The sequence below is a fragment of the Suncus etruscus genome, chromosome 1 (genome assembly GCF_024139225.1).
Source record: "Suncus etruscus isolate mSunEtr1 chromosome 1, mSunEtr1.pri.cur, whole genome shotgun sequence".
NCBI classification, from domain to species: Eukaryota; Metazoa; Chordata; class Mammalia; order Eulipotyphla; family Soricidae; genus Suncus; species Suncus etruscus.
The window spans coordinates 58,789,741-58,861,829 of record NC_064848.1 but is presented as its reverse complement, the minus strand read 5'-3'; the positions used below and the strand labels follow the sequence as shown (position 1 = coordinate 58,861,829).

At 39.4% G+C, this 72,089-nt stretch overlaps 3 protein-coding genes across 5 annotated transcripts; 2 read left to right on the top strand and 1 right to left on the bottom strand.

The window, feature by feature from the left end:
• Nucleotides 1-24,161: 24,161 nt before the first annotated feature.
• On the bottom strand, nucleotides 24,162-49,997 carry SMIM27 (small integral membrane protein 27). Of its 2 annotated transcripts, XM_049774256.1 has the most exons (3): nucleotides 49,812-49,997; nucleotides 49,360-49,472; nucleotides 24,162-24,174 (listed from the first exon to the last, which is right to left on the bottom strand). In XM_049774256.1, exons 1-3 carry the CDS (start codon nucleotides 49,854-49,856, stop codon nucleotides 24,171-24,173), a joined length of 162 nt encoding a protein of 53 aa, XP_049630213.1. In that variant the 5' UTR covers nucleotides 49,857-49,997; the 3' UTR covers nucleotides 24,162-24,170. The 2 variants fall into 2 exon arrangements, with proteins under 2 accessions (XP_049630213.1, XP_049630212.1); XM_049774255.1 differs by lacking the exon at nucleotides 24,162-24,174 and having other exon boundaries at nucleotides 49,341-49,472.
• On the top strand, nucleotides 36,270-48,626 carry NDUFB6 (NADH:ubiquinone oxidoreductase subunit B6). The gene is made up of 4 exons (XM_049774243.1): nucleotides 36,270-36,572; nucleotides 39,502-39,594; nucleotides 42,980-43,024; nucleotides 48,452-48,626. The coding sequence occupies exons 1-4, from the start codon at nucleotides 36,393-36,395 to the stop codon at nucleotides 48,518-48,520; spliced, it is 387 nt and encodes a 128-aa protein (XP_049630200.1). The 5' UTR covers nucleotides 36,270-36,392; the 3' UTR covers nucleotides 48,521-48,626.
• TOPORS (TOP1 binding arginine/serine rich protein, E3 ubiquitin ligase) lies at nucleotides 49,748-65,032 on the top strand. 2 transcript variants are annotated; one of them, XM_049773112.1, is made up of 3 exons: nucleotides 49,748-49,857; nucleotides 51,354-51,548; nucleotides 61,524-65,032. In XM_049773112.1, exons 1-3 carry the CDS (start codon nucleotides 49,855-49,857, stop codon nucleotides 64,419-64,421), a joined length of 3,096 nt encoding a protein of 1,031 aa, XP_049629069.1. In that variant the 5' UTR covers nucleotides 49,748-49,854; the 3' UTR covers nucleotides 64,422-65,032. The 2 variants fall into 2 exon arrangements, with proteins under 2 accessions (XP_049629069.1, XP_049629061.1); XM_049773104.1 differs by lacking the exon at nucleotides 49,748-49,857 and adding an exon at nucleotides 50,423-50,579.
• The last annotated feature ends 7,057 nt before the right edge of the window (nucleotides 65,033-72,089 follow it).

Here is a 72,089-nt window from a genome sequence, read left to right as displayed (position 1 = left end):
TGGTCCCCTGAGCACCACCAGGAGTGATTCCGCAGTACACAATCAGGGGTAACCCCTAAGCATCTCCAAGTGTGGCCCCATAATCGAAAACAAAATTTTATTTAATTAAAATTTTAAATGCACTAAATCTAAAAACTAATAGACTACTGTCTGCTACTATTAATAATTCTTTCTTAATATGGGCGATTTTGTAAGAATATCTTTAAGACAAAGTAGTTTGCCTCGCTAATAATACACTTGGATTTTAGCCTGATATCCTCTTGCATATTCTTTAGCCAGTAGCACAGCCAAACTCTTTCTGAATGTTTTTGTGGAGAGTAAAGGTAGGTAGGTTTTTTTTTTTCTTTTAGTTTAGTAGCATGGTGGGGTTAGAGAAAAAGTAGATTGGAAACTTGACCTGCCACCATATCTCAGAAAACAGTAGGTGAACTGGACCATTATTCTTTGGGTCCACTCTCCCCAAGTAAAAAAAAGAAGCCAATTATTCTGAGAGTTTCCAGAAATACTACGAATGTTCTAGAAACTGCATCTGAGTAAGATTCAAGTTGGGTTACTGCCTCCAGGAAGCATGGGATTGGAGTTTTGATTAGATCCTATTAGATCCCAAAAATGAATCTCAGCTCCAGATGGGCCATTTCATTAACCTCACAGGGAGGGAAATACATCTTAGGCTGCTGAAAACTTTACATTCTACTTATAATAAGGTAGGTTTTACTGAATGTTATTTATGTGTGTTGTGTCCATATTATATATAAATACACACATCTATTTATTATGTGTATCTAGAGATTTTAAACACAAGAGTGTTCTCTACATTGCTTTGCTATCTTGCTCCTCAGTTATGTCCCTGATTGTTTTCTATAGTAATGCATGTAGATCACTTGTTGCCCCATATTCTCTTATGTAAATGTAGCATGATTTATTTGAATTTTCTTTTTTTTTCCTTTTTTTCCCTTTTTTTTTTTGGGTCACACCCAGCAGCGTTCAAGGGTTACTCCTGGCTTTGTGCTCAGAAATTGCACCTGGCGGGCCCGGGGGTGTATGGGGGGATATGGGATGCTGGGATTTGAACCACCATCCATCCTGGATCATCTGCATTTAGGCAAACACCCTACCACTGTGCTATCTCTGTGGCCCTTATTTGAATTTTCTAATGAAAAATTGGGTTTTCTTTGCCTTTATGTTTTTTTCCTGTTACTATAAAATATATTGGGATACAAATTATTGAATTTATATATCCATGAAATTTGAATGAATATCTGTAGAGAAACATTTTCTAGAAGTGAGTTGATGATCCTGTACTCTGTGGAGAGAATAGGACTCACTGAGGAAGAGATGAGATTTAAAACCACAGAGGTCAAGAAATGGGGGTCAGATGGGATAGGTAAAGTGTTTAAGGAAAAGAGAAATTAGCAAATTCCAGAAGTATGCTGAGTGTAATCAGTGAATTCCTGGAGTGATCCTCAGTATTTAAGAGACCATCTGTGGCGCTGGGGATAGAAGCAACTTGGCATATGTAAAGCTAATGCCTTACCAACCCTGTAATCCTTACCAACCCTTTAACAACCTTATTTCTCTGGCCATTCTATCAGTTTTTTTTTAATAATTTGACTTCATCCAGGATTGTTTTTTACTTTTCATTCTGATCTCTTTTTTAAAAAGGTGTCTGTGGGCAAGAGAGATAGCCTGAACTCCACTAGGTGTGACTAAAAAAAAAAACCATGTGTCTATGGCCTTCTAATCGTTTAAAGTAGTTACATCTAATAATAGAATAAATAATTAATTCAAATAGATAAAAGGACATGCATAGCTGCTTTGACAGGAAAAGTTTCCCCTAAATATGAAAGACTGCTTATTAGCACCAACACTCTGTTACCATGGCTACATGTTACTATAGCAGGCGACTCCAATAAGCAAAGACAGTCAGTTCTCCAGATAACTGGAATAGGTTTAAAAGAGAAACTGGAAATATCTGAAGGCTCTGGAACCCCAGAGACTTCTGGTGTGAGCAGTGCAAAATCTCAGTCCTGGATATTTTCTCAAATTTGTTCAAGGTTGTAACACACATACAAAATAGACAAACAAAATAACCAACCTGCAGAACACAGAAATAAAGAGCAGAAGAATGATTTCTCCCAAAACAGGGAAAGCAGACCAAGGAAGTAGAGGTCAGATGGTAGACTGTTCAAAACTTTGATAAAGAGAAAGCTATTTTGATTATGGTAATTTAAAGCTGCCAAAGTAGAGGGAAATTATTCTGTTAACAAATTCTAACTGTAGATAGTATGTATACAGACATTGTTTTGTCTCAGGATTGCCAATAGATATTTATAAATTAAGAGTCAAATGACTCAGATATCAGATGCTAAACACCTTATAATCATGGCCTCTATCAAGTACCTGTCCTTACATGATCCCAAGAGGAAATTGCAGCTATTCCTATGGAATATGCCAAGCAAAGATCATTAAATTGCTCTGAGTGTGGTGCCAAGCCCAGAGCACAATTTCAGTGAGCATTCTAAGGAGCCTTCTTTTAAAATGGTGGTTGTGCTATTTTTTTAGTTTAAAATTTGTTTCTCTTATAGAATATATTGTGGGACGAGAGGGATATTATAGCAGGTAGGGTTCTTGTCTTGCGCATGGCCAACCTGAGTTCAGTTCCCAGGATTCCATATGGTACCCCAAACACAGCCAGAAGTAACACCTGAGCACTGCCAGGTATGACCCCAAAACCAAAAAGAACAAAAAATACTAAATTAAAATATATGGTGAGTGTGGGAGAAATGTAAAGCGTAAAGAGAAAGTTTCCCTTAATTTTATCTTCAGAGATAAACTATAATGTAATTTGGTTTATATATTCCAGTCATCTCCTTTAATAACTCCATATGTATTATTATTCACTGGATGCATATATACATTTTATTTTACCAATCCTATGTTGATAGGTCCTTACACTGTTGAAAATTTTCTCCTTATATATAACTCTTCATACAGACTTTTAGGGTTGGAGAGAGAGTACATCAGGAAGGCTGCTTGCCTTGTATTCATGCAGCCAACCCTGGAAGCACATACGGTTTCCTTGAATTGGCAGGTATGATCCTTTAGCACCACTAGGTGTAGCTCCAAACAAATAAACAAACAAACAAACAAAGACAAAATATCTTTTTAAAAATAATTTAAAGTAAAATAAACAGAAATAATTTCATTTGTAGATCATTGAAACCTTTATTATTTCCTTTGGAGGAACATCTAAAGTGAGATTTCTAGATCATGAATCTGTAGAACTTTTCAGCAACTGCATATTACCAAATTATCTTTCAAGAAAGTCAGGGAAATTCTATGGCCAACAATAGTTTAGGTCTATCAGTTTCACTGTGCAAGGCACAGACTGAAAATTTGTATATCTAGATCAGGCTCTTCCTTTTTTCTTGTTGATCTTTTTTTTTTTGCCAGTTACCAAGTTGTTGTGCTGTTGTCCCAACTTATTTCTTAGTGTATAATACACTGTCGCAGATAAAACTACTACAATTTTTTTGGAACTCAGGCTTTTGTGGGTTTGTAGGTAGAGTGCATTTGGTTGGGATCATGGCGGTAATTAATAGCATGGAACTTCTGTCGGGGAGCCTGGAGGATACAAGTTGGTTTTATTGCTCTGATGGGAAGGTGGAGGCCTCCGATTTCTAAGAGTGAACTCTAGCCTCCAATAAACCAAAGGAAAGGAGAGATTTCTGAGCATATATCCAGGAGTAATCCACACACAAAACAAAAAACAAAAGCCAAAAAAAGCAAGCAAACAAACAAACAAAAAAAAAACCCCAAAAAACAAAGGCAAGCATGTTGTCAGTCCTTTCAAAGGCTAGACTCAGACCTACTTCAGAGACACAGTCACCATTCCAGCTGGCCAACACAGTCCTGGGGTTCAAGGTTCGATAAATTAAGGGGAGAGTCAGGATTATTAGTGTCTGATCCCGAAGTTGATGGATAGTTAATATGAATTTCAGGTTACATGTGTCCAACCCTAGAGTCCCTCATTTCTGCTGAGAATTATTGTCTGTAGGAAAAATGATGAAAAGCTTCCTGAGTAGGGACTGTCACCCCACCTCACCCCAGAAGAAAAAAAATCTTCTTATTTCCTATTGGGACATGGTAAAATGTGCCTACAGATGATTTTTTTCTAAATCCAGATTATTTTTAATCTATTTTGATAGATAATTGATTTAGAGTCCTTACTGTTTTAAGTTTTGGTTACAAGGTAATTTAAGATTTTTATTTTATTTTTATTTTTGTATATAAATTGCCTGGGTTTGTTTGTTTGTTTTGCTTTGTTTTGTTTTGGGGCCACAACTGGTGACGCTCTGGGGTTACTCCTGCTATGCTCTCAGAAATTACTCCTGGCTTGGGGACCATATGGTTTTCTGGGGATTGAATTTAGGTCCGTCCGAGGTCAGCACATGCAAGGCAAATGCCCTACTGCTTGCACCACTACTCCGGCCCCTAAACTGCCTGTTTTTATTGTGTAGACTTTTTTAAAAGGTTACAAATTGTGTGAAATTTGAAAGCAATTATCCATAAAGTCATAAAGTTTGTTTTGTAGGAAACTTTCAGGTCATTTTATTCTTCTCATTTTGTTATCGGTGTTCTGCTTGAGTAATTGGGTCCATTATGGCCTTTAAATGCATTTTGCACATTTACATCTCAAGTTATACATGTGGGTATGTAGGTAAACTTAAAAAGCACATTGTGGGGGCCGGGCGGTGGCGCTGGAGGTAAGGTGCCTGCCTTACAAGCGCTAGCCAAGGAACGGACAGCGGTTCGATCCCCCGGCGTCCCATATGGTTCCCCCAAGCCAGGGGCGATTTCTGAGCACATAGCCAGGAGTAACCCCTGAGCGTCAAACGGGTGTGGCCCAAAAACCAAAAAAAAAAAAAAAAAAAAAAAAAAAAAAAAGCACATTGTGGGCCGAAGCGATGCACAGCTGTAGGGCGTTTGCCTTGCACGCGGCTGATTCAGGACAACTTTGGTTTGATCCATGGCATCCCATATGGTCCCCCAAGCCAGGAGCGATTTTTGAACACATAGCCAGGAGTAATCCCTGAGTATCACTGGGTGTGGCCCAGAACCCCCCTCCCCCAACAAAGGCACTTTGAACAACAGGAAACAAAATGCTCTAGAAACATGCTAAAGTAGGGCCCGGAGAGATAGCACAGCGGTGTTTGCCTTGCAAGCAGCCGATCCAGGACCAAAGGGGGTTGGTTCGAATCCCGGTGTCCCATATGGTCCCCCGTGCCTGCCAGGAGCTATTTCTGAGCAGACAGCCAGGAGTAACCCCTGAGCACCGCTGGGTGTGGCCCAAAAACCAAAAAAAAAAAAAAAAAAAAAAAAAAAAAAAAAAAAAAAAGAAACATGCTAAAGTAGTACTTTCTGGGAAGATCTATTACAGGAAGAGGAAGCTAACTATAGGTTTTATCTTAATTTTTTCATTAAAAAATTATACAAGAAGCTATAACCTTTTGGAGTTACAGAATGAAAATATAAACATATACCAAGGTGAAATCTGAGTACAAAAACAAAAAGCCAAGTAAGGGCTCTTACTATTGGACACTTTCTTTCTCCTTAAAAATAGTTGATGTAAAGACCAGATGAGTAGGAACATCAATTCTCCCAGTATTCTTTGGTATCATGATCTATAGGGAATAAATCTATTTCAGTTCTGTCTGACTCACAGTACTTGAAATATACACTCTTCTAACTGCTTTTGTTACATACTTGGTTGACTTGCCTCCATACCCTAAGTTTTCACAACTTTATTCTCTGTACAAGAGTCCAGTAGAGGACTAGAATGATAATACAGCAGGTAGGGTGATAACCTTGTACCCAAGTTTTATCCCCAGCACCTCAACTTTTCCCCTGATCCCACCAGAAGTGATCCCTGACCACAGAGCCAGGAGTAAAGCTAGAAAATTGTCAGGTGTTGGTCTCTGAAAAAAGACAACAACAAAAAGAGTCCAGTATGGTTGCTTTTGAGTTTTATCTTCTGTCACCTTTTCCCATATCTAAACATTGAACATGGCATGATTTTTTAACCAGTCAATCAGGTATGTTCTTGAATTCTAAAAGTCACAAGAAAAACATACTTAGACTCAGGAAGTGTACATCTTCAGAAAATTCTGAGACAAGTGTCACACCTATCTTATTCCATTCATAGACTGAAGCAAAAGCTGATGACTAGATAAGATCCACTTATTTTTAATTACATTTTATGAGGTCTGAATGTGACTATCAAGACACGCTCACTTTAAGAAAAAATAATAATAAAGGGCAGACTACTATGAGGAGGAATTAATGAGACTTAAAAAAACCATGAATTTGGGGCTGGAACAATAGCATAGTGGATAGGATGTTTGCCTTGCATGTGGCCAACCAGGATTTGATATCTGGCATGTCATATGGTCCCCCAAGCCTGCCAGGAGTAAATTTTTTTTGTTTTATTTTTGGGCCACACCTGGCATCGTGCAGGAGTTGTTCCTGGCTCTGCACTCAGAAATCACTCCTGGCAGGCTTGGGGGACCATATGGAATGCCAGGAATCAAACCTGGGTCTGACCTGGTTTGACTGTGTGCAAGACAAACACCCTACCACTGTGCTATTTCTCTGCCCCCCTCCCACATGAGTGATTTCTGAGCATAGAGCCAGGAGTAACTCCCGAGTGTCACTGGGTGTAGCCAAAACACAAATAAAAAAACCCATGAATTTGTCAAGTAGGAGAATAATTATCAGTGAGTTGTATGCTAAGCATTTAAAGCCATGAGAACTTAATAATCTATTTCATTTATCTAATCCACTGAGTGGAATAAGAAGAGTCCTTTCAGGGAAATTTTTCTTGACAGTCCCTAAGATGTGATTTTTCTACACAGAATAGTATTTTTATCTCTAGGTGTCTCCTGTATCTACACTGTCCCCAGCTCCAGTTTGGCTACGACAAATCAGCCTTTTTTTTTTTTTTTTTTGCCAACCAAATGAGGGCATATATGCTGCTTCTATTGGTGTTTTAAATGTGTACAAGTCAACAATTCAATTAGTGTAGATGTGTGTCTTTGTGTGTGTATGTAAATATTGAAGGTTGGGGAAGAGATCATATTCAGTGATACTCTGACTATTCCTGGCTCTGTGCTCAGAAATGATTGCTGTTCATGCTCCAGGATGATTCATGATCCAGGGCTTAAACCAGGGTTGGCTGTGTGCAACACAAATTCCTTAACCCCTCTGTTTTCTCTTTGGTCCAAATTCAACAATTCTTACTAAATTTCAAATTTCTGCAATTACCTCTATAATAAGTTTTAGATCATTTCCATCACAACATTAAGAAATCTCGTGTCTGGGCTGAAGTGATAGTGTTTGCCTTGTATATGGCCAACCCAAGTTTGATCCTTGGTGTCCTTTATGATCCCCTGAGACTGCCAGGAGTTATTCTGGAGTGCAAAGCCAGGAATAACCCCTGAGCACTACCAGTCATGACTACCCTTTTCCACCCCTAAAACGAAAACTTTCTATTTACAGTCACCATTTCCCATCTCCAACTACTTTCATTGATATTTGCCTTATTCTGAGTATTTCATATGAAAGGAATCAAACAATATGTAGTGTTTTATAACTCGTTTCTTTCATTTAACACAAATGCTTTTAAGAGTTATCCATACTGAATTAGTACTGTGTTTTGGTTTTTTTTTTTTTTTTGTGTGTGTGTGTGTGTGTGTTTGTAGTTACTGAAATCTATCCATAGACAAGCCACCTTTTATTTACCTATTCATTGGATGAAAGACATTTGGGTCACATTTTGCACATAATGGAAATATTTCCATGAACATTGACATACTTCTTTGTGTTGATATATTTTCATCTATCTTAACTAGAAGTGAAACTGCTGGGTCACATAATAACTCTATTTTTAACACTTTAAAACAATGTCAACCATGATTATGTTACTTCACCCTTTTACATTCCACCAGCAGAGTATAAGAGTTATTATTTCTCTCCATTCTCATCAATACCTGCTGTTGTCTTTTTATCTACTAGCTTTGCATATATCACAATGAGTTTATGGAACTCCACGTCACTCCATGCTACTTTTCTATATCTTTAAGTCTATGTACACCTTCTGTCAGTTACATTGAAATCTATAAACTATAATACTTTTGTATTAGTCTAAGATTGTGAATTATTCCTGATTATACCTGATATCCAGTCCTCTTCTTCTTATATGGAAATTGAAATATTGAGTGCTACAACCAATACACACGTATATATTTCTGTCTTGTTTGCTATTAAATATAGCTATGTGGCTCAGTTAAGATAAATGCAATGTGAGCAAAACTGTACATAATATTAAGTGCAAGAAGTCTGTTGCCCACTTTCCCACAGGATTAACCATCTATTACCTCCTCCACACCTTTGCTGGAAGTTGAATATGATAGCAAAATCTGGAGGAGCCTATTCTTTTGTTTTGTTTTGGGTCTACACCAGTGATACACTCCTGATTCTACATTCAGGAATCACTCCTGGAGAACTTGGAGGACCATATGGGATGCTGAGGATCAAACCAGGGTTGGTCACATGAAAGAAAAGCACTCTACCTGCTATGCTATCCTTTTGTCCCAAGAAAAGCCTATTTTTGTGCCAAAATTATATCATGTGGCTAAAGTGAGCAGCGCATTAAGATAGAAGAGATCTAGGGCCCTTTTGATTATAGAGCTCCCATAATGACTTGGTTAGCTTACCTGGATTTTTTAACATGAAAAACAAATTTCCTGTCTAGTTCAAAGTTATTTTAAAGTTATCATTTTTTAGCAACTGAGGTGAGAAGCTGCTAACATCTAGAAAACCTACTCAGTAATATGACTGCCATAGGAGAGTTGAATAGGCACCTCTCCAAAGAAAACACACAAATGGCTATCAACTAAAAAAATAAATTAAATCATAACTTATTTTGAAAAATTAAAACACAGTGTGGTATCATTTTATACCTGTGAGAATGACCTATATCCAAAGAAATAGCAAAATAAAAATTCTTATACATTATTGGTGGGAAGAAAAATTGTCTCTATGGAGAACAATATGGGGCTTTCTCAAAATACTTATTTAAAAATAGAACTATCATGTTATTCAGCAGTTACACTCCTAGATACCTATCCAAAGAACATAAAAATGATAATTCAAAATGAAATGTGCACTTCTACTCTAATTGCATAGCCAAGACCTGGACACAATCCAAATGCCCAATAACAGATAAATGGGTAAGCACACACACGCGCACACACACACACACACACACACACATAAACACACATATGCATACACATACTGGAATACTACTCAGCAATATAATAAAAGCAAAATATTATATTTTGTCACAATATGAATGGAACAAGAGGGGTTGAAGCCAAGTGAAAGAATTTATGTAAAAGGCAAATATCATATGATTTAACTAGTCAGTGGTATATAAAGAAATAAAGCTAGGAAACAGACAGAGCAAAATCAAAATAAGCTCTTATAATCTGTTGCAGAACTTCAGTTACCATAAGAATGGCATAAAGAGGGAGCCAAGTGGAGGTGTGTACAGCAAATTGTAGTGGGGTGAATGTTTGTCCTTACTGGAAGTCATGGTATGGGGTCATACATTGAAGATGTATGATTATAGCCCTAAAATATCTATAGCTAAAGATCACCAGTACCTTAATACATTGATACTGGAGCTTTAATTTAGTATTAATTAAATTATATCCAAGTATTAATAAGAATACTTAAATAAAATCACATTAGAGAAAATCAAACATGGTTACAATGGGTGAATCTCCACTATGAGAATGCCAATGCAAAGATGGGCAGTAGTGATGCAGTGGAAGAGCACTGGGCTCTAAATCAGGTCACCAAGTTTTATTATTAATTTTACCTCTAGACAGCTTGTGACCTCAGCAAAGTCTCTATGGCTTTATACAGATTATTTTAAAATTTAACTTGAAAGCAAGAGCATCTGGTTTCAGAGATTATTTGCTATATATCTTTCTATTTATAGAGTTTAAATTTATAAATTTGAACCGTTGTAGGTGTCTGCTTTCTCTAACATATGAGATGCTTAGCAGTTTCTGCAACTTCATTATTTACAAACAAATTGTTTCTACACGATGCTAAGAATTCTCCCATATTGAGTGGTATAGCTAGACATCCAAAGCACAGACTCAACAACACTGAAAACATGAGCTCTAACTGTGACTGCTGAACTTTGTAAAGTGCCTGCCAAGGTGGCAAGCAGGGGATGGGAGAGGGTAGTTGGGGAAGACAGAGTATTAGAGCACTGGTGATAGGAGTTGACACTGATGGTGAAATTGGTGTTGAAATATTATATGCCTAAAACTCAACTATCACTAACTCTACATATCACAGTTTTTTAATTCAATTGAAAAAATTTTTAAAGAATTCTGCCATATATTCTCTTTCTTATCCTCTAGTGGTATCATTTTTGTTTTTAAATTTTAATTACTTTATTTAAATACCATAGTTATAATGTTGTTAATACAGTTCTTTTCACAGATACAAAGTTGTTCATGATTGAGTTTAATCATACAATGTACAACACCCTTCACCAGTGTATAATTCCTGCCAATAATGTCCCCAGTTTCCCCCTCCTTCCCCTTCCTTTCCTGCCTCTAGAGCAGATATTTCTACCTTTGTCTCTGTCTCTGTCTCTGTCTCTGTCTCTGTCTCTGTCTCTCTCTCTCTCTCTCTCTCTCTCTCTCTCTCTCTCTTCCTCCCTCCGTCTCTCCCTCTTCCTTTCTTTTCCCTCCATTTAGACACTCTGGTGTGCAATATATTACTGAGGGGTATCATGCCTATCACTTTATCTCTTTTCAGCTCCCAATTCTTGTCAAGAGGGATAATTTGCAACTATCATTTTCACAGTGATCCCTTCTCTGCCCTAATTGCACTTCCCTGCTATTTGTGGCAAGCTTCCTACCATGGACTGGTCTTCCTGGCCCTCATCTTTATTGTTTCTGGATATTATTAAGTGCTATTATTTTTATCTCATTTGATAATTAAAGAACCTGAAGTTACATGAGATTCAGTACTTTGCCCTTACAGAAAAGAGGGTGTTTGCTTTGCATGCATGTGGCTGACCCTATTTCTATTCCTGGCACCACAGATGCTCCCCTGATTACAGCCAGGGATCAGTCCTAAACACAGAACCAAGAATAACACTGTCAGGTGTGACTCGAAATAAAAAGAAATTTTTTTAAAGTACCTAATCTAGTTGTGGAGTCAAGAATTAAAGTTCTGAAATTAGAACATAAGTACTAAATAGTATTTTCCTGTCTCCAGAAGTCTGTCTGCTGGGTTATTGTGAAACATGCCATGAAATCAATGGCAATTGCCATTGACTTACATGGCCTTTTCAGCCAGTGTGACTAAGAGGTGTTATTATACATTCAAATGAATACATAACTCTTGCAAATGTGCTCACTAGGTTAAGGTGACATGTGGAACAATTACTGTGAATCATTAAAAGAGTACAGAGAAAGCTAATGGTGAAGCAATCTGATAGACACTGAAAAGATAAACAGTCCTTGAGAACCTGTGACCCAGCAATGCTGAGAAGCAACGTGGTGACTGGAAACTGAGAATCAGGCCTCCTGGGCCAGGTTGTTGCTATGGTTCATAAGGGGTCAGGTTCCAAGATGGGCTGGTTCTCATCCATTGAACTTCACAGAATCATGTCTTATGGACTCCAAATACTGCTTTATGTTTCCCTCCTGGCAACCAAATTAAAACTGCACCTAGGGATTTCTCTCCCCTTTTGCTGATCTGGATGTGAACTGTGCAGTAAAATCCCTATACACAGCACTGACTAGCTGCCAGGGTGTTGCTGAAAATGTGGCTGAGTATAAATGAAAAACATCAAGTCTTGTTGCAGTCAGCATACAGAATTAATCTCCAAAAGTAATGTAAAAATTAGTTTCCCTCTATAAGATAAATAAATGCAGAGTAGAGTAAAGTCAGAGGAGTTTAGCTCAAGTGCTTGTGGCAGAACACATTTGGGAGAAGACTGCACTTGGCACATGGTTTAATGACAGTTTAACATTCTGCATGGTTATGTTTTGGGTTTATAAGTATATAAAATATGTTTAAAATGTAGGATGTTTATTTATCTTTAGTGATTTTTAACATCTAAAAAAGTAACTTAAAGTGCTTCCTTAGTTCTTGGAAATGTTTTAAATAAATGTAAAATTAGAAACCAATTCTAGCAAGAGAGACAGGACAGCAGGTTAAGACACTTGCCTTGCATGCAACTGACCTGGGTTCAGTCTTCAGTACTTTATATAACCCCCTGAGCCCATCAGGAGTGATTCTTGATCACAAAGCCAGAAGCAAACTGGAGAACCACTGGAGGTATTCTAAAAATGAACACATAAAAAATTCTCAGCCATCTCAATATCTAAAGTCAGTATAGAAGAAGACTCTCTAATTTCCACTCCACTTTTAATTTTGTTTTTACCTTGATGCTGAATTTTAGGTCAGTCTTGGTTTATGTCTAAGTGTGACTTTTGAATCATCTGTTTAGAATCATAAGCACCTACGGAACTGGACAAATATTACCCCCCTTTTATTTGATTGGGCCACACTTAGTAGTGTTCAGGGATTACTCCTTGTAGTCTTGGGGGAATATATGGAATGTCATTGATCCAAACCAGATCTGCTGCATAGAGGGTAAATGCCCTAACTGCTGTACTATCTCTATAGCTCTTAAAAATATAATTTTTAAAAGGTTGAAATAGCAAAAGAGTTGAAAAAAGATAAAACTACCTGAAAAGGGATCAGAGTAATAGTACATTCAGGAGGGCACAGCTGACATGGGTTTGATACCCAGCACCTCATATGGTCCCCAAGATCATGCCAGAGTGACACCTGATCTCAGAGCTGCCAAGCATGGCTGAGGGTGCCCCCCAAATCTACATAAAAAAAATCTCAAAACTGAGTCATGCCCTGACTTAAGAGATATGAGAAAGGGCAGGAGTACAGCTAGGCCTTGCATGTGCTGACTGGGTTCAATTTCTATCATCCCGTATGTTCCAGAGTGCCACCGGAATAATTCCTGAGCATAGAGCTAGGAATAACCCCTGAGCACCTCCAGGTGTAAATGCCTCATGAGAGAAGGGGGGGGGGCTGAGAATAAGTGAATCAACAAAATTCTGATACCCATAATTTAATTCACCTTGATTTGAAAAGATGTGGCTGAAAGAGTGAGTCTATGGGAATGTGAGTGGAGAAACCCCTTTCTATATACAGTAGAACTTGCTGCTGAGATTGGAGAGTTTATGCCCCACCCACTCACCCCCCACAGAATCCAAGGTCCTGACTGAATTGGAGGGAAAAAATCAGGGGGCTTTGGTGAGGTGATATTCCCCTTCTATGACCACTGATCCTGGGAAGCAAGATATTTGCAGTGAGTCAGAAAAAAAAAAGTATTCAACAAGGAAGCTCTTCTTTTTTCATATCTGCAGGCTACAAAAAAGCAAGCTAAAAATGAAAGACTAGTCCCAGATTGTCACTCAGAAAAGAGACAAATAACTTCTGGGTAAGAAGATCAAGAATAACCATAGATCAAACTAAACAACTACTGAACTGCCCACTTGTAGCTTGAGCAAAATGAAACTTAATGGCAGGTTAGCCTTGCAAATGTGTCACCAAGGAGTATAGTGGTGGGGGCAGGGAAAGAGAGAGAGATAGTAACTCCCTTCAGATTGCCTTGTGCTAAATAAAACTATAAAAATAGCTTATCAATAAAATAAGAAGAGAAAACATTGAAGAGAAATTATATTTACAAGACAAGACATCAATATAATACCATTAAAACTATAACACATAAATTAAATCAAAGACCTAACTAAAGAGTTATGGGTCTGGGGGTGAGGGTCTGGAACATATAATTAAAATAATTACAAAAACTACAAAGAAAGACGGTTTTTTGTTTGTTTGTTTTGGGGCCACACCCGGCGACACTCAGGGGTTACTCCTGGCTATGTGCTCAGAAATTGCTGCTGGCTTGGGGGACCATATGGGACACCAGGGGATCATACCATGGTCCGTTCTAGGTTAGCCGCATGCAAAGTAAAGCCACTGCTCTGGCTCCATAAAACTACAAAGAATTTAAAACAATTAAGAGATGAAGTGATTGATTCAGATCTAGATGATACAAATATGAATCATATTGTCCTTGAAAGAACATACTCAACAGTAGAAGATAAAATTATTCAAATATACAACAAATAAAAATCTCTTTGAAGTGCAAATTAAATGTGATATTGAAGTGCTTACCATGTACTTAAAATTATTGACTATAAAAATAGATATTGATCAGGATATTTAATTTTAGGGATAAAGAAAGATTTCCCCAGCTGGAGAGATAGCTGGGGAGATAGCACAGCCTTGCACGAAGCCGATCCAGGACAGACTGTGGTTCTAATCCCGGCATCCTAGATGATTCCCCCCTTACGATTTCTGAGTGCAGAGCCAGGAATAACCCCTGAGTGCTGCAGGGTGTAACCCCACTTCCCCAAAATAAAAATTTCCTAAGGCTTCTAAGAAAAAAGTTAACACTTACAAGTGGTAAAAGTGAGGCTCATCTACTGCTTTTGCAATGAAGATATGAGCAGTATCTATAAGATTCTGCAGGAAAGAAGATGGAACAGAGTGACATTATACCAAGCTGACCTATTGCTTACGCTGCAAGACAAAGGCAGCATTTAAAAATAATGAAAGGATAAAAAGAAGGCAGCGAGGGCAAGGAAGACAGTATTCAATTATATATACATATAACTACAAACACATACTTTTTGCATGTTGTGATACTAGGGCTCATACCTAGAGCCTCACACTCAAGTAATATGCTCTACTACAGAGCTACTCCTTCCTGATCCTATATATATACTTTGAAATAATAAATTAAATTCAATTAAAAAGTTAACAAATCACCTAATTTATTTTTCATATGGAGGTTAGGGTACTCCTGACCCTGAGTTCAGGGGAACAAATGTGGTCATAGGGATTGAACCAGGGTTGGTCACATGCAATACAAAAACTTTAACCCCTGTCTCTTTGGTCCACTTTAATTTTTTTCAGGCCACACCCATTTGATGCTCAGGGGTTACTCCTGGCTAAGTGCTCAGAAATTGCCCCTGGCTTGGGGGAAACATATGGGACGCCAGGGGATCGAACTGCAGTTCTTCCTTGGCTAGCGCTTGCAAGGCAGACACCTTACCTCTAGCGCCACCTCACTGGTCCACTTTAATTTTTAAGCACCATTTTTAAGGATTTTTCCCATTTAATAATAAAATACCACATTATTGTATAATCTTAAGGTGTATAGGATTATAGAAATATTTTTGCATTCCTTATTATGCAGCCGTCAGGCGAGATGAAGTCATGAAATTTTCCTATACATGGATGTACATGGAGTCTATCATGCTGAGTGAAATAAGTCAGAGGGAGAGAGAGCCGCAGAATAGTCTCACTCATCTATGGGTTTTAAGAAAAATAAAAGTCAGTTTTGCAACAATCCTTAGAGACAATGAGAGGAGGGCTGGAACTTCCAGCTCACTTCATGAAGCTCACCACAAAGAGTGGTGAGTGCAGTTATAGAAATAACTACACTGAGAACTACCATAACCATGTGAATGAATGAGGGAACTGGAAAGTCTGGAGTACAGGTGGGGGTGGGGTGGGATGGAGGGAGATTTGGGACATTGGTGGTGGAATGTTGCACTGGTGAAGGGGGGTGTTCTTTACATGACTGAAACCTAATCATGATCATATTTGTAATCAAGATGTTTAAATAAAGAAAAAAATATTTTGCATTCCTGACATCATTGTATGTCATTTGTGATTATTCTGACATTCTTGTCAACATTTGGTATTTTGTTCTATTTCTTTTATTTCTGTTCTATTATAATTATTCTCATTTAAAATTACTTTATGGCTGTATATGTGTATTTATGTGTGCTTCTCTAATGTGATGCATCTTATTATTTATCACATTTCTTTGGAGAAGTGTCTAATTCAATCTTTAATCTATTTTTAAAAGATCAGACTTTTGAGGCTTGAGATATAGCAGTTAGGAAACATGCCTACCATGCATCCAACAGAATTTGATTCCCAGCACCACATGATCTCCTGTGCATTGTCAGATGCATCCCTAGAAACCTCCAACACAACTCAATTGGTAGCAACATCCATCCTCAGATCTTAGTATTGAATAGATACTTCAGTTGACTGAAAATTGCCAGTGGCCCTTTGGACCTCTTGTCCATTACTTGAGAGCTTCCCAAAATAAAAATAAATAAATAAATAAAAGTCAAAATTTTTTATAGTCTAATTTTTAAATTGTAAAAACTGCCATAACTATCAAAAATATACTGACAATTTAATGAGAATTGTGTGGACACATTATTTTTGTGGAAAACTGTTATCTTGGCAATTGTTAGTTTTCTGATACATAAATATACCATATATTTGAATAAATATAGGATGTTAATCGCTCTCAGTGAAGTATTCTTTTGCTTCTCAGTGCATAAATTCTGCACATGTTTTAACAACTGAAACCATAGTATTAAATACGTCTTATAATATTGCAAATCTTTTTGTTTTTATCCCTAATTATTTATTTGGTATATTTAATGATCTATAAAAAAAGGTACATATAAATTATCTTTACCAATCTGTAAGCATTTACTTTCTTTTCTTTCTCTCTTTACTTTCTTTCTTGTTTGCTTGCTTTTCTTCCTTTCCCTCTTTTTCTTTTCTTTTCTTTTTTTAAGTCTACGGTACAAACTAAGGTCTTATTACATAGTTAATTGTTAAGAGGGGACTCTAAAGAGAAAATCTGAACTTTTTCTATTAAACATGATGTAGGTTTTGAAGGCTTTTTACAGATGCTCTTTAACGGATTTAAAAAGTTCCCTTGTTCCGGGGCCGGGCGGTGGCGCTAAAGGTAAGGTGCCTGCCTTACCTGCGCTAGCCTAGGACGGACCGCGGTTCGATCCCCCGGCATCCCATATGGTCCCCCAAGCCAGGAGCGACTTCTGAGCGCATAGCCAGGAGTAACCCCTGAGCGTCACCGGGTGTGGCCCAAAAACCAAAAAAAAAAAAGTTCCCTTGTTCCTTATTTGTTGAATGTTTATAATCTATATACAAATGGAAGTCAAATCTTATAAAATTCTTTCCACCTAGAGAAGTGATTCTATGAATTTACTTTTCAAGTATGTTGATAGGGTAAAAGAGGACACAAGGTAATGGAGACATGTAATCTGTTCATGGATTGGAAGGATTAACATCATTAAAATGGCTATACTCCCCAAAGCATTGTAAAAATTTAATGCAATCCCTCTAAAGATACCCATAACATTCTTTGTAGATCAAACACTCCTGAAATTCATTTGGAACAATAAATACCCTTGAATAGCTAGTGCAACGCTTGGGAAAAGGAATATGCGAGGCATCACTTTTCTCAACTTTAAACTGTATTTACAAAGCTATACTCATTAAAATTGTATGGTATTGGAATAAAGAAAGACCCTAAGATCAGTGGAATAGACTAGAGTATTCAGAGATTGTCCCCAGACATACAATCAATTAATATTTGATAAAGGGGCAATACATGCAAACTATTGATCAGTTTGGGATGATAAAACCAAGATTACATTCTAGAATAAATTCTGTGTAGTCATGATGGTTTTATCATTTTATATATTACAAGATTTGTTTGGAATTTTTGTTTTGTTTGTTTTGTTTTTGGGCCACATCCGGTGATGCTCAGGGATCCTGGCTCTGGGATCAAAAATTGCTACTGGCTTGGGGAACCATATGGGATGCTGGGGGATTGAATTGCAGTCTGTTCTAGGTCAGCTGCATGCAAGGCAAATGCCCGACTGCTGTGCCACTGCTCCAGCTCCTTGTTTGGAATTTTTGTATCTCTTTTAAAAGTGGCCTTTAATTTTATTTACTGATAATGTCTAGTTTTGGTATTGAATATACAAATAATTTGGGAAATGTTCCCTCAATAACAACAAAACAACAACAAAATAGACCCATCAAAAAAGTGGTGGCTCAAATATATAGTATATATAGTATAGTGTATATAGAATATATATGTACATATATATTCTATATACACTATATATATTGTTCTTGCCTTGTACTTGACCAACCAGGGTTTTATCCCTAGCACTGCTTGTGATTCCTTGAAATAAATGATCTCTTGAAATAAAGAAGGCCCAAAGACAATAGAAAGAAGAGAACTGGCATTTAGTAGGAAACCTGCCACTAGAGAGAGTTGGAGGATAGAACAAGGAGAGGGCAAGTCTGTTGGATGGATACATTCAACCAGGAGAAGGTGGTGCTGAATGCTGTAAGATGGTAAAGTGTTATATATGAAACCCAATCAGCAACAGTCCTATAAACTGCAAGACAAAAACTTTAAAAAGTTTTTTAAAGACTGCAGTGCTCTTTGGGGTTATTTCTTTCTGTTCTGTAATCATAGAGGCAGACTGGTGGGGAGAAGGAAAATGAAGGGGAGGGAAGCGGACATTGGTGAAGGGATTGGTTTAAAACAATGTATGCCTGACCCAACTTTGAATAACTTTGTAATTTTACGATGACTAAATAAAAATTTTTTAAATCATTCCTTAAGCAGAGAGATAGTACAGTGGGTAAAACATTTACCTTGCAGGCAGGAGACTCAGGTGCAATACCCAGCATCCCATATGGTCCCCTGCTCCTACCAGGAGTAATTCCTAAGTGCAGAGCTATGAGTAACTCCTGAGCACTGCCAGGTTTGAAACTCTTCCCTCCCAAAAGGTATAGTATCTGAATATCAAATTCTACATATCACTATTGCTCCAGTTCTCTGATGCTCTACTTACTTATTTAAACTTCTTTTCCTCTGTATTATTAATTTAGGATAGTTGTTCTTACTGTGTCATTTTTGCTGGAATTTTATTCTTTAGTGTTGAAGATCTCTTATAGACAGTGATGTTGCTGATTTTTTGAAGCTACTTTTTCTTTTCAGAGATTATATTCTAATTTTCTAAAATTAGCTGGATCTTTTATGTATATTTTATAATACTGTTTTTCTCTACCTTTTTGAATATATAAAACCTACTTATAATAACTTTAAAACACTGCTTCCTGCTAAATTCATTATCTCTGTTATTTTGGGATATTTCTATTTAATAACTATGAATTATATTTGTTGTTTATTTTGATTGAATAACTAAATCTCCAAGCAATCAAAGGAAATAGAAACTATGATTCCCTAAATCTACAGTCAACACTCCAAAATTAGAAATTTAGTTATTGAATTCTGGATCCTTTTCTACTTATTTCATTAGATGATGCATTTTGCTGTCTGACTTACATGGTATGTATACGTTTGTTTCTAGTCCCTACCTAAGTAACTTGGAATACCTATCATTTCCAGTTTGCATGGCTGGTAATGGTTCAAACTGACTTGAATGGCTTTGCTAAGAAGGCAATATTCTTAGGTCACTACAGAACTGATGCATTTTGAGATCTTTCTACTCTGAGCAACTCTAACTGTCCTGTTGGAGTTGTAGTTAATATACAGATTTCTCAGATACAGATTTCTCAAACTTTGTTCCTGCAACTCAGGAGTTTTCTCTGACACACACTCCAAATTACTGCTCAGCTGAAGACCAGAATTTTCTCTTTATTAACTTACTCCTCTCAGAGGGAAAATCTAGCAAGTTAAATCTCAGTCTTCTGTATTCAATGAGACTGCAGTGCTCTTTTGGGTTATCTCTTTCTGTTCTGCAATCTAGAGATTCTTCCAGTTGGAAAACTGGGACAACAGTAAGGTTCACGTCATTTAGTTCCTTTCTCTCAGGGGATGAAAGACTCACATTGCCATTAACCTGATATCTAAAACTATTTCTTCATATATTTTGGCCGGTTTTTTGATTACTTAGAGTAGAAAAGTAAATTTAAACCCTATAACTTCGTCAAGGCCAAAGGTTAAATTATCCAACTTTTAGCTCTCTTACCAAACTGAACTCTCTAAACACACAAAGCAGAACTTTCGTGGTCTGGATTTTTTTAAGTTCTAAGAAAATATGGCTGCATAAATTTGGAGACAGAATGAGCAATGTCTTCAATATACTATTTATTAATGTCAATAATATCTAGAATGACTACATATAGGAATAATGTTGAGAATGGTCAGAATGGAGGGAGAAGACTCTGGTATTGACTTCTCCTATGTCTGAGAACAAATAAATTGTAATGATCAGATGTGCTCTAGGAATGATGAGGGCAGAAGGGATAGGAGTCTTACTGCTGGTTGTCTGTGAGAACAGAAGTTTAGGGGGTAAAAAAGAAGGATCATTTCAAGATCTACAATTTGCCTATGGTGCATGATTTCAGATCATCACCAGGAATAGTCTTCAAGCAAAGTTTTGGGAATACCCAATACCACTGAGTTTGGTACAAACAAGCAATATAAAGCCATAATCCATTTCTTCAACTTTTTCATTATTTATAATCAAATAAACTTCTTTCTTGCTCTGAGACCTGGCACCTAGATATAAAATATGCCAGTATCAAAGTATGCATGGGTAGAGAAAAGAAACACTGGTATCCTCTGTTCTCTTTCAGCAATTCTGAGATACCTTATAACTTCCAGACCCTGTTTGTTAAATAATAGGGTTTCAGCTTTTTATTGTAACCATTACATTTTCATTTTAGAGGATATTTTAATTGGGTGGTTTGGACTCATTTGGGGTTGTCAGAATTCATATAGCAAAGCAGAATAAGCTGAGGGACTTGAAAGTGTGTCTCAAAATAGAGCTGGGAAAAGGGGCAGACTCTGTATTAGTTGTCAAATCCTTTTGGCGCAAAGGAATTTTACAGTCCAGGCTGCTGTCTGTACCCCAACTCCCAACATTACTGCTGATTCTGCACTTTGGGGGACACGTTGTCATTTCAGTGTTGCCAGGTTGTTCTCTTTAAATGATTTATTCAGGACAAAATACTCTCTATTAAGAAACCTTTGGGCTAAATTCTTTTACCAAAACAATTTCGTGTCATACTACAAATGAAATTTGCCACATCAATAGAATTTTAGGAAAACCAGCTACAATTGATGATGAAGTGCCCTAAATACTTTTAAAAGTATGCAAGATGCAATTCATCAGAAAGTCACTCATCTCTGATTTTGTAATATTTTGAAACAGGGCCATCTAGTGGAATTCCCTAGCTATGGAACCCTTAAGAACACCCTGTCTATCCAAAATTTTGGTGGTTTTTTATTTGTTTGTTTGTATTCCAGGCAGGAGAGATAGTACAGTTGGTAAGGTGCTTGCCTTACCTGGGTTGACTTACCCAAGTTGACCTGGGTTCAATGATCCAAAACCCTGCTGAGTGATCCCTGAGCTTCGAATTAGAGTTTAAACTCTGAGCTTAATAGTGTGGCCCCAAAAATGAACAAAAAAATTTATTCAAAGTTTCTAAATCTGGCTAGATTATTCTCACATAAATAAAATGCTCAGAAATAAATATTTTACACTCATAGTCTTTGCACTCAAAATCTTTACAAAATCTTTTACAGTCAAAAATCTTGGACTGATTATCTTGATATCATAATCTGAGAATACACTCAATTACACTTTACTAAGTTTCTAAAAGTTTTAAATTGTTTATATTTTGCTGCTTCCTATGAAGAATATCCATGTAGTCTGCCTCCCTTCACTTTGCCACTTCATCACAGAATCTCAATGAAGAATTAAAAAACATACAGATGGAGTAATTTGATGATTTTACAAAATGGTTTGATGTAAGCTCATGGTGCTTGTGACAGATATAACTTGGACATGGATATTCAACACTTGTGAAGTATCAAAGGATATTTCCCCCAGGGTCACTGAAGAAAGCTGCCCCTTCTCGTCACTCCTATTCAAAAAAGTACTAGATATACTTGCCATAGCAATTAGGAAAAAGAAATAGATAACTGATAGGAAAGGAAGAAGCAAGCTCTCACTGTTTGCGAGAAGGGGCAGCCTTGTCTTGTGCCAAATCTTAGAGGAAAGGCTTTCAGTTTTTCTTCTTTCTGTTTTTTTTTTTTAATAACTATCCTTTCACTTATCTGGAAGCAAATCTATTGTGGCCAACTATGTCAACTATGTGATGCATTTTCTTTAAGTGAAGTAAAAAAAAAAAAAATCTCTCTGACGCTGGAGAAATAGCACAGAGGTAAGGTACTTACTTTTCAATGCAGCTGACCCAAGTGCTATCATTTGTAGTCACTCAGGTGCCAAGAGAAAGCCCTGAACACCTCTGGTAATGGTTAAGGAAGGTAGCTGTTTTTACCAAGCCCATAAATGTTAGAGCCACTATAAACACATTACTTTAACTATAATAAGCTGAAGAAAAAAAATATATGATCTCTCACATTTAAGAATACTAGATCTGGGGCCGGCGAGGTGGCGCTAAAGGTAAGGTGTCTGCCTTGCAAGCTCTAGCCAAGGAAGGAGAGCGATTCGATCCCCTGGCGCCCCAAATGGTCCCCCCAAGCCAGGGGCAATTTCTGAGCGCTTAGCCAGGAGTAACCCCTGAGCTTCAAACTGGTGTGGCCGAAAAACCAAAAAAAAAAAAGAATACTAGATGTGGGGAAGAAGCAATAGCACAGCCTGGAGGGCACTTGACTTACTTGAGTCTGAACCATTTTCAATCCCAGGCTCCCATATGGTCCCCTGAGCACCATTAAGAGTGATTCCTGAATGTAGAGCCAGGAATAATCCCTGAGCACTACTGGTGTAGCTCAAAATATTAAAAAAATACTGCATCTTATAAAAAGTTAATAATTATACTAGTTCTCCAAAGACAGTGCATCTATTCTTATGATTCCATCATTACTCTGAATTATTTTTTATTTTCTATTGGTTATTAATAAATTGAAAAAATAAAAGAAATGTTGCTTTATAATATATTTTTATACTTTTTTAATTTTAGTAATATAGCTTTTAAGAGTAGGATTTTTAAATATTTAACTATAATTTTTATTTTAATATTACTTAATTATTTACAAGAATACACACACTAATATTTATATTTTGTTTCACATATAAAACTAACAATATCTAAATTTATAATTTACAAACAATATGTAACAATATTAAAATATGTTAATTAAAGTAATTTGTTAATGTAAAAATAATGAACTCATATAGCAAAAATAATGAATATGGTTTTTTGGGGGGTTTGTTTTTTAAATAATATTTTATTTAAATACCTTGATTACAAACATGATTGTGTTTGGGTTTTAGTCATGTAAGAGGACACCCCCCCATCACCAGTGCAACACTCCCATCACCAATGTCCAAATATTCCTCCTCCCTTTCCCAGCTCTGTCTGTACTCTAGACAGGCTTTCTATTCCCCTCATACATTGTCATTGTTAGGATAGTTCTCCATGTAGTTATTTCTCTAACTAAACTCATCACTCCTCTCTTTTGTCTCTGAAAATTATTGCAAGAATGTCTTTCATTTTTCTTAAAACCCATAGATGAGTGAGACCATTCTGCGTCTTTCTCTCTCTGACTTAATGAAAATGTTTTAACAAAACAAAATTATTTTGGATTCAATAGAAGAATGGTATATTTTATCTGTTTCTTGTGCATTGCCTTGATTGTGAACATGCTGGAACACTATTTGAATAATTGTACATTGTTTTTTCCTTTTAAACACTGGCTTCATTTTTATCTAATTCATAGTTTTGTTGGATTGATTTGCTTAATAGCTCCCTCCAAATTGCACTAGAACAAGATGTCCTAATACTAAAAAACAGCATAGTGATTTTATACATTTATACTATAAACATTAACACTATTGTGACAATATAAAATATGTTTTAAAGAGCCAGAGCAATATCAGAGTGGACAAAATGCTTTGTCTTGCATGGAGCTGACCTGGGTTTAATCTCCAGCACAGAATATGGTGCCTTAATCCTTGCTCAGTGATCTTTGAACATAGAACAAGGAGTAAGTCCTGAGCACCACAGGGTATGGCTCCAAAACCAAAATAACTTAAAAACTTTAAGGGAGTACTGACAAATTTTCATCTTGTCTACTTAATATTTCACTTACTAAATGTACTCTTGCTAGACCATATGAACAAAGAAGGGCTGAAGAGAAGCAAAATTAGTGCCTCCAAACATTTCTCTGTGATATAAAAAATTATTCAAGGGGAGGCTGGCGAGATAGTACTATGGTAGGGCGTTTGCTTTGCACACAGCTGACCCAGGACAGACCTAGTTTTGATTCCAAGCATTCCACATGGTCCCCCAAGTCTGCCAGGAGCGATTTCTGAGCACAGAGCCAGGAGTAACCCCTGAGTGTCAGCTGGTGTGGCCCCCCCCCAAAAAAAAACACAAATGTTTAAAAAATTATTATTCATGGGAGGTTCCATTAAAGTTGCGTGTGTATGTTGCCATTTTTGGTAAGACTTGTACATATAAAGAAAGACTGGTACATTCCCTCTCTTTGGAAGGAAATTTCCTTGTTCAACTGCTGAACTGAGATGACTACATATCTTTAATTCTTGTTAGTGGAGAAAATAGAAACTTAAATCTGCACAACAGTTGAATCTTGATCTAAAGTGATTTCTGGTAATATATCTTCCTTCCCCTCTAATCTATACACATATTTTCATTTTGTTTTGTTTTGGTTAAGTTTTGGATCACGCCCAGGGACACTCAGTAGTTATTACTAGCTCTGTGATCAGAAATTACTCCTGGCAGGCTTATGAGATTATATGCGTTGTTGGAGTAAGCCAGGTGCAGGCAAATGCCCTACACACTGTGCTAACATTATGGCCTTACCCTAACATCTTTTGTCTCTAGCTAAAGTTATTTAAGGAGATGAAGACATTTCTTTTATCATCTATCTATCTATCTATCTATCTATCTATCTATCTATCTATCTATCTATCTATCTATCTATCTACTTATTTTTTGTTTTATGGGCCAAACCCAGGGCCACTCGGGTTACTTCTGGCTCTGTTCTCAGAAGTTATTCCTGGCAATGCTCAGAGGACTGTATGGGATGCTGGGGATGGAACCCAGGTTGGCTGCTTGCAGGGCAAACAAACGCCCTCCCTGCTGTGCTATCATTTGGGTCCCAACATTTTAGTAAATTACCAAATTTTTACTGCTTACATTTCCTGTACACAGAAGAAATGCTATTATTAAACTTAAAAAAATAATATATCTTAGCATGAAGGTAAGGCGTTTGCCTTTCATGCAGAAGGATGGTGGTTCAAATCCCGGCATCCTATATGGTCCCCCGTGCCTGACAGGGGTGATTTTCTGAGCGTAGAGCCAGGAGTAACTCCTGAGTGCTGCCGGGTGTGACCCAAAAACAATATATATATATATATATATATATACACATATATGTATATATATGTATGTGTGTATGTATGTATATATATATATATATATATATATATATATCTTGGTGCCAGAGCAGTGACACATTAGTAGGGCATTTGCCTTACAAGAGGCTGACCTAGGACGGACTGCAGTTCAATCCCAGGCATCCCATATGGTCCCCCAAGCCAGGAGCGATTTCTGAGTGCATAGCTGGGAGTAAACCCTGAGCGTCACTGGGTGTGGTCCAACTGCCCCTAAAAAAATATATATATATATATATATATTATTGGACCAGAACAATAAATAGTGCAATGGGAAAGTCATATGCTTTGCAAGCAACTGATCCAGGATCAATTCCTGGGATCTCATATGGCACACTCAGTCCCACCAGCCCTTATTCCCTGAATGCAGAATGATTAAATCCAGATTACCTCTGCGTATGGCTCCAAAACAAAACCAAAAAAAATAGGTCTCTTCCAATCTGTGTTTTATGTTAGTTTTATTAGTTACCAGGCTTGAGGAACAAGAAGGGGGAAATATTGCCCTTCTTCACAATTTTGTGAGGAAACTGAGCTGACTTGAGAGAATAACTATGGCATTGTGGAAGAGAATTCATAACATTTGACGCCCTCCACCACTCTCCAAAAAATAAAATGTCCCCAAATCTCTCTTTTATGCATGCTGTGCAACTACCTGAAAATATTTTTAAAAAGTAAGTGTTATGATCAGTCTTTCTGGTTTCTGCCAGAGAATGTATGCACTAATATGCCTCAAACAAAGAGCAAAATAGATTCTCTGTACAAGTTGAGGGAGCCTAATTAGATTAACACATTCTATTGAAAAGGGGGAGAATATAAAAACCCCTAGCTTTGATGCAATTACTTGAACATAAGTAGGGTCCTCATTATTACTATCTTTTCTTTTTTCAGGAAAAATTGCCTATATCTTGTGAGACTTGCTTTTATTGACACCCTTGGGTTGAACTGTGAAAATATTCTGTGGGTTTGTGTTTCAATTTTTATTACAATAGTTATGTATTATATGTTATAACTATTATACATTATTAATTATATTAATAAATACATTATATAATAATATTTACTATTAGTGTAGAGTTGAGACCACACCTGAGGCTGCTCAGGGCTTCTTCTTGGCTTCCTCCTGGTCTCTCCTGGCAGGTTTGGAAGTGCCAAGGATTGAATCTGGTTGGGCCACACACAAGACAATGCCTTGCTTTCTCTCTCAACCCCTCAATATAAATTATTAAGATAATATCAAGAATAGAATCTTCTTAAGCTGGAAAAATGTCTAAACAGAACTCTTGTAGAGCACTCTCAATCTAAATAATCATGTTATTGACATCTATGAAAATGTAAATTTAAAAGTGAGGGAACAAGGTGATAGTACAGCAGTTAGGCACTTGCCTTGCATGCAGCCGACCCGGGTTCTATCCTTGGCATTCCGTATGTTTTCTGAGCATTTCGAGAAATAATTACTGAGTGCATAGCCAGGAATATAGCCCCAGACCATCACTATGTGTGTGTTCCAAAACAAAATAAAAGTCTGCCAGGGCTGGATTGAAATCACAGCTGGTAGGGTATTTGCCTTGCATGCGCCCAGCCTGAATTCAATCCCCACTGATCCCCGATGCCTGCCAGTAGTAATTTTTGAGTGGAGAGCCAAGATTAATCCCTGAGCACCTGGTTCCTAAAAACGAAAAAAAAAAAAAAAAAAAAAAGTCTTTCAGAGAATGCTGTATACAGTGTTTTCAAATTAACATTTTGTTGGATGGGGGGGGGGGGACTCCTAAACAGTGCTCTGGAGGTCCAGGGCCCCAATATAATTTGCCATTGCAATTCTTGGTCAATAGACCACTGGTTCAATGTGGCCGTAGGATGGTTGGGAAGATGCAGTGCTGCTGGGCCCCGCAGCTTCAGGGATACCCCGGCCCTTCAGTGCTGTGGCCTTCAGGGCCCCACAGAGAACCATAGAGTTACAATAATCAAACTAGATTGGCATGTGCAGTAATTTCGGCTTTATCTCTGAGACTGTCCTACTGAAATTAATTTAATTTAATTTTGGAAGGCCACACCTGACAGTGTTGAGGGTTTATTACTGGTTCTGCACTTAGGGATCACTCCTGGTGGTACTTGGAGAACTACATGGGATGCGAGAGATTGAACCTGCATTGACTGCATCCAAAACAAACACCACACCTACTGTATTATCTCTCTGGCTCTGCTTAGTAATTTTTATTTCTCCTTAATCTTTTTTCCTTCTCTTAAAATAGCTTTAATTCTGTTCTCAATGTCTGTCCACTTTTTTTTTTCTTGTTTTTTTGGGGTCACACCCGGCAGCGCTCAGGGGTTACTCCTGGCTCTACGCTAAGAAATCGCTCCTGGCAGGCTCAGGGGACCTTATGGAATGCTTTACCTCCATGCTATCTCTCTGGCCCCACTTTTCTTTTTATTCTCTTTCATCTGTTCACCAATTTTATATGATTATATTGTTCACATGGTAAAATCTAACTATTTTCTAACTTCTGATTTATTTCAAATTACATAATTTCCTTGAGATCCCTCTATTTTGTTGTGATTAGACCTTGTTTTAGTTAGTTTTGTCTCAGAGCCTTCCCCAGTAGTGCTCAGGCATTAGTTCTGGATCTCTGATCAGGGATCACTCCTGGTGGTGTTCGAAGGGAACCATACAGAATGCAAGGTCACCCATGTGCAAGGCAAGTACCCTACCTGCTGTATTATCTCTCCAACCCCGTAGATTGTTTTAATAATAGAATAGTATCTCATTTCACAGATGTACTTCCTCTTCACCAACCTTTTTTTTTTTGTTTTTTGTTTTTTGGGCCACACCCGTTTGACGCTCAGGGGTTACTCCTGGCTATGTGCTCAGAAATCGCTCCTGGCTTGGGGGTCCATATGGGACCCCGGGGAATCGAACCCTGATCCGTCTTATGCTAGCACTTGCAAGGCAGACACCTTAACTCTAGCGCCACTTTCCCGGCCCCCTCTTCACCAACCTTTTATCAATTTTCATTTGGGCTGATTCCCTATGTTAGCTGTTGAAAATAACTGTAATAAACAATGATGCAAATAACTTTTCATATCCATTACAAATAGAATTTCTGGATTATAGTAACTCTACTTTTAGACACTTAAGGAAATGCTGTAACATTTATCCAAAATAGTTACACCAATTCACTTTCCTAGAAACATGGGAGTTCCTTTTTCTCCATACATCTTTGACTCTAGTTATTGCTATTTTTGAAGCCATCTTCACAGGTATGCAGTGGTATTTTATTAATTCACATTTTTCTGATGATCAGTGATGATGACAAGCGTGTTTTATGATTATTATCCATCTGAATATCCTATCTGGAAAAGTGTATTCACTCTCCTAATTTTTTTTAATTTTCTTTTAAATTACTTTATTTAAATGCTCTAGTTTACAAGTATTTTTGTTTTTGTTTTGGAGCCACACCTGGAGGTGCTCAGGGGTTACTTCTGGCTCTGTGCTCAGAAATCGCTCCTGGCAGCATGGGGGGACATATGGGATGCTGGGATTTGAACCAACATCTGTCCTGAGTCTGCCACTTGCAAGGCAAAAGCCCTGCCACTGTGCTATCTCTCCACCCTCTACAAGGTTTTTCATAATACAGTTGTGTGGTCTTTTTCACAGTTACAAAATTGTTCATGATGGATTTTCAGTCATAGAGTGTACAACATCCTTCAACAGTGTACATTTCCCACCACCAATGTCCTACCCATTTTTAAATTGGATTATTTCATTCTTGGTAGCTTTTAATAGTAAAGAACTGGGTTTTGTTAAATTATATAAGTTCATTAAATACCTTGGGTATCACCCTCTTCATATATCTATTATGTAATCATTTTTTATTCAGAAGGCAATCTGTTTGTTTTGTTTAAACATATACACAAACACTTTTCAATGGCACCAATTGTTTATATTTTTATTACATTTGGAATAATTCCACAAAACATTGGTAATACTAAGAACATGAAACAATTCATCTATACCATCTTATTTAAACCTATGTACTTGTGGTTTCAGGTCTTAAATATAATTTTTAATTCATTTTGATTTATTTTTTATGGGTTGAGTAGTTTAATTTCATTATGTTTCATGGGCCTGTTCAATTTTTTCTAACACTTAGTTGCAGAGATTCTTTTTTGCATTATATAATCTTAGATATTTTGTTATAAACTAAATGTTTATAGATTGTAGGTTTATTTCTGGATATATGATTATATTACACTTTATATTTTACCATCTATAAGATTTGTTTTAGGTGGGGCATACTTGGCTTTGCTCCATATTCACTCCAATTTCTGTGCTCAGTGATCATTTTTGATGGGGCTTGGAGATCATATGGAGTTCCAGAGATTAAACCCAGGTGAGCCACAGGCGAGGTAAACCGTGCCCTTCTCTACCTGCTATACTATATTGCTCCAGCCCCTCAATTTTTAAAAGTGATACTGCATTAAATCCTGACTCTTTAGAGCAGATAGATCTTTTTTTTTTCTTTTAAAAGTTTGCTTTAGGGCCCGGAGAGATAGCACAGCGGCGTTTGCCTTGCAAGCAGCCGATCCAGGACCAAAGGTGGTTGGTTCGAATCCCGGTGTCCCATATGGTCCCCCGTGCCTGCCAGGAGCTATTTCTGAGCAGACAGCCAGGAGTAACCCCTGAGCAATGCCGGGTGTGGCCCAAAACCCAAAAAATAAATAAATAAATAAAAGTTTGCTTTAATTTTATTTTTTAATTAAATCACCATAAAATAAATAGTTAAAAAAGCTGTTGATAGTTGAATTTTAGTCATACAATGTTCCAACACTAATTCCTTTACCAGTGTTCATTTCTTGCCATTAATTTCTCCTGTTACCTTCTGGTCCTCAATGCCTGCCCCTGGCCCCCAGACTGCTTTTATGAAAAACACTTTTCTTATCTCTGGATAAATGGATCTTTTAGCTTCCATCTGAAGTTAGAAGTTTACCCTATATAAAGGCATACTGAAGAAAACGTTGAAATCTCATCTCAATGGTTGTTGCTATTCATCCTGGTGTATAAGACTATATGCCTCAGTCTTGTGTCTGTCCCTAACAGTGTGCTCTTCAAGGGGCCAAATTAAGCTGACTGGAAGCTGAGGTTGTGCATTAGTGATAGAATGCATGGTTCACAGAAGTAAAGCTCTAGATTTGTTCCTCAGCACCTCTCACTATTGGTGCTGCTGCTGCTGTTGCTGGTGTTACTACTACTACTGCTATTACTGCTGCTGCTGCTGCTGCTGCTGCTGCTGCTGCTGCTGCTGCTGCTTCTACTACTATATTACTAATAATAACAGTGCAGGCCACAAAGATTAAAATTAGAGAGTCTAAGTTAAAGAAGTTTACTACTGATAGAGGATACTCCCTCCCCAATCTTCTTGCTTTCTTTGCCCTGTCGACTATGCTTTAATTTTTTCTAACTTTTGCAAGCTAGTTAACAAGACCTTATATAAAACCCAATTAACTGTTACCAACGTTTTCAGTAAATCAGAGTGCCCTCTTGTGGGAACATTCAGTGGTACTGGAAAAGTTCTGGGTACTGGAAACTTTCTGAGTAAGACTATTTCCCAGGCATGTAAGACTTTTTACATTTTCTTTCTTCTTTTTTTTAATTCTTAAGTTGGGGCCCTACTCAGAAATGCTCAGGGGGTACTATTGGCTTTGCACTCAGGAATTATTCCTGACATTCCGCAGGGGACAATATGGGATGCTGCTAATTGAACCTGTGATGTCTTCTTGCAAGGTAAATGCCCTATTTGTTGTATTGTTTCACTAGTCTCAAGACTGTTTAATTTTCATTCAATTCTTCGTTGTGAATTTCAAAACTATAGTAAATTAGAAGGGAAAGAATTATGGTTGGCAGTAGCTAACAGTGTAACTTACCAAAAATAACAATTTCCAAAACTACTGCTTTTTTTTCTCTTTCTAAATGTGATGGTGGTAGTATTAAAAAGTGGTGAAAGTATAGTAGTTTTTTTTAGGACAACTCATAATGAATGTCCCAAAGTCAACAAACTAACAGTTACCATTAGGTCCATTTACAAATGAAATATTTATTTAGAATATTAACTTCCTTGTTGAAAACCAAAATTCACTTCTCCAAGAACAATAAAATATCATAGAAGGATCACTCCAAGAAGGGCTCAGGGAAATATGTGAGGCGCAGTCAGTAATCAAATGTGCAAAACAAATGTCTCACCTGCTTACTTTCTGGCCCAATATCAATTTTTAGAGCAATTTTAGGTTTATAATAAAATTGAGAGGAAGACAGAAATTTCTATATAACTATGTATATATGTGAAGATAGTACATTTGTAAAAACAAATAAGCAAACAAAACAAAACAAAAGCAATGAACACCATAATTCCCCACAGTACATGAGTATGTAAATTGGATGCTAAAGTCAATGGGGTTGAGAAAATGTTTAACTTATATGCATCTTTACAATAGGTATAGAATATTTTCATTGTTCAAAAAATCATCTCATTCTCTTTCCCACTGCCACCACCTGTTAACCACTAATTCCTTTGCTATCTCCATAGTTTTGCATTTGCCAGAATGTCATACACTGGTACTCAAGCCTCAGATTTATTTATGTCACTCAATAATATGCATTTTTTCTCCTTGTCTTTCAATGCTTTTGGTTGATTATTGGCATCTCATCATTGGATGTAGAGTTGTTTATTCAATCATTCACCTACTAAAGGATCTCATGATATCTTTTTAGTGAAGGAAATAGAGACTTAAATAGCTATAAACATCCAAGTACAAATTTTTATACAGATATAAATTGTCAGCACCTAGGAGTAAATACCACAGAAAAAAATTTCTGGATTGTATGATAGACAAGAGAAAATTTATATTATAAGAAACTGCCAATTTCAAAAGAGACAGGGAGAAACAAAACAGTAAGAAACTGCCAATCTTTCTAAATCCCTGTACCATTTGCCTTCTCACCAGAAATAAGGATACCTAAGACATTCTTCAAAGAAGTGGATCAAACATTCCTGAAATTCATTTGGAACAATAAACACCCACGAAAAGCTAAAGCAACTTTTAGGAAAAAGAACATGGGAGGCTTCACCTTCCCCAACTTAAAATTATATTGCAAACCAATAGTCATTAAATTTGCATGAGAGAAGTAGAATGCCTGTCTTGAATACAGGGGGGGAGTGAAGGAGGAGATAAATGGGGGCACTGGTGGTGGGAAGCTTGTACTTATGCTTAAAAAGAATTTTTTTCAAAAAATAGTTGGATAATTTGTTTGGGGGAGGTCTCCTAGCAGGCCTCAGAAGGTGAAGAGAAGGAGTGCCAATTAGGCTTGCAGTTCTATGTAGTCCTACTTGACTCTGCACCACAAAATAAATTTTCTGAGTCTTCTATGTGTTGTTCAAGGAATCAGGTGGTTCTGGGGATCAAACCCAGGCCAGCAACATTGGCATGTGCCTTATAATCCTTGTACTATTAGTACTTTCCTAATTTGTTATCTTATTATTGAGTTATGGTGGATTCTCCCTCTCCCACTAGAGACCTTATTCTTTTCTTCTTGATATTTTTTTGTTGAAGAAACTGTTGTTTGCATTTACTTCAATATAAATTTTCTGAATATATTATGTTGATGTGCAATAAGGATTTCCAGTCTTCACTGTGACTTTCTACAGGAATTCTTAGATCTGGAGACTGATCCAATTTTGGTTTTGTTTGCTATTAATTTGGCATGGTTACCTCACAGGCAGTGAGACAATATTCCACCAGATGGCGCCGCTGCTAACTTCTTTGAGACGTTCATTAACAAACTATTAGATGCAAACTAGCCTCGTCTGCAAAGGGACCCTGCAATCCCTTTGATCATTCTTTTACGATTTTTTGTTTGTTTTGTTTGAGGCTATTATGTTTGTTTGGTTGGGGGCGGCATCCAGCCACGGTAACACAAAGCCACGGGTAACTCTTGGCTTTGCACTCAGGAATCACTATCAGATTGGGGCCTTATGGAATGAATACTCAGGATCAAATCCCGGGTGAGCCGCGTGCAAAGGAAATGCCCTACCGTTGTACTATCAATTCTGCCCCTCCTATGTCTCTCTAAAGAAATTTTGTCAACTAATTTTACACTAAGATGCAGTTTGTATTAAAATGCAGTTTTTATTAAAAACATGAAAAAAATCAATACAGATCGCTAGTACAGCGAGTAGAGCTTTTTTTTTTTCCTGCCTTGCATGAGACCATCTCGGGTTCAATCCGAGTATAGCCTAATAAACGAACCCCCAAAATGGTAAGAAAAATGCTTGAATTTTTCCTTTGCTTACCACTTCTCAAAGCAAATGGTTTCCTAATACCAAAGTGAAATTTTATTTAAATAAAGTTTTGTTTAAAAACTTATTATTACACGTGTTATTACTATATACTATTTTATTATATATACTTAATATTTCACTTCTTTGAAGTTATATTTATTGACTAAGGGCATCTATTCATGGAGAGTCTTGAGTCATTTTGACATGGCCTTTCTAGTCTTTAAAAATGTCCCCGCTTTCTGCTAAAAGAGCGTTCCAGGATTTTATATTTCTAACTTTAACCTGAAATTTAGTTACATTTCTGGTAGCTGTTCCCCAATGTATTATCCAGGATAAATCCAACGAATTATCTGCTGGAAGTCTTTGTCATCCTGTCATGGAAATTGTGAGGTCAAAATTATTCTCATATAATACCAAAATACTATTTGCCCTATTATTCTTTTTGTTTGTTTGTTTTACTTTTTTATTAATATCTTTATTTAAACACCTTGATTACAAACATGACTGTGGTTGGGTTTCAGTCATGTAAAGAACACCCCCCCTTCACCAGTGCAACATTCCCACCACCGATGTCCCAAATCTCCCTCCTCCCCACCCAGCCCCCGCCTGTACTTGGGACAGGCTTTCTACTTCCCTCATTCATTCACATTGTTATGATAGTTCTCAATGTAGTTATTTCTCTAACAACACTCATTACTCTTTGTGGTGAGCTTCATGGCCTGAGCTGGACTTTCCAGTCCTCCTCTCTTTTGTCTCTGAAAATTATTGCAAGAATATCTGTTATTTTTCTTGAAATTCATAGATACATGTGTATGATTTTCCAAAGGCTGCATGGCATTATCTAATTTGGCAATATTATGCTCAAATACAAAAATAGTTTTTTTTTTTTGGTTTTTGGGCCACACCCGGTAACGCTCAGGGGTTACTCCTGGCTATGTGCTCAGAAGTTGCTCCTGGCTTGGGGGACCATATGGGACACCGGGGGATCGAACCGCGGTCCGTCCAAGGCTAGCGCAGGCAAGGCAGGCACCTTACCTTTAGCGCCACCGCCCGGCCCCTCAAAAATAGTTTTAAGCATTCTTCTATCACTTACAAAGTCAGACATTAGAGGGATTTTGCAAAAAAAAAAAAATGTAAAACAAAGATTCACTTGTCAGTAAATATTTTTGTTAATGCTATTTATTATTTTGAAACATGTGTACATATATTATCATCTTTCTCCTTTTGTTTAAAAGATAGATATATGCATCTCTCTGCTTAGTTTTCTTCTGATATGTTCTTATTCTGTCAATATATTATGGAGATCACTTCAAGTTGCATATGGAACACGTCCATAGATTTATTTCTTCAAAAGAACAAAAGCCGGTAGCATTACTGGAGAAGGGGGCGGTATCAGCATATCCATAGCAAATGATAAAATAGGGGAAGCCAAAGAAAACCCCTCTAACAGGGGATAATTACATCAGGAAAGGGCTTTGCCTGCAGAAGGGGGCACTGCATAGTCCTGAACACCTCCAAGAGGACCCCCAGCAGAGCCAAAGTGACTCCTGAGCAGTCCCAATTTTTTAAAGCATCTGTTTTGGGGTATAATGAATGTTTTTTTTTAATAGCACCTATTCAATATATTCAACTTGACAAACATGTCCATCACTCCAAATGTTTCCTATATCCTCCCGCCTTTTCCTGTTTGTTGAACGTGAACTCTAGATTTTTTGAGGGAAGTGGAGGGTGCAGCAGGCAAGGCGTGAGCCTGAAAACTCTGGAATCACCAGCTCTAGTGTTTGACTCTCACTTTTTACAACTGCCTCTGAACTGCAGGGCAGGATTGGACTACAAATTCTCCAAGCCATCCTGCACTGAAGGAAAGTTAGGAAAACGTCAGCACTTCGTCTAGTTGGACATTCCTTTTCTATTTTCACTTCTAGGACATTAGGAGAGCTCCCCCCATTCCCAAATTGCTGGGTCAAAAATGTGGGTGCGTCTGTCTTTTTAATTCTTCCAGATCCTCAGCTAGCCTTTACTTAGGCAGAGTGGGTGCAACCAAAGTCCGAGATGACTGCTCAGGGTCACTGACACAACTTCTATTTCAACTCGAGGTCATGACACTCATGGGTTCCTCCGAGCTATGCGCTCAGAAAGCGCTCCTGGCTTGGGGGGACCATCTGAGACGCCGGGGGATCGAACCGTCCTAGGCTAGCGCGCGCAAGACAGGTACCTTAACCTCTTGCGCCACCGCTCCGGCACCGCTCACATTTTTTTGTTTTGTTTTTTTAATTTGCCGTCTGTCCCTTTAAGTCACTGCCAAGGCACTTCCCAGCCAGCAATTCCTAAGACCTGCGGGTGCAACTCACTTAGACCTTTGCGCATGCCTAGATCCCGAGCGGTGATTGGCCCGCCGGCCGAGAGCGGTGACGTCATAGCCGCGCGCCGCTCCAGGGCGTCCTAGCAAGGTCGCTTTGCGAGCGCAATCGCGCTTCTTCCAGGGTCGGGACTCCGCCGTGTCCTAATTTTTTTTGGCTAAGATCTCAGAGGCATCATGACCGGTTATACACCTGATGAGAAACTGCGGCTGCAGCAGCTGCGAGAACTGAGAAGGCGATGGCTGAAGGACCAGGAACTGAGTCCCCGAGAGCCGGTTTTACCCCCGCAGAAATTGGGGCCGGTGGAATCGTTTTGGAATAAGTTTTTGCATGACCAGGCCCCCTGGAAGAACATGGTGAGTGAGTGATGGGACCCCAAAGAATGACCCCTACCTAGGGACACCCCGCTTCGACACCACCACCATCACCACCACCCACAGCCTAGCTGCTGAAATCCTGGTAGCCACACTCAGGATTCTGTGCCCCTAAGTGCCAGGAGTTCTCCAAGGGAAGACTCAGGGTTCCACCTTGCCCTGAAAATCCTAAACGGGGAGGAGGCGACCCACACACACAGCGTGTTACCCGGCTTTGGAAGTCATTCCGTTTTGCTGCCAACTGTGACGAGAAGCAGGCGATTCTTGGCTTAGGTTTTTCTGGGACATTGCATTGTTGCATCCGGGACGTTTAATTGTATTTTTTTTTTGACTGGAAATATTCCCGCGAAATGATAGGCAAGGATTCATCGGAGTTGACATTTCATAATTTTACACAATGATTACCATTGTCTGGCTTTAAAGTTTGCAAGATCAGCTGGGGACCGGAGTTTAGTATAAGTGCTATAGCTGCTGTGCATCACCAGGACTAATTCCTGAGTGCAGTGCAGGGCCAGAAGGAACTCCTGAGTGCTGCAGGATGTGGCTCAGAAGCCAAAACAAAAATAAATAAAGCCAAAACAAAAGTAGACAAGCCCCAAAGCATAAAAAGACCCGCTGGAACAACATCCAACTTCCGGAGTCACTGCGAGCCCGTCTCCGCCAAGAAGCCTCTTTGCCTGCCTGTTGAGGCCCATGAAAGATGCCCCTCTCCAGACTATCCGGAACGCTTATTTCTTTTAAGAAAATCACGCACTCTAGAGTGATATCAGTGGTGTCTAGTTGGTGTCAGTGTCTCAGAACGTTTTCTTGAGGCTGTTAAATAACATTGTAATTGAGGAGTAGTACAATTTAGAATTGTTTGAGCTGGAGAGAGATTGCTCTGTGCCACACCCTGTGATGCCCTGGACATCTTAAGGGGGGGGGTTCTCGGGGCCATGTGGGTTGTTGGGGATTGAATCAAGCAAAAGCTTTTAGAGTGGTCCTTAATTACTAACAGTGCCAATTACTAAGAATGATAATACTAATCATAAGCCTTACGTGCTTGCTTTGTGTCTGGCCCCTTACTATGGGCTTCACATGTGCTACCTCTCTTTGGTTAAAGACCAAAGAATTGAACAACATTACATTAAAAGTCTTGCATATCTGGACTGTTCATCGTCTTTTTTTTTTTGTTTTTTTTTTTTTTTTGTACTTTTAATTTTGTTGGTACAGCAGAATTAGTGCCTTTTTTTTTTTTAATAAAGTAGACACAGTAGGTTACAATCTGACCCTCCTCTCAACCTTTATAAAACGAAATAGCCTTTAAATTACTTGAGTTTCACAGTCACTAGTTGCAAGTTGACACCTCACCTTTCAGCCAGTGATCTCAGGGAGTAAATAATTTGTTGAAATTCATCTTCTCTTACTTTGAATTTATTTTGTCCTTTATAATTATAGTATTTATTATCAAATTTTCATGAAAGACAGGTGTGTTTAAAAAAATGATTGCCATGTTCAGTTTTCTGCTTTCTATTAAAATAGTGAGTCTGAAAGCATCTCAGAGTGAGTTCCAATACATTCCAATATGTAACGTATTATTTTTTAGCTTTGTTATGTTCAGGATTGTCTGCCTAGAATAATGTAAGTGATGTTGATTGTAGCTACTAGAAATTGAAAGGGGGCTGCAACAGTACAGCAAGTAGGGTATTTGCTGTATATGCAGTTGACCTGGGTTCAACCCACAGCATCCTTATGGCGTCTTATGCATGTTCAGGAGTAATCCCTGAGTGCAGAGCATGCAAGGAAAGTACCTCACCCACTGTACTGTATCTCCAGTTTTTACAGATACATTTTTAAATTATGTTTATTAAAAATAAGACATGTTTTTTAAAAATATATTTCAATTGATTTAACCATAGTAATCAAATTTATAGAATTTTTCAGAAAAAAGACAACTACCCTATTTTTCAAAATTATTTAAATAAATTGCATGCTGCCAATTCTGGTTCAACTTCAGTCATTGCATAGTGAGCCTTGAGCAGTGCCAGGTGTTTCCCCACCATGTCCAATTGAAACTAAATAAAATGCCTCTCTAAATGCTTTACTATAGCCTTGGAAGATAGTACTTAAAATTCATTAACTTCAGGGGCTGAAGCAATATTGGAGTAGGTAGGGCACTTGCCTTGCATACTTTGGATGCTGGTTCTAGCCCTAGCACCACATATGTTCTCCCAAATTCCTCCATGAATGATCTTAAGCACAGAGACAGGAGTAAACCCTGAGCACCTCTGAGCGTGGACAAAAACAAAACACACTTATTAACTCCAGGGACTAGAGAGATAGCCCAAAGTGGGTAGACTTATAAAATGTCACACCCCTCAGTTCAAATCCTGGCAGCATCCTCAACACTTTGAACATTGAGCACTCTGTATATAGTTCTGGTGGCCCTAGCTCTGCTAGCCTATGTCGCACCACAACATTAAGTCTCCAAGTTGAACCTAAGAGTAGCTCTCAGACTCTGAGCACCACTAGGGACTCTCCTATTAAGGAAAAAAAAAGAAAAGAGTAACTCTGATTTATAGCTTACCCTATAAATCCTTCCCTTTCTGCCTCCCCCCTCAACTTTGTTATTTGGTTTTGAGGCCATACTGACTTGGAGGTCACTCCTGACTATTCTCAGAAGGATCCATATGGTGCTAAGCATTATACTTGGGCTATCTCGTACAACTCATGTTCTTCAGAACATGTTATTTAGAGATATTTAAACTATCTCTGGCCCCCAAGCCCTATACTTAATAAAATATTAAGTGGGTGAGGTTAGATTATAAGGAAGTCCAAAACATTTGAAACATTGTATCATTAATGCTATTTTTTTTGTTGCTACAAACATAAAATAGTTTATCTGCTTATATTATCTATGTTTTTTCCCCAGCTCTATAAGACATACCGACACAGTGTCTTGGCTTTTACTCATGTACTTGTTCCTATGTGGATTATTCACTATTATTTGAAATACCATGTCCAGGTAAGAATGTGCTAAATATGTAGACTTTAAAATAATTTTATATTGTACAGAATTATTCCCTATGTATATGTGCCTTACCCTGCCTAACCACCAACAAGCCGATTTGATTCCAAAGAAACCTTGAACCTTTTCAGTAAAATGGTCATTGAAACAAGAAATGAAGTATGGGTTTTAATCTTTCTATTGATTACTTAAAATCTGAAGTGTATTTTCTGAGAACAAGTATTAATGATCATTTTTTGCTTGACCTAATTATTGACCTAATAATTACTAGAGTAAATTTAGATTCCTGTTTAGGGAGAAAAAGAATTTGTCCATTTGGGGCATATATATGACATAGGAAAATTTGTAATGGTAACAGATAACCTTAGTCATCATCCCATATCTATCTCCTTAATTCTGCCCCACCCTTTAAAAAAAAAAAAAACCTCCAGTTTCTTTAAAAACTGTGCTGCTCAAAACTTTAACTTCTATTTTAAGGGCCAGGATTAATCTGGAAAAAGGTGTGGAAGATTTGCATTTGGAGGGGAAGGAGAAGGAGGAGTCCAGTAAGGGCTACATGGCCTAGCCGCCATGGCGAACCTATGGCACGTGTGCCAGCGGTGCCATGCGAAGGCCTTGCAGCTGGCCAAAGGGAAGGTCCGTAATTAAGATATGCTGCGCATGCCGCATAGATTTTAGATACTAAAATCTTGTTATTAAGGTTTAATTGATGTGCTGGCACTTTTGAGGAAATTCTTTGGTTTTGTGTGGCAGTTTGGGCACTCGGGCTCAAAAAGGTCAGCCATCACTGGCTAAAGTGTTATAACCCAGAAAGAGGAAAGCCTGTTTGCACATACTGAGGAGTCAGATACTGAGTGATTGAATGGTAAAGGGGCAGGTGGGAGTTGGAGAACTAAAGCTGCTGCTTTTGGAGTAGGACATTATTAAGTTGAGAAGGGTAGCAGTTATCTGGGAGGAGGAGGATCAACTGAAGATTTGTTCACTAAGAAGACCTGGGAGACTGGGAGTCGGAGATATAGTACAGCGGTAAGGCGTTTGCCTTAGACACAGAAGGATGGTTCGAATCTCCTCATCCCCTATGGTCCCCCGAGCCTGTCAGGAGTGATTTCTGAGCATAGAGCCAGGAGTAACCCCTGAGCGCTGCTGGGTGTGACCCAAAAACCAAAAACCAAAAAAAAAAAACAAAACAAAGAAGACCTGGGAGAGTGCTATTCCCTGGTGATTAACACCTTTATTTTCTAATGTCTTTCTCCACTGAAAGAATCTAGAGCTCCTTGGAGAAATGGCTGTTTTCATGATTGCAACAGGGCAAGTAAAAGAAAGTGAGACATGCTATATGCCAGAAAAGAAAGGAGTGCTTAAAGAATGAGGGTAACATGGCATAGAGATATAGAATCAGTTTGAATGGCCCTCTACTGGAAGAAACTACTTAAGCATAATCCATGAATAAAATACAAATTCTATATTCAGATTGGTCTAAATAGAATTAAAGGGTTGAAGAAAAAGATATGTTATACAGTAAACTGATGGAATAATAAATTAGAAAAGTTACCATTTGAGAATTATATATGTTTTAAGTTGAGTATGGAGGAGAGCAGTAATCAATTAGGCTTGTTAGTAATGAGTATGGTTATAGGTATCTAAGACAGAGGCTATGACTGGATGACAGACTATATTGCTTTGCTAGATTGACACCAAATATTGTGATGCTTGGACAGTAGGCCAGGGGAATTCAACTTTATGAGGTAGGCAGTGGAAAGTTTCCTTTTTAAACAGGCGAGTCATTTGATAAAATGGTATATTTAGGAAAACAAAATATTGATATGTGGAATGAAATGGAGGGCCTGAGAGATCACAAGAATTTAAATCTTCCTCTTAAGAATTATAAGATTTTAGGGCCCGGAGAGATAGCACAGCGGCGTTTGCCTTGCAAGCAGCCGATCCAGGATCAAAGGTGGTTGGTTCGAATCCCGGTGTCCCATATGGTCCCCCGTGCCTGCCAGGAGCTATTTCTGAGCAGACAGCCAGGAGTAAGCCCTGAGCACTGCCGGGTGTGGCCCAAAAAACCAAAAAAAAAAAAAAAAGAATTATAAGATTTTGAGATGAGAAATGATATAACTTTTTTGTTTATGTTTTTGGGCCACACCCACTAACGCTCAGGGTTTACTCCTGGCTATGTGCTCAGAAGTCGCTCCTGGCTCGGGGGACCATATGGGACGCCTGGGGATCGAACCTCAGTTCGTCTTAGGCTAGCACTGGCAGGCAGACACCTTACCTCTAGCGCCACCACCCGGCCCCGAGAAATGGTATCTTTTTTTTTTTTTTTTTTTTTGGTTTTTGGGCCACACCCAGTAACGCTCAGGGGTTACTCCTGGCTATGTGCTCAGAAGTTGCTCCTGGCTTGGGGGACCATATGGGACACCGGGGGATCGAACTGCGGTCCGTCCAAGGCTAGCGCAGGCAAGGCAGGCACCTTACCTTTAGCGCCACCGCCCGGCCCCGAGAAATGGTATCTTAAAGGTTCTGTCTACTCTGACTACAGTATAGAGATTAGAGCCCATAGAGGGCATGAAGCCTGAAGAATAATAGGTGACTACAGTGATAATGCTTGGACAAAGATAGTAATACTACAGCAGATGAGATTCAGTTAGAGTTCGGAAATGATTTGAAGTAGAATCAAGTAGATCTGCTGAGGATCAAGATTTTTCCCTTTATAAGTGGTGGGAAACAAAGTACCATTTACTGAGGAGGAAGGAAAGAAGGAAGGAAGGGAGGGAGGGAGGGGGGAAGGAGGGGTGGGAGGGGGAGGGAAGGAGGGAGGAAGGCTGGAAGGAGGGAGGGAAGGGAGGGAGGAAAGGGAAGATGGGAGAAGGGATGGGAGGGAAGGAGGGAGGAAGAAAGGGTGGGAGGAGGGAGGGGTTGGAGGAGGGAGGGGTAGGAGGGGGAGGGAAGGAGGGAAGAAGAAAGGGAGGGAGGGAGGGTGGGAGGAGGGAGGGGTGGGAAGTTTGAAGAAAGCTAAAAGTGTTTGAGGTGTCTTATTTGGTAGCCAAGTGGATGTCTTTAGTTAACAGTTGGTGAGAGGCTGGGGCCTTGTTTAGAAATTGGGATATGAGACCAGATAGGTAGCTCTAGAGTTCAAGTTCCCACATACGGCTCCTTCAACACTGCCAAGTATGACCCTTGCAATCCCATGCTGGTCTCTGTTTAAAAAAAAAAAAAAACTGCATCACTGGGGATGTAGCTCAGTGGTAGAACTCATATTTCACATAATGAGGTTCTGGGTTTGATCCTCAACATCCCCCCACCAAAAAAAAGGTGGGATGTGATCTATTTTTAGAATGAACTCTAAAATCATAATTAACAGAGCTTACTTTTATTGCAGACAAAACCATATGCCATCGTTGAAAGGAAACCCAGAATATTCCCAGTAAGTCTTATAACCTATCCTTTTTGTTTTCTTGTTTTTCTCTTTCCTTCTCCAAGTAATCATTCAAAAAAAGCTTATTTCTTGCCAGCTATTTAGTGTCTGTTTTCGTATTTTTGTAAGTAGGGATGGAGTAGGGGAGAAACAAAAGCACTAATGTGAGGTATTTAGAAATGGAAGGTGGTGGTCCAGAGCCATAGTACAGCAGATAGGGCACTTGCTTTGTACATAACTGACCTCGGTTTGATCTCCAGCATCCCATACTGTCCTCTGCGCTTACAGGAGTGCTCCCTGAACACCATCAGTTGTCATCCCCAAACAAAAGACAAATAAACCAAAAAAGGAAAGTGAACATTTCTCTTCAACTTAGCTTGTTGTTCTGTTCTGACTTTTGTCAGGAAACTTGTTCTCTGACTTTCCTAATACTAAAGGGAATTGAAGCTTTATTTTAATACCATTTAAGAACTTAAGACAAAAGCCTGAGTAGATGTTCAAGCTGTAGCAACACCATCTTTAGTCCTTGTTATTTCCAAGATAGCATTTTCTGTGTTTTGCTTCATTTTCAAAGTTGACCATAACCTCTTGTCTTTGAATTTAAGTTTTATTTATGTGAACTTTTTAATTTTACATTATGAGTATGATAAGCCATTATCTGAATTAAAAATGATTCAGGGGTGGGAAGGGAGAGTGGATAGTATCCTGGGAATCAAACTTAGAACTTCATACAGGTGAAGCAAGAATTTCCATACTAACATAGATTTATCAGTATCAGAAGATTACTCAGTAGTCAGCTAATATTTTACAAGTTTTAAGCTTATTGGTTAGCACAGTAAAATGTTATATCTTGTCCTTTTTTAGTCATTGAAAGGGTATGTATGTGACCTACTACCATTAAAGTACTACTAAAATATTATCACTATTAACCACTATGTCTTAGAGTTTTTTTGAGGGGGACCACACCTTGTGACACTCAGGGATTACTCCTGGTTATGCGCTCAGAAATCGCTTCTGGCTTGGGGGGACCATATGGGACGCTGGAGGATTGAACCTCAGTCCGTCCTAGGTTAGCACATGCAAGGCAAACGCCCTACTGCTTGTGCCACTGCTCTAGCCCCATGTCTTATAGTTTTTAAAGTTTGGTTTTTGCTTTGATCAGATTGCAGTCACAATAATATATTGTCTACTTCAACCAAAGAGAATTTTAGGGTAGAGGGTGAAGAGTGAAAGAGGATATGTCAGAAGTGCATAGAGTTTACTCTTGGCTCTGTGGTGATCAGGGATCACTCCTTTGTGATACAAGGTATAGAACAGAGGTGAGCCGTAATTAAAATAAGTGTCTTAACCCCTATACTATCTCTCTGGCCCTAGTAAAGATTTTCTTCTATAATTCATTGTATATAACTGTGCCAGGGTATAAGTAACCTCAAAATAGGTCATTATTGGGCCAAAGTGGTAGTACTGCAGTTATGCTCTTGCCTTAAATACTGCCATCCCAGGATTGATCCCCAGCATCCCATATGGTCCCCTAAGCCCTCCAAGAATGATTCTTACTTCCCTCCACTGGGTATGGCCCCAAACCAAATAAAAGTCATTACCTTGCTGATTTCATTGGTGAAATCATTAGTTTATTTTGTTATTACTCTTGAAAGGAAGAAGGCTCTCTTCAGAAGATTACAGTGATTCTATGGCATTTTTTCCCTAATTTTGTATGTTTTGTTAATCTCTCCTTTTTCTATGGTATTGACCTCTTAGAAGACCTAAAGAATCTTCTTTCTACATGTAGTAAATAGAATGATCATTAGTAAACAAACCCCAAATCTCCCATCACTTAACAAAAACAGGTTTTTTTCATATTCACATTTAAACTTCTCTGGATCTAGTTCACCTCAGTCTTACTTTATGCTATGTCTAATGTGGGCTCAAAGATTATGTTAGGGGGGAAAGGGCTAGATATCACAGGGGATGATTGCCAGTTCTAAACTTGAAAATATTTCACATTATTAGTCTTCAGGTCTTTTTGGCCAAAACTCATTCTTATTCTGATATTTTAAATGTCTCCCACTCTTCTCTCTTGCCATCTTCTCTTTACTTCCCTATATTGCCACACCACCATTTTATTTATAAAGATATACAAACTGTTTCCTAGTTCTATTCTTCCACACCACTGCCATTTACCAAATAACTCTCTGCTTCCTTCTCCTCACAAATATAACACACTCAATATTCTTCTTTGGGAAAAACCACCAAAATTCCATTCCATAATTGCATTCAGCCCTAAACCCATGATTCTCCAGATGATACACAGTAATACCTCAGGATTCTAGTTAAAGAACAATAATAAAAAGGCAAATTAGGCACCTTTTGTTCAGTGCTGGAACTCGGGTAGCATAGAAGTAATTGGTTCTTAGCTAGGCTGAAATCTCAGGTTTAGCTTTGTAAGGATAACCAGCCCATTGTGTAGAAAGTTACTTGATTGGACACTGATTTTGTCTCCTAGAATATACCATAACATGTTTCTTCACTTCTCTTCCTGGTTCCAAGCTCCACCTGCTTTAATCCCACTCCAGAGAAAGTGGGTCTGGAGCAGGGGTCGCTGCAGAAAATAATCCAAACAAGCTAAGGAAGGTGAAATATGTGGTCCAAGAGCCTTCCACCTTTTAGCACAGCGGAAGAGTGGAGAAAGAAAGAAAAGATAAGGGGGAGAGGCGGGGAGAGAGAACCTCCAAAACCACAGCTTTTTTTTTTTTGGTTTTTGGGTCACACCTGGCAGCACTCAGCGGCTACTCCTGGCTCCCCGCTCAGAAATTGCTCCTGGCAGGCATGGGAAACCATATGGGATGCCAGGATTCGAGCCACTGTCCTTCTGCATGCAAGGCAAACACCTTACCTCGATGCTATCTCTCCAGCCCCACAAAACCACAGCTTTTATTAAGTACCAGAATCCACACTAGCCAGACAGAAAGAGGAGAGTAGCAGACAAAAGACTTCTCCCCAGCCCTGTTTTATTTAGATAGCCTTAGAAATGTAAAGAGATGGGGAAAGACCCAAAACCAACCTTGTTTCGAGTGAAAACCAGTTTTAGTCCAACATCAGTTCTGTCTAGGAAGGGTTTTCCTCCATCACCAACCTTGACCATATCTAAAATGAATCCTGGGCATGCCCTTTTTGGGGATATATAGGACCTTCAAAAACTGCCTCTTTGCTCATACTCATACTCATAGCAGGTTGAGTGCTAGAGGTCCTTACACTCAACCACAGACTTCCTATTCCTTTAACAATCTAGACAATATTTAGTAGAAATGAAAAGAAGAATATTCAGTAAGAATCTTTTTATACGGGGCCTGAGAGATATCATGGAGGTAAGGCGTTTGCCTTTCATGCAGGAGGTCATCGGTTCGAATCCCGGCGTCCCATATGGTCCCCCGTGCCTGCCAGGAGCAATTTCTGAGCCTGGAGCCAGAAATAACCCCTGAGCACTGCTGAGTGTGACCCAAAAACCACAAAAAAAAAAAGTAACTTTTTATACCTAGTTAATCACATATGCTTTACCTATGTTTTACATACATAGTACCAATTTCTCATGTTGTCTTTATGTCTCTTAACTCTTCTGGAAACATTTGAATCAGACAGTTTAATTGTCCAAAGGTTACTTTCACTTCAGTGTGATCTCTAATGTAAGACTAATCCCAGCTTATTGCATTTTGAACTTGTTTCTCAGAATCTCAATAATTCTTACAATTTGAATTCAGAAGCAATTTGATTTTGTATAGTGCATAGTCCCGAGTTTTTTGATTACCTGCTTTTTTTGTGTTGTTTTGTTTTGTTTTGGGCCACACCCAGCTGTGCTCAGGGGTTACTTCTGGCTCTACACTCAGGAATCACTCCTGGTGGGTGTGGGGGACCCTATGGCATATTGGGATTGAAACTGGGTCGGCCTTACCCACTGTCCTATTGTTCCAGCAGGTAATCTTCTCAATAAATTACTTCCTGCCTGTGATCATGCTTAGTTTTTTTCTTTCTTGGACACATGGTAGTGATCAGGGATAACTTCTGGCAGAGCTTGGGAGACACATCCTCTGTGGGAAATCAAACCCCTGAGCGCTGCCGGGAGTGACCCAAAAAGCAAAAAAATACCCAAAAAACTACATACAAAACAGCCATAAAATACATATTAGACAAAAATTTATTTTTACAAGTTTATAGCTAATTCTAGAACCTCACATTCATTTGACAATCTGTTTCCAAAAGTATTATTGCCTTTTGTTCCCATCTTTTACCCTTTAACACCAATGTCCTTGCTGCCAGATTGCTAAACTAGTGCCAGTTGGTTCAATTCAGCTTTAGAGCTAGCTTATGGCACTAATTTCTCTGTGAGGGGATTGTAGTAGCTGTTGTGACAAATCCCTCCTTCCCCCAAAAAACCCCATATACTGGTTTAAATATAATAAAAGTATATTTCACATCAGATCATTAATCCTTCTTGAGCTATACCAGGTTAGGAACTGGCAAGGTAAGGATAGAGATAACTCTAATGTACCTAACCAGGTAACAGAACCTGTTTTCAAAACACAAAATTGAAAGAGCGCTAAGTAATTTGTCTAAAATTATCATTTGTTAATAACAGTACTAGGATTTTCATCATTTGGTCCTGACTCCAAACCCTTTCTACTATATGTATTATAATCTTGAGACACTTTAGTGTTGTCTTATAACATCTGAGCAAAATGGTAAACTGGATAACACAAAAGAAATTCAGTTGCTGGGAATAATTACCACCTTATATTGAACTAAAGATTTTTCCATGCAGCTTCTCCTAGTCCTTGGAGGAGTGCAGAATAAAGATGATTCCTCTTTCATTTTGTAAAGACAATCTACCTGGTTTTTGCATGAGCAAAACTTGTATTTTTCACTTAAGATTTTGAATACTGGGGCCCGGAGAGATAGCGCAGCGGTGTTTGCCTTGCAAGCAGCCGATCCAGGACCAAAGGTGGTTGGTTCGAATCCCGGTGTCCCATATGGTCCCCCGTGCCTGCCAGGAGCTATTTCTGAGCAGACAGCCAGGAGTAACCTCTGAGCGTCGCCGGGTGTGGCCCAAAAACCAAAAAAAAAAAAAAAAAAAAAAAGATTTTGAATATTGGTTCCTTATTTTCAGACAGTTCCTATTTTGTCTTTTTGAGTGTTCAAGTGAGGTGCTGGGTGAGAGCTCAAAGGGCTGGGCTCATGATGGGAGGCCCAGATCAATCCCTTGCTCCACATGGTCATCCCTGATCCATACTGAAAGTGACCCTGAACACCATCAGTTGTGGCCCAACTCCTCCCTCTGCTCCAAAATAGTAAAAGATTCAGAGCCGAACTAGATTTCCTGTATGAGATTTGACAAACTAAAACTTACACCAGCAAGATTTTTTAATGCATGTTTTGTTTTCCTAGGGCGATACTATTCTGGAGACTGGAGAAGTAATTCCACCAATGAGAGAATTTCCTGATCAACATCACTGAAGACTATTTAAGAACTTTAAAGGCTTATGAGCTCCAAATTTGTTGCTCCAGTTCCATATTTACTGAACATATTTTCTGGAGAAGTAATTAATAAATTTAACTTTCAGATGTGTCTGTTTCATCCCAATGTACATTTGGCACTCTTTGATTTACCAATAAAACTGGACACTAAGAAAATAGTATGTGAATAATGACAACTGCGTTTTCTGACCAGTCTTGATTTGAAAACTGGATGTAGAAAAGGTGTCACACAGGACTTTAACTTACACAGAACATACACTTGTGAGAATACATTACATACACTTGTCTGATGTGAAAATAAACAGTGAGCATTGTGTACTAAGTAAAAGTAAATTCCACCTATTTCTGAATCTAAGATATTCAAGGCACCATGGACTGAAAACCCTGTTCATCCCATCTAGAATCCTCATAACTCGACAGCTTTTAAATTGAAGTTGCTTTGTTCTGAGAGGAGACATTTATTTTTTGTTTTTTGGGCTACACCCGGTGACGCTCAGGGGTTACTCCTGGCTGTGTGCTCAGAAATCCCTCCTGGCTTGGGGGACCATATGGGACGCAGGGGGGAATCCAACCATGATCCGTCCTGGGTCAGCCATGCAAGGCAAACGCCCTACCACTGCGACACCGTGAGAGGAGACTATTAATGAGCGAGCAGTATTTGAGACAAAAAAAATGTAGTCATTGCCAAGGATGGCATACAAAAATAAAATTCAGAAACTCATTTTTAATTTTTTTTTTTACTTTTACATCTTGCAGATGTGCGGTAAAGGTGAAGTCAAAAAAATAAGGTTACAGACAGAGTAATTACAAATGTTCACTCTTCGCGAAGAAAGCTTTGGTCTGGGTAGTCCTTCCTCAGCTGTCTGCGAGCGGAGACCGTGGATGCATAGATGACGCATCCCCAGGAGAGTAACACGATCGCCAGGAGCAGCTAAAACGCGAGGGAGAAGAGGGGGGGGAGGGGAAAGGCCCAAGACCTGTCACGTGACAGGCGCCTTTCCCCACCCCCACCGGTTGCTACGACGTTGCTAGGGTGGGAACGCCGCGGTCAAACCGAATAAATAAAGTTCCGGCGACGTGAACGCTCGGCTTCGCTTGCGTCAGAAGCGGAAAAGCGTGTCCTCAGGAAGAGGAGGAGCCGAGGAGGGAGCGAAACGCTTAATTCGGGAATGGATTCGGGAGTTTCGGGAGGCTGAAGGCATAGGGGTCCTCCCCGCCTTGGGACCGCAAAAGGTCCATCCTCTGGGGCCCCCCCAGACCGGCAACCTACCACGGAATAAATCCAGTCGAGAGTGCGGCGGCTTACAGGCTTCATGGTAAGCAGGCGGCTGCGGTGCGCGGCCAGGAGCGGGAGCGAGGGGGCCTACGGGAACCTCCCGGGCGGTGGCGGCGGAGCGGCGGCGGCCATCTTTCAATCTGGCGAGATCGCCCGCCCCCTGGCGTCCGGGCGCGTTTCCCTTCGACGCGGCTGGCTACTTCCGCCCGGAGTTGGGAGTGGGTGGGTGAGGTCACGTGATCTCGCCCGCCTTTCCCGACGGGAGGACCAAGGGACCAGAAAATGGGCTAAGATTTGCTCGAATTTTTCCACCTCAAGCTATGGCGTGCTTCGTCAAGCAGCTTATTTGTTTTAAGGCGCATTTTATTACCAGCGCGGGGTATTGCCGTATGCATTAGAAAGTTCCTACGGAAAAGGAAAAAAGCATCCGCATTGTCAAATACCTTGGGACCTCAATATCGTCTTCCAATATTGGAAGAATGTGATGTCCCTTTAAATGTCCACCGTCCCTACTTCGGCTCCCCCATCGACGCTCAAACCATTTATTTTGGCGCGGATGAGCAAAAATGGGAGCTCACTTTTGTAACTACCGAGTCGGCGTGGATTTCGAGCCCTTCGAGGAACTATTCTGAGGAACGCCATAGCTTGTAGAACTAGATAGTTGTAGGAAGAAGTACGTGGCACCAATATTCCGGCCTGGTGTAGCTGCTAGTCAGTAAATGCACATTTTTTTCTGTGCTTCCCAGGATGCTCGTATCAAAGGTAAAAAAAAAAAAAAAGACAAGGGACTGCGTTTTGGCTGGTGGGCGGTTTGGATGGGACTCCTTCTGCATGTGGCTTGAGTGGGACAGGGGCTGCTTTAAGGCCTAGCCTGCTCATTCTTTGGCATCTGAGATGATGGAAGCCGGGTTTGAATCCTGGGTTTTTTTTGTTGTTGTTAGGGAGGGAAAAAATAAAAACACTGATCCCTTTTTTGGGGGGGGGGAACGAGCTCTCATGTTGAAGGTAATAATAGACCGTTTACTCTTAAACAGCAGACGATGGAAGGATCATTCTCTTAGGCTCTGGTTAGGGCAGGTTTTATTTAAAAATTTCCATTCCATTCCATTCGATTCTATTCTGATGTCACTAGCGGCGCAGTCCCCGGGATTGCAGCTCTCACAATTCCGTTCTGCCTCCGTCCACTAAGAGATGATTGTGCCATGACTCCTCGAGGTTGAAATGGGAGCAAGCTAGCTCATCGTGCTTGACGGTTAAGTGACCGTTAAATCAGGACGTTTGGAACCTCGGGGGATCAGCCCTGAAACGGGGAGGGCGTGAGCGAGGCTGCTCCAGCTCCTGGAGGCCCTGGCGTGGGGGCAGGGCGAGGCCAGGAGCCTCGGGTCGGGTCGGTGCGGGCCAGGCAGGCGCTGGCCGGGTCCTGGGTCCTAGGACGCATGCGCGCTGCTGTGTTGTGATTGGCCGGGCCGTGCGCGCGCGCCACAGTGGACTTGGCCTCTGCGATTGGTGATGCGAACTCTGACTTTTACGTCGCAGGGGTCGCCACAGCCTCCCGGGTCGCCGCTGTCCCGCCCGGAGGGTGAAGCGCCCCCGCCTGCGCCCCCTGCCGAAGGCCGGCGGAGAAGTCGCCGGGTGCGTCTCCGCGGAACCTGCCGACACCGACCGATCTTCTTGGGCCGACGAGAGCTCGCCAGGAGCACCCCAACCGCGCCGGAGACGGGGTCCTCCGAGGTGAGTCTGGCTACTGGTGGGGTCCGCAGGGATTCAGCCGGCCGGTTCTCCGGCCTGGAGGGGGTGACCCCGGCCCACCTGGCACCTGTGCATCCCAGGCTGGAAGCTTGGATGAGGATCCCTAAGGACTCAGTCCTGGCCGTGTACACGGAAAGAAGAGGAGTGGGGTGGCGGAGGGTGGCAAGGAGACTGGAGAGGGGTCATCGGTGGTGGTGGGTGGCATCGGCACAGATTGAGGTGCTGGCCCTTAGGGCCCTGGAACGCCGAAGTTCCATCCATAAAGGAAGGGTAATGGCAGTTTATAAGATGCCACACGTGGGTGCCCGTGGCCGATTGTGACCCAAGGCAGTCATCTTTCTGATGTGGGACTTGACTCCAGCGGTAGCATATTTCGGAGTGGGACAGTATCTCTTTTTCTTGTTGGTTAGAGTCATAGAAAGAAGGGGTGGGAATAATGTACCATCTGTTTTTCTGACGTGAAAAGAAAGAGGAACCCGAGTTGTTGAGCCTTTGGGTTTCTGGTGTGTCTTTTAGGAGCAAAACGCAAAGCCCTAGATGAAGCCGGAATACAGGTACTGGGATCAGTGGGTTTGGAGGGAAGTGTTCACTCCTGGCTCTGCACCGAGGGATCACTCTTGATGGGCTTGGGTCATATGGGATGCCAAGGATCGAATTTGAGTCTGTCGTTGCAAGGTAGAACCATCTGAGCTGTCTCTCCTGCTTTGGAATTGCTTTTATGAGATTTGATTACTTTTTTTTTTAACTTTCATATGGTCTTTCAGCGTATGATATTCATTTTACGAGGACGCTGAACTTAGTATATATTGTGCTTCCGTACTATAACTATACTTAACAGTGAGAGTGTACTTTTTATAACTGAAACCCAACTATACAATATTTGTAATCATAGTTCTTAAATAAAGATATTATTTAAAAAATTGTTGGGGAGGGGTGGCATGGAGTGATAACAGTGTATTTGCCTAACACACCTAACCCGGTTTATCCCCAGTACCCCATATGGTCCCCTGAGCCTGCCAAGAGTAATTTCTGATTACAGAAATAGGAATAACTGCTGAGCACTGCCTGATGTGACCCCCAAACAAAACAAATAGTTGGGGGCTAGAGAGATAAAACGATGGGCAGGTTGCTTGCTTTGTACTCTGGTTCAATCCCCAGCTCCACATAAAATAAGTGTCATCCTCCTAAGCCTTTGTAATCAGATTTGATAGACGGAAATGACCAAAATTAGCTTTATTCTTACATAACAGGAAAACTATTGAATTCTTTTTTTTTAAATCTTTATTTAAGCACCATGATTACAAGTGTGATTATAGTTGGGTTTCAGTCATAAACAGAACACCCCCCTTAACCAGTGCAGCATTACCACCACCATTGCCCCCTCCTACCTGCCTATATTTTTTTACAGTTGCTTTATTAGAAGTTAGTATGCATAAGTATATCACATATTTTTATAATACAGGTATATTGAATATCAATGTTAATGGCATTACTTTGGGATACTAATAGCATACATTTGTGAGACCAATAGAGCATGAAATCATTTGATCAAATCTAGTCATTGAGATATAAGGTCACCTACTCTACAGATTGAACCACATCCTTAGTCTCCTCTTGTCTTCTTTCTTTTCTTTTTCTTCTTCCTTCTCTTCCTCCTCCTCTTCTTTCTCTTCTTCCCCTTACTATTCTTTGTCCTCTTCTTACTCTCCTTCCTCCCTCTTCTTTTTCAGATGAATCCTTTTCATCTTCCCCCTCTTGTTCTTACTATTTTTCACAATAATCTTTTTACTCCTTTTTGCCTTATTCTTACTCTTTGCCTTATTTTTCTTACTCTTCTTCTTCGCCATATTCTTCTTAAAATTCTTCTTCCTCCTCTTCCTGTTCTCACTCTTCCTCCAACTCCTTATTATTATTATTCTGGGTTTCTGGGACTTCATTGATTCCTATGTTGTTTCTGTTGAGTTTCTCAAAGACTTCTATTTTCATCGGTTCACATTCTTTGAGTAGTTTAGACATGGTCTGATTATTTGCTTTATAGTTAGTTCTCTTCCAATCTCTTCTATTGTATGGAGTTGTTCTACATCTCATCCTCTGGCTCACTGATCCCATTGCAGCTGCCGTTACTCCAGTGGAGGGGTTTTCCATTGAGGTTTTCAATTCATAAGCTGAGTTCTTCAGACCTGTTATTTCAGTGTGAAATTTTCTAATTTTAATCGTCAAATCTTCTTGATGCTTATTTGTGCTCCATTCAAGTCTATCGATGTTTTTTTTGAGCTCCCTGAACATCTTCCAAAATTCTTCTCTAAATATCTTATTTGAGAGGATACCAAACTGTTTGATACATTTTGGATTATCAGAGCAGCTGTCTTGATTCTCTAAACATGGGGTTGTACTGCAAAATTTTCCCATTGTTAAGTTTGTTAATTGCTTTTTAAAATGTGCAGAGGTGGGGTTCAGGGGTTAAAAGATGACTGTGGCTGCGGAGCTCCTCGGGTGTGGGCCCTGGAGAGATTATGTTCCTTGGTGTCTATGGGCTGCCTCCCACAGAAAGAAGGACCTATTGAATTCTTATGTGCTGCGAGTTTATGTGGATTTTTTTTACAGGGCCACCTTTTTAAAATAGGTATTTTTCTTGACCTATTCTGGAATTGAGAAAACTAAAGGCTGAACCATATATGGTCCTCTGGACTCATCAGCATTGATCCGTAACTCTAGAGCTAGTAGTAAGACCTGAGTGCTGCTGGGTGTGGTATGTCCCTCCACACTCCCCCCCACAACCCCCTTCTAAAGAAAATAATTATTCTGTATCACTATGATTTGATTCTCAATCCTGGCTCTATGTTTGAACTAGCATAATATTTCCAAATATAATGAGCAGATTTTATCTACAGTTGCATTTTAAAGAAAGCTACAGAAAGATGGCTTATATAGAAAGTTTCACTATAAGATACTTAATTCTTTCAAGCATTCTTTTATTCACTCTGCTTATTTTAAATGTCCAATCTGTGATCTAAATTACTGAGACTTCACAAAGACCAAGGACAGCCAGTGCTAGTGTGGATGTAAGGAGAAAAGGAATCATTTCTTGGAAATTGAGTTCCCATAGGATCTAGCAATACCACTCCTAGTGCTATATCCTAGGAACACAAAAAATAACAATACAGAAATGCCCTCTGCACTCCTGTGTTCATCACAGCACTATTTATAATAGCCATAATCTGAAAACAACCTAGGTGCCCAGGAATAGATGAGTTGCTAAAGAAAACTGGTACATCTCTATACAATGGAATACTATGCAGCTATCAGGAAAATTGAAGTCATGAAGTTTGCTTATACATGAACAGATATGGAGATTATTATGTTGAGTGAAATGAGTCAGGGGAGAGGGATAGACATAGAATAATTTCCCTAACTTGTGGGCTATAAGGAAAATAAAAGAAATAGGGTAATAATATCCAGAGACAATAGATAAGAGGATCAGGAGGACCACCAGTCCATGGTAAGAAGCTTTCCACAAAGAGCGGTGAGTGTAGTTAAAGGGTGTACTATGACACTGATAGTTGGAACTGATCACTGTGGATAAGAACTGGGTGCTGAGAGGGTATAAAGTGACATGCATGTCACCCCTTCAGTAACAATAGTGCAAAGTACAGTGTCCAGAAGGAAGGAGAGAGGGAGGAGAGAAGGAGGGAAGAAGGGAAGGAAAGAGAGAGAATATGCAGTGTTGAAGGGTGGTGTGCATTCTATGACTGAAACCCAATTATGAGCAATTCTGTAACCATGGTGCTTAAATAAAGCAATTATACTTAAAAAAATTAACCAGATTCTGTGATTGAACCCTTTTTTTTTTTATTTTCACCTTCCCCTGACAACTATCTTATTTCCTTAGATTTATGTTTGTTGATGATCTGAAATTTTCCCCAGCAAAGATTTGGGTAAGGGTCAGTTTAGGTCGATCAGTTTATCCTAAGAATGGTTATCATTGAAATTGTTAAGGAAATAGTTCTAGAAGAATGGATACATCTCCCTTAAGAGGAAACATATAATATAGTCTTCATTCCTAGAGGACTCAGAATTCCTTACCACAGACTTATTCTAGAACAAGAAGTCCTAACTGCCATCAGGTAGATTGTTGCTACTTAAACCCAGACCTCTCGTACAAATCTTACATCTGTCTCCTGGCCAGCCCTATTTTAGGCCTTCATTTATTTTCAGAAACTGCTTTGTTATACAATTTCCATTCCAGTTTTATAATTCATGTTTAAAGTTTGTTAAGTAGTTTTTGGGTTATTCAAGTGTAAAGCTCTACATGCGTAACCCACCCCTGGAAAAATAGATATGGAGCTGGCATCCCCCTGTGAAATAATCCAAACCAAGTTGAAGAGGGTGAGACACCTGTAGTTCAGGAGATTTCCACCTTACGGCATGCACCTGCCAAAGCTGCAGCCAGAATCCACACTAGTGAGGCTGAAAGAGAGGGAGTGTCTGTTCTGGTCCTATCTAGGTAGCTTTAGAAATGTAAAGAGAGGGGGAAAAGACCCAGAACCAGCTCATTTAGGGTGAAAATTGGTTGTAGGCCAACGTTCAACCATATCTAATTTTTATAGTTCTAAGAAGTCGTCTCAGAATTCTGGGTCAGGGCAGATAGTACCTGAAGTAAGGTGCTAGTCAGTTCCTGGCACCACTACTACAACGTTTTTAAATAGACCCTGGAGTAAGCCCTCAGATTAGTGCAGTGACCTAAGACAAACAAAGAAATCAATCCCTTTTTATTCCTACCAAGCAACCATCAATCTAATTTCCATGTATAGTTTGCCTGTTTGGGACACTTCATATAAAATGGCATTGTTGATAGGTGGGAAGTCGCAGTTGGCTGGGGTAGGAGAGGTAACATGATGGGTAAAGTGCTTCCCTTGACTGAACCTGGATACGATTCATGGCATCCCATATGTTCCCTCAGCACCAGCAGTGATTCTGAGTACAGAGCTAGGAATAAGCCATGAGCATTGCCAAGTAAGTCCTAAAAATCAAAAAAAGGAAATTGCAGTTGTGCAGATTGGCAGTTCTACATCATTTGCATCTCAGCAAATACTTTAATTTGAATACTTATGATGATGTTGAAGAAATAAATTCCATTCTCATTGAATTACTTTGCATTTATTTCCTTTGGTATTTCTATTTTGAATTGGGGGTGTCATACACTGTGCTCCTGAAACTTTCAAGGTTTACTCCTTGTTCTGTGCTCTGCTATCATTCCTGTTGATGTTGAGTATGCTGTGCCAGATGCAAGGCATCCTTACCCTCTGTACTCTCTTTCGCTTCTGGTGGATGTTTCTGATTAAATGCCACTCTTTAGTTAAAGATAGTCTGGGGTGGGGGGTGGGAGAGCACATACAGTTCTGCTCATGACTTATTGTCTCTGAGTGCAGATGACTCATGGCAGTTCTGGAATGGCCATATGGGGTGCCAGGGATTGAATACCGTTCAGTCTTCTGTGAGGTACAAACTATACTTTGGCCCCAGGTAGGGGTCCTTCTCTATAAACATTAATATAAATAGGACTTTTGTTTTGTTTTGGCCTGGGTGGTTGTGCTCAGGGCTTATTTCTGATTCTGTACTTAGGTCACTCCTGGCAATGAGTGGACCACTTGAGTTATTGGTGGGTGACCATAATCAAGACAAGTGCCTTTCTCCCTGTACTGTCTCTCTGACTCCCCAAAAATCTGTCAGGTTTTGAGCTTATTCTGTCCAACTAGTTAAATAGGCATCTAAAACTGATAAGGAGAAGACAAGGTTTCAGGGTTTTACTTTTTTGTTTAATTGCTTTCTTTAAAGATATGTGTATATACTTTAAAAGCAGGGGTCTCAAACACATGGCCCGCGAGACATTTGCGGCCCTCCATACAACATTTGCCCTAGAGGAATCTTTTTTTGTTTTGTTTTGTTTTAGTTGTTTGTGTCACACCCCCCAATGTTCAAGGCTTATTACTGACTTTGCACTCAAGGATCACCCCGACTTTGCCTCCTGCGGCCCCCAGGTAAATTGAGTTTGAGATCCCTGCTTTAAAATATGTATGTATGTATTTTATTTAAAGATATGTATATAGGGCCCAGTTTACCTTGCAAGCAGCCGATTCAGGACCTAAGGTGGTTGGTTCAAATCCCGGTGTTCCATATGGTCCCTCGTGCCTGCCAGGAGCTATTTCTGAGCAGACAGCCAGGAGTAACTCCTGAGCACCGCCGGTTGTGGGCCCCCCCCCAAAAAAAAACAAACAAACAAAAAAAAGATATGTATATCACATAGTTTTATTTTTCCAAATGAGAGCAAAATTATTAAAAAGAATAGAAAAGGAAAGAAGAGAAGGAAAAAACAAGATATAGTACAGTGAAAAGCAAATTTGTGAAAATTGTATTTTTAAAGAGATCATTAAGTCATTAAAGGTTTAGTAAGATCTTGTTGCTTGCTAGCAAACCATTCTGTTACTTTATTTCTGAACATTAAGTGACTTCTGCTATACATTGGCATCTAAATTGGTGTGTTTCTATGGGGGTGACACTCCAAAAATGACCTGGTGATTCAGCCCAAATACCAGCATACTTGGAGTTTGGTCAGATTGGTATCTCTTTAGAGTTGTAAAGGAGTGGTGAAGCAGAGCTATAGGCAAAGCTGCAATTGCAGGGCATGGTTTTGACCCGCCTTATTGCCACCAAGATTGCCTGTTTTCACCAGGGCTGTGGAGTTGGATGAGGAGTTGGAGTCAGAGGAAATTTTGGGTACCTGGAGTCGGAGTTGGAGCATTTATCCACTGGCTCCACAGCCCTGTTATCTACCGACTTTGCAGCCCTGATTATCAGCTACACATAAGGCTAGTGTACATATGATTTTTCATGGCTTAATTTACATCTTTTTCAAAAGCAAATAAAGGCTATGGAACCAGTACACAGAGCTGACATAGTTTTGTTTAATCTCAAGTCTATTACTCAATAATATCCCTTTATTTCGGTTGATTCTGCTTGATACAAACACCTACACACAACCACCACCACCACCCCAAATGAAATATAAAATAGCACCATTTCTTCTTGCAAAATCATACTAAAAAAGGGGAAATTTTACATAAAGAAACAAGCTCTTATCTACTAGAGATAAGAACTGATACACTTTACAATACAGGGGCATCTACCACTTTGAACATATGTCTTGTGGACCCAATTTAGATTCCAGGTGATGAGACAGCTACCGTCCAATCCCGAACCCTAGATCCCAGACATACAACTGACAGACACAGTTCTCCGCAACAGCTCCAGGAACCAATCTCCCTCTAAGACATTTTTAATATTTCTCTGACACCAACATGCGTTGGTTTTGTTATGACATCCTGACAGTGAGGAAATGGCATACTAATTTCCACTGTTTTCTGAGCCAGTTGACTTGCCAGGTCTAATGATAAGATGAAATCAGAAGACATGTCATCCTTTATTGATCTTTTTTGTTTTTTTGCAAAAGCCAAGTTTGCTATCTACAGAAGACTGCTTGTGACACCATGACTGGGCAGAACTTAACCTGGGACCAATAAAAAAAGACCCTAGTCTAGGATTTGGCCTATGATCTGTACAGCAACCAAGATCTCTAATTCCAGAGGTCTGACTGTGACAACTGCTACTTAGCAGATCTTCTAGAAGCATATAATGAAAGACTCTATCCTAGGCCTCATCCTGGGATCAGGGCAAAAACCAAGACCACCAACTACAGGAGACTGATTAAAACAACAGTGATGGAGCACAACTCCTAGAACCGTAAAGAAAGACTCCATCCTAGGTTTCATCCTTTGACCTGTACAAATACCAAGATCTCTAGCTACAGAGGCAGGATTTTATCATCCATGACAGAGTGGAAAGTTTCCAGACACCATAAAAGGACCTGGAGAGAGTCAAAGAACATGTACGGAGCCTGTAGTTACTGCCATGATAGTATACTTCAATGGTGGAGAAACCCTTTATCTCTTAGGCCAAGTGAATTCCCTTTCTCGTTTTCCCATTTTTTACTGTGCCTATGCAAGAAAAAAAAAAAAAGAGAAGCACAAATTAAATTTTTTTAGTTTTGTTACTGTTGTTTTGTGTTCTGTTTTGTTTTTATTTCAGAACCGTGGTTATTGTGTGGTTGTTGTCTTTATTGCTGTGATGCTTTTTAGTTTTTTGTTTGATTTTTTGTATTGTTTTTCTTCCTTTTTCCTTTCTCCTAAATTGATATTTATAGCTTCTAGAAGGACTCCTCCCATTTTTTGCTTGTTTGATGTTTGCCCCATTTTATTTTACTATTTTTTTCTTTTCTCAAACAGAACCTCATAACTTAAACCATCTTGTTCTGCTTCACAAACGGAGGGGGAAATACTGGAGGGTACCAAGAACAAACAGTCATATGAACATTAAGTAGAAATAAAAAATCAGATTTAAACACCAAATCCAAAGCCAATGACAACAGAATCAATACCCAATCTAGAAAATACAGAGGAGACCACATATATGAGGATATGGGATGCATGCTAGGAACAGGAGTGGAAGGAGGAGGACATTGGTGGTGTGATTGCCCCTGATTTAATGTCACTATGTACCTAAAATATTACTGTGAAAGATTAGTAATATACTTTGATCAAAATAAAAAAAAATTTAGGTTGGGGCTGGAGTGATGGCTCAGTGTTGGATGTTTGCCTTGCATGCGGCTGACCCAGGATGGACCATGGTTCAATCCCCCCCCCCCCCCCCGCATCCCATATGGTCCCTTAAGCCATGAGTAATTTTGGAGCACAGAGCCAGGAGTAACCCAAGCATCACCGGGTGTGACCCAAAATAAAAACAAAATTAGTTGTTATAGGGGCCAGATTGATAGCGTGGTAGTATAGCATTTACCTTGCACCCACTGACCCAGGAGGGACCTCGGTTAGATTCCCGGCGTCCCATGTGGTCCCCCAAGCCAAGAGCAATTTCTGAGTGCATAGCCAGGAGTAACCCATGAGCGTCACAGTGTGTGGCACAAAATCCCCCCCACCCCCCCCCCAAATTAGTTTTTATATTCTTTTTTTTTTTTTTTGGTTTTGGGCCACACCCGGTGGCGCTTAGTGGTTGGTTACTCTTGGCTATCTGCTCAGATATAGCTCCTGGCAGGTACGGGGACCATATGGGACACCGGGATTCGAACCAACCACCTTAGGTCCTGGATGGGCTGCTTGCAAGGCAAACACCGCTGTGCTATCTCTCCGGCCCCAGTTTTTATATTCTAATGAACATATGGATGCTAAGTATATTTTCTTCTGTATTTTCTTAGTATATTTTGTACTTTTTATGCATCCATTAGTTCTCAAAACTATCTTTAATAGGAAAAAATTGAATATTATTTGATATCTTTTACAACATTTGGGTATTTGTGATAAAAATATTTTTTAATCTTTACAATAAACGTAATTTTACATCAAGGTAGAGTTTACATTCTGAGGGCTTTTTATGTTGTCACAAATCACTGCTCAACAATGAAATTGAAACAGTAGCAACAGGTCCACAGTCACACTTTAATTGTGCAACCTGAATTTGCTTCCAGGATGTTTGTACTTTTAAGTACTATGTTATAATGTTGCACTTTTCCTTCTTGTTACTGCTACACAGTGATTTTTATTAGAGTATGTTTTGAAGACATATTTGGCGTTTGTTCAGATTAGTAATTTCTTTTTATTCGTTTTTGTTTTTGTTTTTGGGTCACACCCAGCAGCGCTCAGGGGTTACTCCTGGCTCTACGCTCAGCTCAGAAATCGCTCCTTGCAGGTTCGGGGGACCACATAGGATGCTGGGATTCGAACCAATGACCTTCCGTATGAAAGGCAAATGCCTTAACCTCCATGCTATCTCTCCGGCCCCAGATTAGTAATTTCTTATCAGATCACTAATGGTTTTTTTTCCTTTTTACAGATAATATCATCGGCTACCAAGGAATTTAAAATGGACAGCTTTTCACCTAAAGCTGGTACTAGCAAATTGCAGCAGACAGTACCAGCTGATGCATCTCCTGATTCTAAGTGTCCTATATGTTTGGACAGATTTGATAATGTTTCTTATTTGGATCGCTGCCTGCATAAATTCTGTTTTCGCTGTGTGCAGGAGTGGTCAAAAAACAAAGCTGAATGTCCACTATGTAAACAACCTTTTGACTCTATTTTTCATTCTGTGAAGGCAGAAGATGATTTCCAGGAGTATATCCTAAGGCCTTCATATAATGGATCTTTTGCCACTCCTGATGGTCGAAGATTCCGCTATCGCACAACTATGACAAGGGAACGAAGCACTTCCGTTTATTCGCCTAGTAGTACTGTGAATAGAAGAACAACTACTCCACCAGATAGTGGAGTAATATTTGAAGGGTTAAGCAATGCAGCAAGACATAGAGAGAGTGAACTTATAAGACCGACTTCACTACGGAGGCCAGCTACTGTTGCAGATGAACGATCTTTGCGGAAAATACAAGAACAGGATATTATAAACTTCAGGCGAACTCTCTACCGGGCTGGTGCTCGTGTTAGAAATATTGAAGATGGTGGTCGCTACAGGGATATTTCTGCTGAATTTTTTCGTAGAAATCCTGCTTGTCTTCACAGACTAGTTCCCTGGTTAAAACGAGAACTCACGGTTCTTTTTGGAGCTCATGGTTCTTTAGTGAATATTGTACAGCACATCATCATGAGTAATGTTACTCGATATGACTTAGAGAGTCAGGCATTTGTGTCTGATTTAAGACCATTTTTACTCAATCGTACCGAACATTTTATACATGAATTTATCAGTTTTGCTCGATCTCCTTTTAACATGGCAGCATTTGATCAGCATGCTAATTATGATTGTCCTGCCCCTTCCTATGAAGAAGGTAGCCACTCTGATTCTTCAGTCATAACAATTTCTCCAGATGAAGCTGAGCCCCAAGAGATGGATGTTAATGTAGCCACTGTGAGTCAAGCACCATGGGATGATGAGACTCCAGGACCATCATATTCAAGCTCTGAACAAGTTCATGCTGCTATATCTTCCCTTTTAAATTCATCTGACAGTTCAGATGATGAACTTGTATCAGCAAGAGCCACATCTCAGATACAAGAAGTGCAAACCAATGAGGACCTAAATAATGACAGTGATTCTTCCTCAGATAATTGTGTCATTGTTGGGTTTGTTAAACCATTAGCTGAGAGAACCCCAGAACTTGTTGAACTGTCCTCTGATTCTGAGGAATTAGGATCATATGAAAAAATGGAGACAGTGAAGACACAAGAACAAGAGCAGTCTTACAGTTCAGGTGATAGTGATGTTAGTAGATGCTCAACTCCACATTCTGTCCTTGAAAAAGATGAGCAAATAAACAAAGGTCATCATGATTCTGCTACGAGAATGAAGTCGAAGGAGGAGGAAAAACGATCTACGTCATTGTCATCTCCCAGAGACTTGAACTTATCTATCAGGGGAGACAGGGTATATTCTCCATATAATCATAGACACCGCAAGACAGTACGATCGAGAAGTTCAGATTCTCGTTCACAGAGTAGAAGTGGACATGATCAGAAAAGTCATAAAAAGCATCATGGGAAGAAAAGAATGAAAAGCAAACGATCCAGAAGCAGAGAGAGCAGCAGACCTCGAGGTAGAAGAGACAAAAAGAGGTCACGGACTAGAGAGAGTAGTTGGTCAAGAAGGAGTCAAACACTGTCTTTAAGCAGTGACAGCACAAGCAGATCAAGGTCTCGTAGCAGTGATCATGGTAAAAGAAGATCACGAAGCAGAAATAGAGATCGTTATTACTTAAGAAATAATTTTGGAAGCAGATATAAGTGGGAATATACCTACTATAGTAGAAACAAGGACAGAGATGGTTATGAATCGTCTTATAGGAGGAGGACACTCTCCAGAGCGCATTACTCTAGACAATCTTCAAGTCCAGAATTTAGAATTCAGTCCTTTTCTGAAAGAACAAATGCTCGGAAAAAAAGTAATCACAGTGAAAGGAAATATTACTACTATGAAAGACACAGATCGAGGAGTCTGTCTAGTAGTAGATCAAAGACTGCATCTGCTATACCTGACCGGATCAGAAATGAAAAACCTGGAGGGAAACGAAAATATAAAACACGTCATTTGGAGGGTAATAGTGAAGTGGCTCAGACATCTCGAGAATTTGCTTCTAAAGTAAAAGAGAGTCATTACCAAAAGTCATCAAAATTAGATGGAAACTACAAAAATGAGAGTGACAGCTTTTCAGACAGCCGGTCATCAGACAGAGAAACAAAACACAAAAGGAATAAAAGGACCAGAAGCCCAAGTGTAGAGATAGTCTATGAAGGAAAACCCACCGATACAGCTAGACATCACAAAAAGAAAAAGAAAAAACATAAGAAGAAGCATAAGAAACATGGGGATAATGCTTTACGTTCTCCAGTCATCATTACCATTGATAGCGATAGTGACAAGGATCCTGAAATAAAGGAGAATGCGGAGTGTAACAATAGTGGTCCTCAGGACTCTCTACACAGTGAATTTTTACCTCCTTCCTTGGAACCAGCTGAAACTAAAGATGTCGTTACAATAGATGATGAATCTGGTGTTGTGGACAAGGAGTGTGATGTTACTTCATTTGACACCAACAGAACCGTACATAATACTCCACCCCAGATAGCTTCAGTTGAACAAACTCTTGATGTTAGAGAAGAGAGCATCTTTACCTCTGATGTGGAGAACCAACCAAGTAATGTGTCTATTCAAATTGAGCCATCAACACAGTTGCCATCTCCACGGACATCATTAATGCCACTATCTCTTGGTGGAGACTGATTTGTCTTAAACCTGCCAAAGCGTCTCAGTAAGAATTCTAATGTAAAATGGAAAGAAAGGAACTGTCATTAAGTTCAGTCTACTTAAAGATGACATAGTGAAACTCTTTTTCCCCCCTTAAAGTATTTTATGTTTCTTTCTGTTAAAAATTTCTAAAAATCACTATTTGTTCAAAAAGTCTGTATGTTCCAGCCTCAGAGATATGCACTTTTAAGTGAAGAAAAATATCGCTAGGGTTTATTTAAAACTCGGGATCCTTTTTAAGTAAAAAATTGTAAAGTTTAGAAGTTATTTCATAAATCCATATGGTATTGACATATTTTTAAAGTAGTTGATGGTATTTTTGAATTTGTTTTGGCAAGTTATTCTGGGAATGTGCTATAAGCTGGGAGAAACCCTTTGAACAGTCTTTATTTTTTATTCTTAAAATTTTGTATTATTCAAAACCATTACTTCAGATTAAATTCAGGCATTTTAATATGCAGTGTATCTTAATATCTGCCAAAAGAAAAGTTTTTAATATTTCCTTTATATACTTGTTGATCTGGACTTCCAGTAAAAACAAATGTGTATTCAACAAAAGAAAATAAAACAGTAATACTTTAAAACCATGAACCTAGAAATGTTCCTATGGAGTATTGGTTTTTTAGAAAATCAGATAATATTAGTGAAGCTACTACATACAATCTTCAAAATACAGCCATAGTTGTGGCATGAAGCTGGTCCCATTTTAGGTGATTTACATTTAACTGGTCATTTCACATAACTTTAATGGTATTTTTTAGTTTGATTGTGATAGATGTTGGTGGTTTTTACAGAGTCAGTGTTTATATTTAGCCTGTTTCAAAGGTAACAAAATGGTTCTGCTTAATACCCTGTGGTAGTTATTTCCAGTGAACAGCTGAATTTAGTCTTCCATTCGCTTTGTTACCACGTTCATTATTTGAAAGAATTAGAATGCCTACTTTGTACTAGGATTTTAGGGATACACTGATAGAACAAAAGAGTTACACTCCCTGCTATCCAGGAGGATTATTTATAAGTATATCAAACTAAGTTCTCAGAAGTATAATTTTCTTGAAGAGCATATCATATGATCAGGGGAGAGGGACTCAATCTCAGATGGACCATGATATATTCACCGAAGTCCAAAAATAAGTAGATGTAGAATTTTAGCAAAAAATGATATTCAAAGATCTTGGGGCTTTCGGGGAGCCTAGCATACTTCAAAAGAAGACTGCGAAAGGGACTGGAATAATAGCACAATGTAATGAAGCCAACCTGGCTTCAATCTCTTGCATCCTATGTGGTCTCCCAAGCCTGCCAGGAGTAGCCCCTGAATGCCACAAGGTATGCCTCTACCTCCAAACAACAAAACTGAAATAGCTACAGGGTATGTGGTCAAGCTTTGTAGACTTTGTTTAAACTAGTAACATAGGTGCCAGAATAATAGTACAGCAAGTAGGGCGTTTTCCTTGGAGAGATTGACCCAGGCTGAATCCCCAGCATCCCATATGGTTTCCTGAAACCACCAGGAGCAATTCCTGAGTACAGAGCCAGGAGTAACCCCTGAGTTTTGCTGTGTGTTGTCTCCCCACCCCCCAAATAGCAATCTAAAACTGACAAGTTTTTGTCTAACCAGACATTGAGAAATTATGGAAAAAATGAGCACTTTATTAAGCAATAAATGTTTATATTGAATCTAGGCTATAGGTAATGATCAAAATATATACAAATGGTGGGGTTTATTTTCCACATTCACTTTTTTTTTTCGGGGGTGGGGGTGTTTGGGTCACACCTGGCAGCACTCAGAGGCTGCTCCTGGCTCTGCGCTCAGAAATCGCTCTTGGCAGGCACTGGGGACCATATGGGATGCCGGGATTCAAACCACCTCCATCCTGGATCGGCTGCTTGCTATCTCTCCGGCCCCTCCACATTCTACTTTTACTATTGTTTTCAGTTAAGCATTTAATCAGAATTCTTTTGTGTAGCATCACATCCTTTGAAAATGTTAAAACTCAAAATTTCCAAGTCTTTGATGCTTTCTTTTCCTCCAGCCCTCTTGCAATTTCTAACTCCTGGTTGTTAAATACCATCATTGGTTCAGGCAGCCCTGATCACACAAGCATTACGTTCTTGCTTTTTTATACCTACCCATTTGTCTCTATTCCTGAGGCAGTATCTAAAATATTTTCATAATTTTTATTTCAGTTTCACTTCCTCAAGTAGCTTCCTATTATTCTGGGTTTTATTGAAAGCAAACAAAACATCCAATATAATGGGGTTTTGCAAATATGCTTAATACCTTCCCATCCACAGTTTTTTGTTTTTGTTTTTGTTTTGATACTCTGCCCTACACTGACATTTCTTCTGGGAACTTAAATTCCTGTCTGAACTAGATTTTTCTTTTAAAAAAGCATGCCCTTGGGCCAGGAGTACTGGATCTAAGACCATGATGTTTACCTGGGAGTGATAGCTCTGAGTAGAACTAGGTGTGGCCTCCCCAACCCACAAAATAAAAAAAGCTCAATACCCTATTAGCTTGCTCTCAACCCCGCTTTGCTTCAGGCACACAATGCTTTGTGACTGATTACTAAATGTCTCATCTCACCCACAAAATCCTTACTAAACAGATAGATTTTTTTTTTTTTTTGGCTTTTTGGGCCACACCCGGCAGTGCTCAGGGGTTTCTCCTGGCTGTCTGCTCAGAAATAGCTCCTGGCAGGCACGGGGGACCATATGGGACACCGGGATTCGAACCAACCCCCTTTGGTCCTGGATCGACTGCTTGCATGGCAAACGCCACTGTGCTATCTCTCCAGGCCCACAGATAGATTTTTAAACACTGTTGGAATTCAGTGTTTTATGAGACATGTTTTATCTCAGACTGTTTTGTGACCTGTATGACGAGAAAAGTTACAGTTGAGTTTTTGTATGTACTTATAAGTGAGCCTATCATAGATCAGTGGAAAACTTGTTAATACTTTTACTTCTGAATCTAATTAAAGTTTGACCTCTAAGAAGCCAATCCCAGGGTTTCCTATCACATTTGTAGTCAACCCGTGTGGTATTTACAAGGGAGCCAGCTGACATATACTTTGCTATCTTCTGCCATTAAGGTATGGACACCTTAAACAAATAGTACTACACAACTTGGAAAGAATTGTATATAGTACAGTTCCCACAAAAATGAGCATTTCACCAACTCTAATGTCCCCACAAATGGGCAGGGAATGACCATTGTCACAAATGGGATTTATTAGAATTCAGAAAATGGACTTATTTCTGGGTCAACAATATTAAGTACAGTGGCTAGAATACTTGCCTTGCACATGGCCAACTTGGGTTCTATTTCCCAAGAACAACCAGAAATAATTTCTGAGTGTGGAGCCAGGAGTAACTTCTGCGCATTGCCAGGTGTGGCCTAAAAACATCAGAAATAGGGTACATTTCTAACATCAACCTTGTTAGGTTTTTGATTAACTGATGAAATTACTAATAACTTAGATGTGACTATAGTTAAAACACTAGCAGAAACAATCTGATAGACCCTAAATGTTATTAGAGAAGCTGAACAAATGGGAGGCAGAATTATACAGGGACTGAGTAAACTAAGTTAGCTTTGTAGTTTGGATGAGTGTAAATAGGGTGTCAAATGAGAAGGAATTGCTGACTAGTGTAGTTAATGCATTTTGTCATCTGGTAAAGAGAACAAAAGCTATGAGACAACCCATTTTGGAGAACTAAAATATCAAAATTGGTTTACAGTGAGGTTCGTTCAAGTTAATATATTGAGGAGTGAGGTGTAACAAACAAAAAATACTTTAACATTGGGACTAGAGAGTTATTAACATTGGGTTTTAATGCAATGCCTGTTTGATTAACTTGTTTGTTCCTTTTGTGCCCCAATCACTGCTAGGGTGGTCTGGGTAAACAGTATCTCATCTTTGTGTCCGTAGATTGAACAAGAGGCCCCTTGAGCCTCTTGAGCACAACTTGCACCCATCCAATAAAATAGTGTATCTTTTCCTTTGATCTATGCTTGCATTCTGTCATAGCTGACATATGCATAAAGAAGATAACCAAGATCTGATAATTTCCTGTTTTTAGTCAATACTCAAATTTGGTATTGGAAAACAGTAAGTGGGTCATGTCTCATTTTTAAAAGTAAACTAGCATTGGTTGCAGTGTCGGGGAAATTAGTACATTATTTCCTACTTTTCTACAAGAATATTGCTAAAAATCAATGGACCTATGATGAAAACAAGAGGCAAAAAAAAAAAAAAATGGAATTCAAGTTTAGCCAAACTGAGTCTTAATTTGTCCTTGTGGTCGCCGCTACATCTTGATATTTGTCAAGTCATTCTATTACAAATACAACGGAACAGAATCCCTGTAAATAAGCTGGACTAGATTTCTGCTTATGACCATTTGCACTTGAAAAATTTCAGAGAATGTCCTAGGCATGAGGCTATTGGTTTGGCTCTGTATGTTGTGAATAAGATTGAGGACAGGTTGTTGGGTCTTGTGGCTCAGTGCTTACTCCAGGCTCTGTACTCAGGAATCACATCTGGCAATGCTCAGAGTATCATAAGGCAGTACCAGCCATGGACCCAGGCCAGCTGTGTGCAAGGTCTACTACTGTCTGACTTATTCTTAATTTTGGGGGTGGAATGTTTTCTGTAAAGTTTATTCAAGTATATTTTATGCTGGACTATAATGAATGGTAATATAAACAAATGTATAGGATAGAACCAATAGGAATTTTAGTAATTTGTTTATTGATTTGGGGACCATACCCAGCAGTCTTTATGGTCAACTCCTAGCAATATGCTCAGGGGCCACTCCTAGTAGTACTCAGGAAACTAGTGCCAGGGATTGAATCAGGCTTTTTGCACTTAGGTCTAAAATTAATGTCTTAAGAATGCATTGGGATGTGGTTAGTGCTATTTAAGACTTTATAAAGTTCCTTATAATAGCTCAAGTCAGAAGGACCCCTCGAAGGTTGACCCATATTCAGAGGAAGCTGGATTCAGTAGGTTAACTGAATTGGATTAGAATGGTGAGAAGCAAGGGAGGGGGGTGTTAAGGGTGATGGGCATTGGTGGGAAGAAGTGAAAACTGGTAAAGGATTGGTGTTGAAATATTGTGTCCCTGAAATCCAACTATGTATTAATTTTAACAGTGACTGTATTAAGACTTTAAAGAAAAAAAAAAAAGAATGGACTATGAAGGGTTTGGAGCAATAATACAGCAAGTAGGATATGTGTGTGGCTGACCCAGGTTTGATTTCCAGCATCTCATATGGCCCTTTGCTCCTAGCCTGCCAGAATTGACCCCCGAGCACCACTGGTGTGGCTTAAAAACCAAATCAAAACCAAAAAAGTCACATAGTGTTAATATTTAAAGTGGGAAATAAAGGAATAGGGGAAATTGGAGGAGAATGAGTTCCATCTGAGGCTGAAATGTCTGGAGAGACACTAGTGTAGTAGCTACAACAGGAATAAGTGAGCGCATGAAATGTGAAAATAATACTAAAGAACTTTTTTAAATACAATTTTAATTTTTCCTCTTGGTGTACAATGCTTCAAAATGTGAGAAATTTAACCTCATACCTCTGGGGTTTTTTTTTGGGGGGGGGGGGTGGGCCATGCCCGGTGGCGTACAGGGGTTACTCTTAGCTATGCGCTCAGAAATTGCTCCTGGTTTGGGGAACCATATGGGACGCCAGGGATCGAACCTCGGTCCGTCCTAGGCTAGCACAGGCAAAGCAAGCACCACTACTCCAGCCCCCAGACCTCTATGTCTATAAACAGAGCCATGACCAAAATTCCAGTACTGTCCAACTGAAGACTCCTTAGTTCTTTCCTTCTTTCTATACCTTCAGTTAACTGCCATAGTTAACCACTGAGTCTATGAGTTATGGTGGTGGTTGCCTGTTCTTTCTGTTTAGCTCATGTTTGGGTAGTTTGTTTTGGGCCATGTGGCAGTGCTCTATTCAGAGATCACTTCTGGCAGTGCTCAGGTAACCATATGCGGGACTGGGGATCAAACCTGGGTTGGCCATGTGCAAGGCAAGTCCCCTACCCACTGTACTATTTACTCTGGTCCCATTTTAGCTTGATTTTCTGAGTTTGAGTGGCCATATGAAGCTAGTATAGGAACAGCATTTTTAGCATAGAAAATTGTACTAGACAGCAAATGTTTCCTAATTATTTGAACCAATGTTTGCTTTTTAGGAGGGAAAAAAATCACTCAGTGCCACCTGGAAGTCTTTTTATAACAGAACAAAGTGTACCCTTAGTTGCATCTGAGGCTACTACTGCCCACCCTAAATCATTCCATTGTCATCCCAAGGGCCAGTATTTCTCTCTTTGCAAAACATTGTAATAGAGGATACCTGTGCTGATGAAAGTTTCCAATCGGAAAAGGGAGAATGAATCTTGAAGGAAAGATTGGGACTAAAATGATCAAGTACCTACTGCCAAATGGAGTAATCATGGGCTATGGGGGAGGCAAGCAAAAGAAAACAAGCTTTCAAAGAAAGCCAAGAAATTGAGAGAAAAGGGAAAAAAGTTCCTTACACACACACACACACACACACACACACACACACACACACACACATACACACACACATATATATATTTGTACTGTAACTCTTGTACCAAATGTGGGGGTCTATATGTAGCAAGACCTAAGCAGACTGTACAAGAGGCTGATGTTATATTTATGTTCTTAGGAATATTTTCAGTTACCTTCATGCAATCACTAAGCATTTTGCTCTGGGTGGGGCTACAAATATAAAAGTTACATAGTACATAGAACTAGAAAGTAAAATATTTTTTTTTGTTTTTGTTTTTGTTTTTGGTTCACACCCAGCAGGGCTCAGAGGTTACTCCTGGCTCTATGCTCAGAAATCACCCCTGACAGGCACGGGGGACCATGTGGGATGCCAGGATTCGAACCACCGTCCTTCTGTATGAAAGGCAAAACGCCTTACCTCCATGCTATCTCTCCGGCTCCGGAAAGTAAAATCTTGGCCCAGTTATTAATTTTCATGCTTGCTTTCATACCCAGGCAATAATTCTATGGGTTTTGTTTAAATCCTCCCCTTGAAATATCCTTCAACATTCTTGCCCTTCTTTTCTTGTTCTCCTAATACAGAGATCAACAAACTTTAGTAAATGACTAGAATATTTTAGGCTTTCTGTTAAATATGTAGTCTTATAAACCGTATTTTCTGGCGTATAAGACAACTTTTGAAACAAAAAGTCAACTGAAAATCGAGGGTCGTCTTATACGCTGAGTATATCCCGAAAAAGTTTCAATATGCCGCTAAACGAAAATTGTCTGAATATTGCCACAAAATGAATTTTCCAACTCGATCCTGCGCCAATCACTGCCAGGCTGCTCGGAGCCTCTCTAACTCAGCCAATCCAAGCAGGCTTTTGATGCATGCAAATGAGACAATGTTCTGGACCCGAATCTACACTGTAAAAAGCCTGCCCAGATTGGCCAGAGTCAGAGAGGAAGTCTATTACAGTATAACCTTTATAATTTTTTTTTTTTTTTTTTTTTTTTTTTTTTTGGTTTTTGGGCCACACCTGGCATTGCTCAGGGGTTACTCCTGGCTGTCTGCTCAGAAATAGCTCCTGGCAGGCACGG

Bases quoted from the DNA above. Each gene is read 5' to 3' on its own strand.
- NDUFB6 (XM_049774243.1), top strand. From the start codon at position 36,393: ATGACCGGTTATACACCTGATGAGAAACTGCGGCTGCAGCAGCTGCGA. The intron at 36,573-39,501 runs GTGAGTGAGTGA...TTTTTTCCCCAG, and splicing joins AGGCCCCCTGGAAGAACATG to CTCTATAAGACATACCGACA. The intron at 39,595-42,979 runs GTAAGAATGTGC...CTTTTATTGCAG, and splicing joins ATTTGAAATACCATGTCCAG to ACAAAACCATATGCCATCGT.
- SMIM27 (XM_049774256.1), bottom strand. From the start codon at position 49,856: ATGAAGCCTGTAAGCCGCCGCACTCTCGACTGGATTTATTCCGTG. The intron at 49,473-49,811 runs GTAGGTTGCCGG...CTCGCGTTTTAG, and splicing joins TCGACTGGATTTATTCCGTG to CTGCTCCTGGCGATCGTGTT.
- TOPORS (XM_049773104.1), top strand. The intron at 51,549-61,523 runs GTGAGTCTGGCT...TCCTTTTTACAG, and splicing joins CGGAGACGGGGTCCTCCGAG to ATAATATCATCGGCTACCAA.